The 72,089-nt window shown below is 34.8% G+C and overlaps 1 protein-coding gene and 1 non-coding gene across 2 annotated transcripts; one reads left to right on the top strand and one right to left on the bottom strand.

Annotated features, from left to right (window-relative positions):
• Positions 1–10,860: 10,860 nt before the first annotated feature.
• On the top strand, positions 10,861–10,967 carry LOC141681347 (small nucleolar RNA R71). The gene has a single exon (XR_012558787.1). It is a non-coding gene; the product is annotated as a small nucleolar RNA R71 (small nucleolar RNA).
• Positions 10,968–41,612: 30,645 nt separating this feature from the next.
• Positions 41,613–52,674, bottom strand: LOC141677165 (la-related protein 6A). The gene is made up of 11 exons (XM_074482931.1): positions 52,370–52,674; positions 50,939–51,020; positions 50,204–50,298; positions 45,334–45,405; positions 45,178–45,257; positions 45,013–45,097; positions 43,657–43,704; positions 43,504–43,569; positions 43,290–43,436; positions 42,097–42,190; positions 41,613–42,014 (listed from the first exon to the last, which is right to left on the bottom strand). Exons 1-11 carry the CDS (start codon positions 52,538–52,540, stop codon positions 41,887–41,889), a joined length of 1,068 nt encoding a protein of 355 aa, XP_074339032.1. The 5' UTR covers positions 52,541–52,674; the 3' UTR covers positions 41,613–41,886.
• Positions 52,675–72,089: the final 19,415 nt, after the last annotated feature.

Raw genomic sequence — 72,089 nt, 5'->3', positions numbered from 1 at the left:
CCGCTGCCTAGAATTGATACTTTGATTGATGCCACGGCTGGACATGAGATGCTGAGTTTCATGGATGAATTTGGCGGATATAATCAGATCAAAATGCATAAGGATGACATTCCAAAGGTATCATTTATCACTGACTTTGGTGTTTATTATTATCTTGTTATGGCGTTTGGTCTCAAGAATGCAGGAGCCACCTATCAAAGGTTGGTGAATAGAATTTTTAAGGATCTTATTGGAAAGACTATGGAAGTCTATGTTGATGACATGCTAGTCAAGAGTCTTGTAAAGACTGATCATATAGCCCATTTAAGGGAAGCTTTTGAGGTCCTGAGGTATCACAAGATGATGTTGAATCCTACGAAGTGTGCTTTCGGAGTAGGATCTGGAAAATTCTTGGGACTGATGGTCTCAAAGAGGGGAATTGAGGCTAACCCGGATAAAATAAAGGCGATCCTGGACATGGAACCACAAAAAACTGTTAAGGATGTTCAGAAGCTTACAGGAAGGGTTGCTGTGCTAGGACGATTCATCTCCAAGTCGGGGGACAAGTGTTTGTCATTCTTCAAATCGCTAAAGAGCATCAAAGACTTTGTATGAAGTGAGGAAAACCAGAAGGCATTTGAAGAGTTAAAGAAGTATATGGGCCAGGCCCCGTTGTTGGCCAAGCCAGTTCTGAATGAAGTTTTATTCTTGTACTTGGCTGTTTCAGAGAGCGCCTTGAGCGCGGTGTTGGTTAAGGAGGAACTGAAAGTCCAGAAACCCGTATACTATGTCAGCAAAATTTTGCACGGTGCTGAATTGAATTATTCAACTATTGAGAAGTTTGCTCTAGCCTTGGTAATGGCTTCGAGAAAGCTGCGTCCTTATTTTCAGGCTCACCAGATTGAGGTGCTAACGAATCAGCCCCTGAGAAATATCATTCACAGTCCCAAGGCAAGTGGGAGATTGATTAAGTGGGCAATAGAGCTGGGAGAGTTCGATCTCAAGTATAAGCCACGTACGGCGATAAAAGCCCAGGCACTAGCTGACTTCGTGGTGGAATGTACCATACCCAACCAAGAAGTCGGGGGGCAGGAAAATGCCATACCTCAAGATAAGGGAGTCGATAATGAAAGCAAAGAGAAGGATGATAAAGAGTATTGGGTTCTCTATTTTGATGGAGCATCAAAAACAAACTCCAGTGGAGCAGGATTGGTTTTGTAAAGCCCTGATGGGTTCTTAATTGAGTATGCTATGAAGCTAGACTTCCCAACCACAAATAATGAGGCAGAATATGAAGCCCTGATAGCTGGCCTTGGTCTAGCTGGGACACTTAGAGTTAAAAATTTAAAGGTCCGTGGAGACTCGAAGCTGATCATATCCCAGGTAAAGGGAGAATTTGAGGCAAGGGATGATACGATGGCTAAGTATGTCCGCCTAGTAAGAGCTGTGATGACCCAATTTAATGAATGTCATGTTGAACACATTCCAAGGGAAGAAAATGTTAAGGCAGATGCGTTATCAAAGTTTGCTTCGTCTGAGATTGAAGAAAGTTCAGGAAGTGTGTACTTCCGTGTTTTGAAGACACGAAGCATAGATGTTAAGCTAGTGGCTCCCATAGGCTTGGGGACGTCATGGATTGATCCCATCAAGGCTCACATTCAGACCGGTTGGTTGCCAAGCGATGCAACTGAGGCACGGAAGCTAACTATTTGAGCACTAAGGTACTCCTTGATAGATGGAATTCTGTATAAGAGATCTTTCATGGTTCCTTACTTGAGGTGTCTCAGGCCCGACGAGGCACGCTTGGCTCTTGAGGAAGTGCATGAAGGTATTTGTGGACAACACTTGGGGGGCAGGGCCTTGGCTCATAAGATAACCCGTTTAGGCTTCTATTGGCCAGAAATGATGGCTGATGCCAAAGAATATGTGAAGAAGTGTGATCGCTGTCAGAAGCATGCACCAGTTGTTAGACAACCCCCCGAGATGCTGACCTCTATCAACTCACCTATTCCTTTTGCTATGTGGGGGATGGATATTCTAGGGCCTTTTCCTATGGCCACGGCACAAAGGAAGTTTCTGATTGTAGCCATTGATTATTTCACCAAGTGGATCGAAGCCAAACCCTTGGCCAAAATCACAACTAAGCAGGTTGTACAATTCCTGTGGGAAAACATTATGTGCCGATATGGAATTCCCCGTATCCTCGTCATTGACAATGGAACACAATTCAACAATGAGGAATTTAAGAAGTATTGTGAAGAAAATGAAATTGAGTTACGATTCACCTCTATGGCTCACCCGCAAGCCAATGGGCAAGCAGAGGTAGCAAATCGGAAAATCCTGGATGGACTAAAGAAAATGATCGAGAAGTCAAGAAATAATTGGGTGGATGAAATACTTCCAATATTATGGGCCTACAGGACTACCTGTAGAGTCACGACAGGAGCAACTCCCTTCATGTTGGCATATGGGGCAGAAGCAGTAGTTCCAGTAGAGATATCACATTCCTCTCCAAGGATTCAAGCTTTCAATGCAGAAGAAAATGAGGAAGGGCAGAGGTTAGCCCTGGATTTAATCGATGAAGTGCGAGATAAAACACATGCAAAGATAGTAGAATATCAGAAAAAGGCTTCATTCTACTACAACCTAAGGGTTAAAGAGAGGTTTTTCAAATAAGGTGACCTAGTCTTGAGAAAAATAGAGGCTTCTGGTGTCGGACAGAAAGGAAAGCTTGCCCCAAATTGGGAAGGGCCGTATAGAGTCAAGAGCGTTCAGGGTAGAGGAACCTACAAGCTGGAGACTATGGATGGTTTTGAAGTCCCGAGAACCTGGCACGCACAAAACCTGAAGGTTTACTATGTGTAAGATGGTCAAAGTACGATTCTCACTTGTCATTATGACAAGTAGGTTTAAAAGCACCTTGAAGCTTTGTTTGCATAGGATTTTTACTTTTTAGCTATTATAGATCAGGGTCGAACCCATATTATTTAAGGTTTTGGAAAACCAGACTTGAAATTGAAGAGTTCGAAATTATTTCAACCTATGGATGTTTGAGTTGTGATAATACTTGTGTGGCCCATTAAGCCAAGTTTGAATATTAAAGTATCGGAAAAATGAAGGAAAGAATGCAAATAAGGAAAGTAGCATATAAAATAGCCCCGGAGGGTAATAAGTTTTAATACAAACAAAAGTCCAGGCATAAGTTAAGGATAAAATTACAGAATAGAAAAACTACTCTTCCATGCGGGAGCCTTCATTCTCTTGCTCCTTATCAGCGCCTTCAGCATCCTTCGCAGGAGAAGCGGGAGGAGAAGCAGTGTTAGGATCCAAGATGCGATCATCTGGCTGAGGGGAGTTGAAGAGGGCGTCTATGCTGTCCTCCGACTCAGCCTGCTCTGGACTTATAAAGTCCTTAGGGTCGACTAAGCCCGGGTGCTTCTCAGAAACCACCTTTACGGCCGCATCCCATCCCTGAGTAAACTGTAGGGAATAAAGACCCTCATCATGAATCTCCATGAGATTCTTAAACTTGTCAGAATCCATGTAGTCATCAATGAGCTTATCCTTATCGCTCCTAAGTTTCACCAGCTCGGAATGAGCCTTAGCCAGCTCCTCTTTCTTCGTGTCCAGCTTCTTCTCCAGGACCTTGGCTCTCTCTTCCCATTTCTTCATCTCCTTCTCAAACCCATCTGAGTTACCCTTCCAGGACCTAGCCTGGTGGAGGGCCGCCTGGAAGTAGGTATTACTCTGCAAAGAAATATGTATGAGTTAGCACAAGTTCGTTGAAATACGAGAAAGTTGGGATTCAAAGAAAAAGAGAAAAAAGAAAGTTACCGCAGCTTGGGCTTGAGAACCCAGAAGCTCAATAGTCTCGATATCACTCCCCGTAACAATGTCAGTAAAATCGTGAGGAGTGATGGAATGGTATGACCAATCCTTAGCATGTTTGGTGGATCCAACCACCGTATCGCTCCTCCTGAAGCCCCAGTTAGGCCTGAAGGAATGTGCCTTAAGTGGAGGATCCACATCGTCCCCCAGCTCGACCACCGGGACGTGGGGCTTAAGAAAAGAAGGACCGTCAGGTTTGCTCCTGGGGTCCCTGTTTAGCTTGGCCCTCTTCTGGCGGCCTGACTCCCCTTCCTTGGGCCTGTTGACATTATTGATGGCCTCGCAAGCTGAAAAAGAAAGATAGAAAGAATATTAAATTGCAGAAGATAAAATGTTACAATTAAAGGGAAGGAAAAATGGTTATCCAGTTATAAATTTACCCTTATCACTGGCCTGAGAGAGACCAACTTTCTTCAAGGAAAACTCCTCTAAAAGGGTCCAGGTGTCTGTTTTCCCATCATCCGAAATTAAGGCTTGGTAGGCCACCTCCTCCTCATCAGATAATCTGATGCTACCTGGACTCCCATCTGACACTTTGCAAAAGGGCCTACGGAAGAGTGTGGCCCAATCACCCCCAGCCCAAGTCAGCCTCACAAACTCGTCCCTCCATTTAGGGTTGTTCTCAACTATGGAATTACTATCAAAGATATGAGGGATTTTGGGCCGTTGACGAATTAAGACCCAACCTGGTTGACTCATGGCGCTATTATAGAATTGGAAAACTTTCCTAAAGACAGCTACGGAAAGAGGAAAATTGTTTCTAAGACAAAGGACCATAAAACAGATAATGTTCCTCCAAGCGTTAGGAGGGAGTTGACAAGGGTTAATTTGTACATCTGCAAGTAAGCGAGGAATAAATTCATGGAATGGGAACCTGAGACCCGCGGTCAGGGCTCCTCGATAGATAAACAAAGTATCCCCCTCCCAATTACAAGTCCTATCCCCAGGGGCGGCTGGAGTAATCCTAAGGTGGGGTGGAAGTCTGTACAGGGTATTCATAGACTCTATCCTACCATCTAACTCATGAAAGGTGTTACCATGATTATACGAATCTAACTCAGATAGAGAGGGATATTCATCACCTCTCGAGTTAATCATATCAAGTAGGGAAGTATATGGAGATTGAATTTGAATGTTTGTACCTCTCTTAGAGACATTCATCTTCTGCAAACAAGCCAAGTCACGATCCGCCATTGATATGCTTCGGTTGAAGGCTTGAAACCCAGAAAAACCTGAGAAAGGTGGAGCTGCGGTGGCTGAGGTCGCCGGAAATCGCCTTCTCAAAGGGAGAACTCTAGAGAGATTTGTGAGAGAAAATGAGAAATGAGAAGTGAAGTGAGGATTCTCACTTCACACTACACTTATATAGGCGAAAAGCTCGGAATACGAGGCGTTTCTAGGCCCATTTAGCCAGGCCCAACCTAAAAGCCGATCTACTAGAAATATCAGGAATAATCTAGAAGCTCCTATGGAAAATGAAGGGTCGAAAATCGACTAGAATTTTAAATTGGTTCGATCAGAGTCCTGATCGACGCAGAAGAGAGTCCTGATCGATATCTCATTCGAACAGGAGGGAAGAAATCCACTAAGTTCGATCAGAGTCCTGATCGACGCAAAAAAGGATCCTCATCGATATCTCATTCGAACAGGAGGGAAGAAATCCCCTAAGATCGATCAGAGTCCTGATCGAAACAGAAGAGAGTCCTGATCGATACGCAAAAAAGGATCCTGATCGATATCTCATTCGAACAGGAGGGAAGAAATCCCCTAAGATCGATCAGAGTCCTGATCGACACAGAAGAGAGTCCTGATCGATATTCTATTCGATCAGAATGGTAGAAGCCACTTAATTCGATCAGAATCTTGATCGAAATTGATCAGGAAACCTGGTCGATTAAGCCCATGTATCAGTCGACTAGGGTGTCACTTTGAAGGCCAATTCGATCAGAATCCTGATCGAAATCGATCAGGAATCCTGTCGACCAGAATGTAAGTTCCTGAGCTAATTCGATCAGGATCCTGATCGAAATCGGTCAGGAATCCTGATCGATTTTGTATACATCCTGATCGATTTTAAGCCAGAAAAATAAGGATAAATCCCATAAATTAAGGGGAAATCCAGAAAAATAAGGATAAATCCCAGAAAATTAGGGAAAAATCCAGAAAAATAGGGATAAATCCCAGAAATTAGGGAAAAATCCAGAAAATTAAGGATAAATCCCGGAAAATTAGGGAAAAATCCAGAAATTAAAGGAAAAAACCTAGAAAATTAGAGAAAAATCCAGAAATTAAGGAAAAATCCCAGAAAATTAGGGAAAAATCCAGAAAATTAGGGAAAAATCCTGGAAATTAGGGAAAAAGGGAAAAATTCCTGGAAATTAAGATAATTCCTGAATAAAAGGAAAATTTATTGTAAATGTGTAGGTCGCTCCACACTTTACGCGAAAACGAAACCCTGTAAGGGAATAAACAGACTTAACTTCTGCGAAACCTAATCAATGTTTCCCAAAAGTTGGGGGGCAAATGATAGGGATAAATAAATTATGATAGTATAATTTATTACTGCAAGGTGTGGGCTGCTAGGCCCAATAAAAAGATATATGATACTCAGACCAGAAAGGTTAAACCTGATGGACCAGATCAGGCCTGATGGAATAAAGAAGGCCCAAAAGCCCTGATTATTAATTAATTTCATAATTAATTAATAAGGGAAAAATCAGCTATTGAGAAGAGTCCCGATAAGGATATAAATCCTTATAGATTAGCCTCAAGGCCACCTAAAAGGATAAGGAATCAGTTTCCTACTATCTAGGACTCCAAAGTCCATTCTAATTATGAGACTTGCCCACCAAGTCTCCTATACCAAGTCCAATTCAAGGACTCCCAACATCTATATAAGGGGCCTCACCCCATAAATCAGAACTACATTTTTTGGCTTGATTCTCTAATTCACAGAGATACGTAGGCATCTCGTAAAGGCAGAGTTGAGCTACGAAACACGAGTGCAGCCATTAAAGGCCTTGAGCTCCCGAATCTTAGTAATAAATATAGCAAATAATAACCTTAGTTTTTTATCCATAACAGATTTTGTGGCTTATATCTAACAGACTGACTCTTAACTCTTGACTTTGAAGGTAAGGAGTTTATGTTCTTATTCTTCCTGCAAAAAGAGGCCAGATGGTTAGAACTTCCACAGTTATGACATGTTTTCCTAGGAGCTTTAGGAACAGATTTATAATCATTGCTTTTATTTACAACTTCCTTTCCATTCCTATTTTTCCTAGGTGATTTTACCTTGTTTACGTTCTTAACATTTTTCATCTTATGCTTAAGTTGCTTCTTAGTCATTAAGCCTATGTTTACTTCAGCTGTCTTTTCCTGTTTTAGTTTGTCAGAAGTTAATCCCTTTTTAACTTCTGATTTCTCATTATCAGACTTTACAGTTACAAACTTAACAGGTTTTAACTTTGGCTTTTGCTTAACAACAACAGACTTAATTTATACAGTTCCTTTATCATTCTTATCCTCTCCATAACCTAAGCCCTCTTTCCAGTTTTCACTACTTAGCAAATTTTGAGTTGTTCTGCAAGAGTTAGTCCAAGTCCTGATAACCTCTCTTTCCTTTTCTAACTCAGTTTTTAGAGATTCATTCATTTTTAGCACTTCATACCTAACATAAAAAGCATCATCTCTATCTTTCTGAGTTTGATGGAACATAACTAACTCTTTTTCTAAGAAATCATTTCTTTTCTTAAAAGCAAGATTTTCAGAAGTTAATCTTTCACATGTTAAAGTTTGATCTCTATAACTAACAAACATGGTTTTAAGATATCTTCTCAACTCATTAATATCATCATTATGAAAAGCATAAGTAGTCTGAGGTACCTTTGATTCAGCAGCTTCAGAACTGCTTTCAGCATTTGTTTTATCAGCATTTGCCATCAAAGCATAATTCTCCTCACTTTCAGAGTCTGAGGTGTTTTTCCAGCTTTTCTTCTTTGTGACAAGAGCCTTTCATTTGTCACTCTTCACTTTCTTGCAATCAGGAGATATGTGGCCTTTCTCACCAAAGTTATAGCATTTGACATTGGTATAATCTCCTCTGTCAGACTTTCCTCCTCTGCCCTCAGATCTTCTGAAATTCTTCTTATCAGAACTTATGCCTTTCCTGGAAAACTTCTTTCCCTTTCTGAACTTCTTGTATGCAATCTTTGTGATCTCTTTCACCATAAGAGCACACAGCTTCATCATCTCCTCATCAGCATCAGTCTCAGGCAAGCTTTCAGATTCTGAGTCATCATCACTTTCAGAACTTGATGACTCAGTATCAGACTTTGTGAAAAGAGCTTTACCATTGTCTTTCCTTGAGGTAGCTGCCTTGGGGGATTCTTCTTCAGCCTTAAGAGCAACTGTCCTTGACTTTCCTCCTTTCCTCTTGCTTCTTTGTTCCATCTCAAGTTCATGAGTCTTGAGCATTCCATAAATTTCATCAAGAGTTGTTTCATCAAGATTGTAGTTGTCTCTTATTGTTGTTGCCTTCAAATCCCAGCATTCAGGAAGAGCTAACAGGAATTTAAGGTTTGAATCTTCAAGATCATACTCCTTATTAACCAGTGACAAATCATTCAAGAGTTTGACAAATCTATCATATAAATCAGTCAATGACTCATTAGCCTTTGAGTCAAAGTGTTTATACTCTTGAGTGAGTATTGTCTTCCTGTTCTTCTTAATTGTATCAGTTCCCTGACACCTTTTTTCCAGAGCATCCCATATCTCCTTTGCAGTCTTACAGTTAATTACCCTGTTTGACATTACATTATCAATGGCACTATGCAGTAAGTGTCGTACCTTGGCATCCTTAGCAATTGATGCGATATCTTCAGCAATGTAATCACTCTTCTCCTTTGGTACAGTCTTTGCTGCTTCACCTGCAACTGCAACAACGAGCTTGGTTGGTTTGTGAGGTCCTTCCTTGATTCTATCAAGATATTCTGGATCTGTAGCTTCCAGAAACATGGTCATCCTCACCTTCCATATGGCATATTCAGATGGTCTCAATATGTGAACTCTGATGGTTTCATACCGACTTTGAATTTGTGTCTTTGGAGGTTCTTCAGTTTTGGTGGGCTTAGTTGGAGTTTCTGTGTTAGACATGATTGTGTTTTGATCTTAAACTATTTGTGCGTTAACAGATAGGCTCTGATACCACTTTTTAGGTCACACACACACTGTAAAGGGGGTGAATACAGTGTAAAGTACAATCAAATCGAACTTTAATAACTCAAGTAGCAGAAAACAAACTTTATTGAAATAATAAACTCTGTTACAGTATGGAACTATTACCTCTCAGTGATGAACAAATATCACGAGAGCTGCTAGGGTTACAATGAATAATCTTCTCGAATATGATAACACTTATAGTGTAAATCCTATGTCTGTGTTTATATACTACACAGTTACAAGATAATCGCTAATTTATATGGAATATAATTCTGCTTCCTAAAATATATCAATCAGATATCTTTTCTTCCAAGTATTCTATTCTTCATAGAATTCCTTCTTCATGCATATCTCTTCTTATGTTTGTCTCGATCTTCTTTCCTTTAATCAGTTGATGTCCTTATCTGAACGTCCTTCAGTACTTAAGTTCTGATATCCATCTTCTGATAATTATCTCCTAATAATATAAGTACTGATATCATTAAGTCCTGACTTCCAGTAAGTACTGATTTATCCTGTTTAAGTAAGATCTGAAAACTAAACATAAATCATATTGGCCATGACATTATCAAATATATCTAACATTCCTACATTGAGAAAACTCAGGAGAAGCAACAAACTCGGATTGATGAAATTCTAAAGAATCAAGCTTCTCATCAAAGTCAACTCAATGAGATCCAATCCTCAGTGGAATTGCTTGCCTCTCTTCTTTTACCTGCTGATGCCAAAAAGGGGGAGAAAGTGATTAAGTCCAAATGCAAATGTATTTAGACACTGAAGGGAAAGGATGATGGAAATGATGACCAGGGAAACCCTGATAAGGGTAGAGGTCAAGGTCAAGGCAAAGGATTTTCATCAATTAAAGCTAGAATTACAAGTTAAGGAACAAGTTTTGATACTGGGAGAAGAATAAGTTCTGATACTGGTAAAAGGATAAGTTCTGGTGAACATCTGGAACTTGATGAAGAAATTTCAAAGCAGTTATTTCTTAAAGAAAATCTAGGAATGGACTTTGAGAGTCTAAAGGAAGTAGAAGCTAGACTCAAAGCAGAAGGTGTTAAGACAAAATCTAAAGCTTCTGTTGTTGAAAAAAAAATTCCAAAGCCTAAGGGTATTGTGATAAAGGAAAGAACAAATTCTGAGGTGACCAAAGCCAAATCACAAGGGGAAATTGATCCAAGGTCCAAGGGCAAAGAAAAGGTTGATGAACCTGTAAAGGTTTATATGCCAGTCATGGATGAAGAAATAATTGATGAAGAAGATACTAGTCTTACTCTGATTTCAAAGAAGATTTTTCAAACAACCTCTGACATAGCTCATGTTGTTCAGAGTCAAGATGTAGTAAGTTCTGATATGATAGTGAAGCAAGCAACCTCTGACATAGCTCAAGTTGGCTTGATATCAGAAAATAAGGAAAAGGAATCCTATGACATTGCTCATGTTAAACCTTCAAAGATACTCCTACCACAAAGCTCACAGACACTAGTGATCTGATTAACTCCATAATTAGCCAAAGAATCCACCTTCATCGTCAAAGCCTTAAGCTGATCAGCTATAGCAGTAGCTACATCCACTTCCAGAATTCCTGCTACCTTTCCCTGAGGTAGTCTCTGAGTAGGATTCTGGTATTCATTAGCAGCCATCAGTTCAATCAATTTATAAGCTTCATTATAGCTTTTAACCCACAAGGCTCCTCCTGATGCTGCATCAAGCAGGGGTCTAGAAGTAGCACCCAATCCATTATAGAAGCAGTTAATGATCATCCAGTCAGGCATCCCATGGTGAAGACATTTTCTAAGCATCTCTTTATAACGATCCCAAGCCTCACATAAAGATTTTCCATATTGCCGAGTAAATTGAGTAAGTGCGTTTCTGATTGCAGCAATCTTCGCCATAGGAAAGAATTTAGTTAGGAACTTTTGAAAAAGATCCTCCCATTTGGTGATAGATCCTTGTGGTAGAGAATGTAACCAGCACTTAGCTTTATCCCGCAGAGAGAATGGGAAAAGCCTCAACTTAATAGCATCTTCAGAAACTCTATTGAACTTGAAAGTGTCACAGATTCCGATGAAATCTCTGATGTGCATGTTGGGGTCTTCGGTCGGAGAACACCCAAACTGAACTGAGTTCTGTATCATCTAAATCGTGCTCGACTTGATCTCAAAGGTGTTAGCCGAGATGGTTGGTCGGGCAATGCTAGACAGAATATCATTAATCTTCGGTTGAGAGTAATCCATCAAAGCCTTCAGTATGCTTCTGGTCCTCCCATTATAATAAGAGCCTCTTCTTCAACTTTCTTCTCGACAAGAACTTCCTCGAAAACTTCCTTAGCTACTACAACTTTTTCCTCAGCTTGATCCAGTGTTCTCTTACGAGACCGAGAGCGCGTATGCATACATGCTCGCTAGAGTACCTGAAACACGACAAGGAAACAAGTAAGTAACAATGTCCGAGTTAATGAACTTTAATGATCACTGATGACAAACACATAAACTAAAAATTATCATTGATTCCCCGGCAGCGGCGCCAAACACTTGTTAGGATGAAAACACGCGCTAATATTCACGCAAGTATACGCGATCACAAGTAATATATAATTATTTCTAGTTCGTTCCCACAGAGACTGGTTTAGGTTAATTTTAATCAATGAACTTAGGCAACAATGATATGGTTATTATTCAATGCTAAGACGATTAACAAATTGAGATTGTTTAAAACTACGATTAACTAAGAGATTATACTAAAGAATATTAACTAAGAGATTTATAAGGAATAATTTTACTATATGACAGAAACATGGGATTCTAACTTCATTACTACTTCATTCAATAGCCTTTTTGATCTTAACCTTAGCATGCAATGGTGATGACACTAATCAGATAACATGAAACTAGTAAATGCCAACTTTCATTGTACTAATACCCTAATACCATACATCCACAAAATAGATAGAAGCTGAATAGACACTAATTATATTGAGACCCTATATGTCTATAGAATTTGACAACATAACGGCTTAATGCACAAGTTATCTATCATGATTACATAGGGCAAGTAAGATGGTTAAAATTACCTACGAATCATGCATATCAAATACATGAACCTATGTTAGCATGGCAAGTTCTAAACCCCTAAATTCACTTTCGCTTCAATAGAGATTAACACGCTATCTAATAAGTTCGCGACGCTCATAAGACGAATAAGCACAACCAATACTAGGATATCAAACAATCACCACACACTAAGGCATCGAAACAATTTAACTAAAGAAATCCCTAAGTAAATCCGCTCGAACCGCACGACAACGATTAGCCCATAGTCGGACTCATCCTCAACGTGGGTTCCAATGAAAGCATGGTATAATAAACGTAGTCTTTCTACTGAATAAATAATAAAACCAAGTACGTTAAACAAGTGTATAGGTTGAACAAATAAGAAAACTAGCATCCAAGATTACAACTTAAAATAAAGAATCACAAGAATAAACTAGATCCTCTTCGTCTTGGTTGAATTGTGATATACGGTCTTCTTACGCCTTCTCCTTAAGCTCTGGTACATCTTGTTATGAAAAACGATCATAAGTTATTAATATATATGCTGTAGAATCAACCAGGGCTTCAAACTCTCAGAATCCAAGTAGAAACAAAATTCTGCCATCCTGACCTGGCGCGGCTGCGCGCTTGACCAGCGCGGGCGTGCTACAATTCTGCATCTCGGCGCGGCCGCACGCTACTACAGCGCGGGCACGCTGACTCTCTGGAAAACAATCCTAAATTATGTTTTCTTGACTGGTTTAAGTCGGAAATTCTCGAGCAATCTTCCTAAGCACCATCCTAACACCAAATTAGCACCAAAACAATGCTAAATCTCCTGATTCTTTTATTTATGCCTGAAATGCAAAAATACTACAAAAACACATTAAATACACGAATAACTTGAGTACAAAGCACCAATTCAAGCCTTTATAGAGAATTCTAAATGGACATAAATACCACTTAACATCAGGTACAATAAAACTCCAGCTTCCTAATAACGTTTAAATACAAGCATTCAGTCACTTACAAATGCTCCATCCTCATCTCTCTCGACATTTACAGAAACAAAGCCGGCTAACAGTTTTCGTCCTCTACCTACATGAAACATTGATTAATCAATTTTACCTAAACTTTACATTCAGTTTTCCAGAAGCAATGAAAAAAATTTGTTTGACATATTACCCATATCCCTGTCAACATTCCATGAGTCGTGCTTTCTCTTAACTTCCTGAACATTCAAATTTAAAACTCAGTCCAAAATAGGATATACAGAAATCTGGTTCAATTGTGATCAATCTACTAACTCTAACAACTACTGTATTAAGGGAAATTAAATCATTATCTATATGACTCGCAACTTACACATGCAATCAACATCAATACATGGAATACTCTTATGCATACAAATTTTTCATTATATACACTGAAATATTAGATTTGGATCATAATTAAAGTCTTAATCAAACTATTCAATAAAAATCTTTATAAACAAGTGATGACAAGTACATACATAAAAGAATTTGGTTATTAACCTCCATAAACTTTTCGTAATCTTCTGATCCAGATAGTTTCTCTGCGTGAGTTGTCGTAGTTGTTGCCGTAGTCGTCATCGATCCTCTTGATTTGCTACACTGTGTTCTCCGTGTTCTGTTGGCCGTTATCACTATGTTTATTAGGCCCAAACCGATAAAGATATGTTGGTTATGAATTACCTACTCTTAAAATATAAATGTAAATTCTTTTTAAAAATAAATTACAATAGTAAAGTTGTACATACTATTGAAATTTGATAAAAACTATTAAAAGAAATTTTATAACATATCATCAAAATAATAACAAAATCAAATTCATTTACATTTAATTTCTTATATAGTTAGAAATGAATAATTATCACAATTTATAAAATAATTTCCATTACAAAAAATAACTAACAAATATCAAAGATACACATAGTAAGATTATTTAAATCTTTCATTAATTAAATAATTTATTAATTTGATAATTACCTTCATAAAACTGTAGACATTGCAAAAGTAATGTATGTCATATAAAAAAATGTGATACGTGCGTTGCTTTTTTTACGAAAAAAATATAAAATTAGTAATTATGTTTAAATAAAATTTAATATCACCACATTACATTAAATTTAAATTTATTTTTCAAAAATTAAAAATTAGTGAGCGCGCGTAGTTCGGGCAAAAATCCCTAGTATATATAATAGACTGGCTATGTAACCCGTGTAATGCACGGGTATACTATATATTGTGTTAATTGAAATTGTTGTCGCTGTAATTGCATACGTTTTATTTATGTTGTTACCTAATAGATGAATAACTTATTTGTTTATGCATATGATCCCATGTAATTGAGGTATATTTGCAATGGTGCATTCTTAAGAAGTAATAAATTATGTTAGTATACATTATTTGTCACTTCATAATTAAGTGGTATTTGTAATATGTTAATGTTTCGAAAGTAAAATAAATACAAGTGATTACGTGTGCCTGATGTATATCAATCACTCTGAATTTAAATAATTATCAATTTGTTTTTTAATTATTTTATACGTTTATGTGTTAGAAATGTGATTGTCGAGTCATACTATATATGCAATTGACGTCAATACTGTAAGTTTACTCACTGAATGACATATGATACTCTTTGTCCCGATAACTTTCTATTTTGGAATGACATATTTTTATAAGATTTATTTCACATCATTATTCATTTATTAAGTATTATTAATTATTTTATAATTAATATGTGCATACATCTATTAATACATACATAAACACATACATACATACAATAAATACATACATATATATAAATTAATACATTCACACATACATATATATATATATATGCACACATACATATACACACACTGTTGTGCAAGACATGTATGTATATAACAAGATCAAGTCATATTGACAGCCCTAAAATTAAGTTGTATGATAATCAATATTTGTATTTCCTCGAGTCTGTAAAAATGTTTAGTAGATTAGACTTGGGGATTTTTTGTGAACAGTATCCAAGCTAAGGAATAAAATTTGGATGAAGATCAAGTCCTGATCATGCCTCAGAGAAAAGTGTATAAGTTTGGAGTTGAATAATGTTGTTCTATAAAAAATTTCTAAGTGGAGACATCGATAAGTCACGGATTAAGGGATATCGAGAAGTCTGTCGAGAAATCCAAAACAACTTGTAGAGAAGTCCCAAGAGATATTGACAAGTCAATTTTTCATGTAAAGATCTCAGAGATATTGACAAGCCAAAATATGTATATATAGATCTCAGAGATATCGAGAAGTCAATTTTCCATGTAGAAATCTCAGAGATATCACCAAGTAAAATTCTTTATGTAGAGAACTCAAGATTTCGACAAGTCAAAAGCCCATGTAGAGAAATGGAGATGTCGACAAGTCATTTTACATGTAGAGAAATGGAGACCTCGACAAATCATTTAAATATATCGAGAACTAAAGATGTCGATATGTCACTCCACTTATTGATGTGTCACTTCTCGATAGAATAAAAAGAGATCTCGACATACTATCTCAAATTCAGAATACAGACAAGTTCAAGATTCAAGATTTTCAGTCAACAAACAATTCATTCACTGAATTGGAAAGACTACAAAAGTAGCTTGAGGAATACAAGATCAAGGGATAAGATTCACTGGACAAAGGATGTGTTAGGGATATGTTGTGAACTTGATGATAAGTTAAACAAAACACCTTAGTAGATTTAACTTAGTGAATTTGTAGCTCTCGACGGATGTTTTAATATAGTCCTGACGGATGAACTTTACAGTCCCGACGGATGACAACTGAACATCCATCGAGAATGTAGCTCATGTAGCAATAAGTATTGTAGCACATTTGTGCAAATAACATGTTTTAGTTGAGTAGATGCTGTAGGATTTTGTAAGTCATGATGACTGGTAGATTGATGTACAGAATAGGTTGGCTAATTGTAAATATAAGATGTCTTGTAATCTTGTAGAAGTGAAATAGAGTCAAGTGGTAGAAAGACTCCCAACGAATAATCTAAAAAGGCTCCCGACAGATAATCACCAAGGCTCCCGACGGATAACCAACTTAGTCCCGACGGATGATCATATTCAAAATAGATGTTGATAGTGACAACACAGTCACATGCGTCGGGTGTTTGCAAAAGGAATATGGCATCCTGTTAAGCAGGATTTTGAGAACAAAGAAGCATTACCATTTCCATGTAAATGTGAAGATATTCAAAAATGCTGGATGGAGTAATGTAGCAGCATGATATTAGACTAGATTCATTTTGTTTTTTTGTCTTGTATTATTATCATGTAACTTGGTGATATATAAACTAAGAATATCAAGTAGAACAAAGTAACTAAGAAAGCTTATTTTTCCAGAGTAATAAATAAGGTTGTATCTGCTAAGAATTTCTCTATAAGTTTATTTGTTCACTTGTAAGCAGTTGTGTGCTATTCAAAGCATCACAGAGTTCTCAATCTGATATATATATATGGTATGAATTCAAATCCACCAGAAAGCTTTAAAGCTTTGTGTTTTATTATTTAGTGTTTTGATTTCTATTATTCTTCCATTCCGAATTATTGCAAATCAAATAATGTTATATATATTAAGTTATAATATTTTTAAAATCTCAAAAAGAAGCCAAAATTACATTCAACCCATCCCCCTTCTGTAATTCTTGTTGTATTGTTTGGAAATAACAATTGGTATCAAAGCCAGGTTCTTGAAGCACAAAGAGTGTGAAGATCACAACAATCGACAAGATGAACAAGAAGGATGTTGGAGTAAAGATTTCATTTCTGGACAAAGACAAATATCACCACTGGAAGGTGAAGATGCACCTACATCTTCTCTCTCAAGATGAAGCTTATGTGGAATGCATTGAAAGAGGTCCTCATGTCCCTATGAGAGCTGCTACAGGGAATGAACCATCAGTTCTAAAGCCTAGGCATAAATGGTCTGATCTAGACATTGAGCAAGTCAGGAAAGATAAAAAGGCCATGAATATACTGTTTAATGGTGTTGGTGGTGATATGTTTGACAACATCATTAACTATAAAACAGCCAAAGAGGTTTGGGACACAATATAGATTATTTGTGATGGTACTGAGCAAGTATGGGAGAACAAGATGCAACTCTTGATTCAGCAATATGAGCACTTCCGCTGTGAACAAAGTGAGTCACTCACTGATATTTTCAGTAGGTTTCAAAAACTGCTGAATGCTCTAAAACTGCATGGAAGGGTCTATCAAACAAAAGACTCTAACCTTAAGTTCCTTAGATCTCTCCCAAATGAGTGGAAGCCAATGACAGTCTCATTGAGAAATTCACAAGATTACAAGGAGTTCACCTTGGAAAGACTGTATGGCATCCTGAAAACCTATGAGCTTGAAATAGAGCAAGATGAAAAGATGGAGAAGGGAAGAAAGAAGGGAGGATCTATTGCACTAGTTGCTGATTTAGAGAAGGAGAAAAAGATGAAGGTGGAAGTTATTGAATCTACATCAAAGGTCTGTGAAAGTAAGGGTAAAGGGTTGGTAGCTGGAAATAGAGAACAATTGAGCCAAGATAAAATGGATGATATAGATGAGCATCTAGCATTCTCATCCAGGAGGTTTGCCAAGCTCAAATTCAAGAAGAATTTTGGAGCAACCAAGCCAAATAAAAACATGGTTGATAAGTCAAAATTCAAGTGTTTCAAATGTGGCTTAGCAGGGCATTTTGCCAGTGAGTGCAGAAAGCCTGATTATGCTAAAAAGAAGTTTGAGCTTGTTGATTATAAACAGAAATACTTTGAGTTGCTCAAGAAAAAGGAAAGGGCTTTCATAACTCAGGAGAATGACTGGGTTGCAGATGGATTGGATGAAGATGAAGAAATCAACTATGTCAATCTAGCCCTAATGGCCAAGTCAGATGAAACAGAGACAAGTTCATCAAGCAATCAAGTAATCACAACTAGCCTAGCTCATTTGTCTAAAGATGAGTGTAATGATACAATAAATGACATGTCTACTGAATTATATCACCTGCGTGTTAAACTCAAGTCTCTCACTAAAGAAAATAATAAAATTAAAGAAAATAATATGTTTTTAAGTGAAAGAAACAATGTGCTAGAGACTCAATTTATTGAGTTTGAAAAATTGAAATTAGAATGCAAGGTTGCTAAGGATGAACTTATAGAATCCTTAAAGACAGAGGAAATTTTAAGAAAGCAACTTGAACGGGAACAGGAAGTGATTAAGGCATGGAAATCATCCAGAGATGTCCATGCTCAAATCACTAAAGTTCAAGGTATAGAATCTTTTTGTGATGCAGCCTGGAAAAAGAATAAAGAGAAGCTTAATTCCAACTTGGTTGAAGGACTTTCAACAGATGTGGACTCGACAGATGATGAAAATTATCCGTCGAATAATCAAAAAAATTATCCGTCGAAAGAGAATGAGCCACATCCGTCGAATGTCAGTAAGCCAGTTAGCAAAGCTAAGCTAGCTAAGTTGAATGATAAATATGGATCAGTTTCTAAAAACTTTGTTTCAGGAGAATCAAGTCAAGTGAGAAAAGAAAAGAGAGTTAATGTTGGGCATCTGTCTATCAAGCAATTGAATGACAAATTAGAAAAGATTGAGGTTAAAACAGAATCAAAAAGGAAAAACAATAGAAATGGGAAAGTAGGGATTAACAAACATAACAACTACACATCTGATTAATATGCTCCAAGAAAAATATGTGTTAAGTGTGGTACTGTTAATCATTTGTCTGTTAATTGCAAACTTGTTATGCCTACTCCCATGTCTGCACCTTCTTATTTTTCCAACATGACTGTCATGTCTGCAATGCCTATGAATATTTTTCCTGCACAGAATATGAATGCACAATTTGCTAATATGTCATTTGCACCTAATCCTTATTATGCTGCATTTAGTATGCCTCCAATGCCATTTAGCATGCCTTAATGGAATAACATATTTGAAAATAGCATGTATTTTCCTGTTAATCAAAATGTGCATGATAATTCTGCTTTAATGAATGGTTTCAAAGGTCCAACTTAAGTGACTAAGGATGAATCTGAAATACCTAAGTCAAATGAGGTCAAACCTAAGAAACCAAAGAAAAAGGCTAACATGGCAGGACCCAAGGAAACTTGGGTACCAAAATCAACTTGATTTGATTTTGATGTGTGTAGGGAAATATAAAGAATCTTTAGTATTTGGATAGTGAGTGCTCAAGGCACATGACTGGAGATTGCACCCTGCTCACTGGGTGCAAGGAAAGAGCTGGCCCAAGTATCACTTTTGGAGATGACAGCAAGGGTTATACTATGAGATATGGTTTAATTTCAAAGGATAATGTCTTTATTGAAGAGGTTGCCCTAGTGGATGGACTCAAGCATAATTTATTGAGTATCAGCTAGCTTTGTGATAAGGGCAACTCATTCACTTTCAATTCTGAAGCCTGTGTTGTGACTAACAAGAAGAGCAAAAAAATGGTTCTCACTGGAGTGAGAAAAGGAAATATGTACCTAGCTGATTTCAACTCATTAAATGCAGAATCAGTAACTTGTCTTCTCAGTAAAGCAAGTCAAGATGATAGTTAGCTATGTCACAAGAAGCTATCCCATCTAAACTTCAAGACCATGAATAAGTTAGTCAAAAAAGAATTGGTCAGAGGTATTCCTCAACTGGAGTTTACTAAGGATGGATTGTGTGATGCCTGCAAGAAAGGAAAGCAGATTAAAGCATCATTCCAAAAGAAGCTTGATTCAATAATGGAAGTACGTTTGTAACTGTTGCACATGGATTTGTTTGGATCAGTCAATGTGTTGTCCATCTCTAGGAAAAGATATTGCCTAGTTATTTTAGATGATTTCTCAAAGTTCTCTTGGACATATTTTCTAAAATCCAAAGATGAAGCTAGTGAAATCATCATCAATCACATAAGGCAAGTCAACAATCATCCTGACTTCAAAGTAAGAAGAATCAGGAGTGACAATGGAACTGAGTTCAAAAATTCTGTGATGAAATTATTTTGTGAAGAGAATGGGATCATGCATGAGTTTTCTGCAGCAAGAATTCCATAACAGAATGGAGTAGTGGAAAGGAAAAATAGATCTCTCATTGAAGCTGCAAGGACAATGCTAGAAGAATCAAATTTACCAACATACTTCTGGGCTGAAGTTGTGAATACTGCATGCTACACTCAGAATATTTCTTTGATCAATCAAGCAAAGTGCATGACACCCTACCAATTGTTCAAGAATAGGAAGCCAACTCTAAATTTCTTACATGTCTTTGGTTGCAAATTTTATATCTTAAGGAATCAAACTGATCAACATAGAAAGTTTGATGTCAAAGCAGATGAAGGAATTTTGGTTGGATATGCTATGGGAAAAGCATATAGAGTCTACAATCTAAGAACCAACATTGTTATGGAATCTGTACATGTTGTGTTTTGTGATAAAAAGATTGAAGGACTACAAGATAGAGATTTCCATGAAAGCCTCAAATTTGATAATGTTGAGATGGTTAGTGATGATAGTGATTATGAAAGTGATCAAGAAATAGTGGCTAAGGATAATGCAGAAAAATCTACAAATAATGAAGCACATAAATTAACATCCATCGAGTTACATAATGCTTCATTCGTTGGTAGACAATCTGCTTCATCCGTCGGTAGACAATCAGCTTCATCCGTCGATATACAAAGTGCATCATCCGTCGGAATAATGAGAGAAGCTGGGAGTCAAAACAGATCACTTACAGAAAGAACCCCATCTTTAAGTCAAAAAACCATAGACTCAGGGGAGTTTCTCTTAATCAAAACTCAGTCACACATTAAGACAATAATGAGGTCTCTTCATCTAGAGCTAATCTACCACGACAGAGAAAATGGACTATAGATCACCCTTTTGAGCTCATTATTGGTGATGCATCTTCTAGAGTTTAAACAAGGAAAGCAACTCAAGAAGAATGTTTGTATAGCACCTTTCTTTCTAAGAAAGAACCAAAGAAGGTAGAGGAAGCTATATTGGATCCTGATTGGGTTTTAGCTATGCAGGAAGAGATAAACCAATTTGAAAGGAACAAGGTATGGAAGCTGGTACCCAAGCCTAAAGGAAAGAATCCAATTGACACCAAGTGGGTATTCAAAAACAAGATGGATGAAAATGGCATAGTTGTCATGAACAAATCTAGATTGGTTGCTAAAGGCTTGTCAACAAGAAGGAATAGATTTTGATGAAACTTTTGCTCCTGTTGCAAGACTTGAAGCCATCCGAATTTTCTTAGCCTATGCAGCTCATGCCAATTTCAAAGTCTATTAAATGGATTTTAAAAGTGCCTTTCTGAATGGAGATTTGGAGGAGGAAGTCTATGTCAGTCAGCCTCCTGGTTTTGAAGACCCAAATTTTCCAGAATATGTCTACTATCTTTTGAAAGCACTTTATGGATTGAAGCAAGCACCTAGAGCCTGGTATGATACTTTGTCAAAATTTCTCTTAGAAAACCACTTCACAAGAGGTACTGTTGACAAAACTCTATTCTTTAGAAATTTTAATGGCTCTAGTATACTTGTTTAGAATTATGTAGATGATATTATATTTGGCTCTACAGATGAGAAAGCTTTCCAAATTGATGCAAAGTAAGTATGAAATGAGCATGATGGGAGAACTAACTTACTTTCTTGGTTTACAAGTTAAGCAAGTTAGTGATGGAATATTCATTAGTCAAACCAAATATATTTATGATCTTTTAAAGAAGTTTGATCTAATGGATTACACATCTGCAAAAACTCTCATGGCCACTACAACTAAACTTGAATTAAACATTACTGAAAAGTCTGTGGATATTTCAAGCTATAGAGGCATGGTTGGCTCACTTCTGTACTTAATAGCTAGTAGGACAGATATAATGTTTGCTACTTGTCTTTGTGCTAGATTTCAGGCTGATCCTAGAAGATCTCACTTAGTAGCTATTAAGAGAATTTTCAGATATCTCAAGGGAACACCAAAACTTGGCATTTGGTACCCTAAAGATTCTAGTTTTGATCTAACTGGTTATTCAGATGCAGATTATGCAGGTTGTAAAATAGGTAGAAAAAGTACAACAGGAACTTGTCAATTTCTAGGAAATAATCTTGTATCCTGGTTCAGTAAAAAGAAAAATTCAGTTTCTACCTCTACAGCTGAAGCTAAATATATTACTGCTGGTAGTTGTTGTGCACAGATTTTATGGATGAAAAACCAATTGTTGGACTATGGTCTACAAGTGGACAGAATTCCTATTTTCCATGATAACACATGTGTAATTGCCATCACTAAAAATCTAGTACAGCATTCAAGAACAAAGCACATAGACATCAAGTACCACTTCATTAGGGAACATGTGATGAATGTTACTGTGGAAATTCATTTTGTTCCAAGTAAAAAGCAACTTGCAAGTATCTTTACCAAGCCACTTGATGAATCCACCTTTACTAGGTTGGTAAGTGAGTTAGGTATGCTTAATTATTCTTAAAATTATTTCTGATATTTTTGCAAGTTGTAATGCAACTAGAAAATTAATTGATTTTCCTGTTTTAAGATGAAATTTTGGCTAAGTCAAAATTTTCATCTCGACGGATGTTTATTATCCATCGAGTTTGATCATCCGTCGAAATAGAATAACGTGGTAAAATCAATCATTTTTCTGGATTATATTATACCCGACGGATAATTTCTTTATTCTTATCTGTCGAATTATCTATATCTTAGCTGTTAAAAGTACTGAACATTATCTATCGGATATACTTACAGTCTGTAAGTATATCACGACGGATAATTGACATAATTTTGATAGTTTATTTTACTTTTAAACAGCTATTTTGGGAAATTTTGATTGGGTCTTTAATTTTTACTTTAATTTATATTCCATTTTTAATATGAGATTACATAAAAGCCTTACTTCAAGTTTATTTTTAACTTTTATCATTCTCTATTGCAACTAACTTTTATCTTCTTCCTCAAAGCAAAATCCTCTCTCTCACTGCAAATTTCCTCACTTTAACAATGGCACCAGTAGTCAAAATCATGTCTCATTCAGGATTCATCTATGAGAAGAACAACTTTGTTGCTCTTGTGAACAAAGAAATTCTTGCATCTGAAGATTTTCACAAAATGATGGACTTTGTGAAGGAAGATGGAAGCTAGAATTCAACAATCCAAAGAAGTTGGTCTATAGTCAAAGGAAGCTGGAAATCTACATCCCACTCTCATCAAAGCTCTACAAAGTAAAAATTTCTCAAGATGTTGGAAAAGAAAAACTCCAGAAAGCTGCAGAAGGACCCTGTCAAGACAAGGAGTTCAATGAACTATTAATGGTGCTAAGAGTCTCTCCTCACAACAACTACATCACTTACAAGAGATCTTTCTCCAACAACATCAATTTTCTGAGAGTGGTGATAGTAGAGGTTGGAAACTTTTTGGATAAAAGGATAATTGAAAATGTCAATGATTGTGGTTTGGACAGGTGTCTTCAGTTGTCTCTCTCAAATCTTCAATTCATGAGAGCATCTGAGTTGGATGTAATAATTGATAGAGTTAATCCAGTCATTCCAGAGGACACCCAATTGATTAATGAACTCAAAAAAGCTCAAATAGTTGTTTTCCTTAAACTTATCTTCATCCAAGCAAAGGGGTGGCCTACATCTATCCACAAACCAGGAAGTGAAAATATTTCACAATCCCCAAGAATCGTGTTAGGGGTAATCTAAGGCTAATCATGACATTGGAGATTGAGCTCAAGATAAAGAAGAACAAGACAGAAGAAGATGAGGAGATTATCAGGATGTTGGGGAGATATCTACAGAATGCTGAAACCATGTTGCCAACTACCCAATTCAACACAAAAAATGAAAAGGATGATGATGAGTAGAAGAATGATGAGAAAAAACCTTCTGGCTCTAATCTAAGTCAATCTTATGAAGCAACTAGCAGTAAGGTATATGAGAAGAAGAAGGATAAAAGGAAGATATGAGATGATAGCAAAAGGAGGAGAAGGGGAGAAGAAGAAGGAACCAAGAAACATGTCCAACAAATACAAATCACACAAACTCAAACCACCAAGCCTAGACAAACACTATCTCAACCAAACCTACCTCTAAAGTCAAAATACTTGTACAAACAAACTGCAAACACCCTACTCACAATACCAATTAGATCCAGCCAGGTCACATTAAAGAAACTCTCAAACCTACCTTCATTCAAGCCTCCAACCATAACTCACTTCAAGATTGTTGGAAGAAAACCAAGGAAAATGCAAGCTGGTGATGGGGTCATCTGGAACTATTTCAATCAAACTGACTTTCTTCCCCTAAACATGTGCATCACAGATGATGACTTTTTCCAACAACTATCTGAAGAAATTGTCAAAGTTTGTGTTGTATCTTTAGCAGAAGTCAGAATCTACTACATTGATGGCTCCTTAATTTTTCTTCAAAGGACAATATTGGAAACCTTTTCAACCACATAATTGAAGAGGATGATAATCTTGATGAAGGATAAGGACACAAGTACAAGAATGTGGAAGGCTGTGATGTCTGAAAGGTTAAGGGAAAGGAATAAAAGACATGCAAGATTGAAGGCTGAAAAGGAGAAAAGGGAAAGAAAATATGCAAGGGGTATAAAGATGTTTGAGCAGAGATCAAATGAGCTCAAGGCAAGGGGGTTGAGTAGAATATCAAAGGATGGAAACTTTCTGAACATACAAGTTGGAAGATTCTCAAGATTTAGAGTTGGTTACTTATTGGATGATTGGCTCAAGCTTGTAGAAGCTCTAAGAGGGACTGAAATAAAAGAGGAACTCCAAGTGCTTGTAAATCTAAAGGACCTCATTAGAAAATAACCATGCTATGAGAAATTCATGCGATGGTTGTAACTATTGAATTTATGTAATCATCGAATATATAAAAGTTATTTTTGTTAATTTGTCAGTTTTTATGTAATTATTTTAAACTTAGGGTTAGTCTTGTTATCAGGCATGAATTTGTGATAAGCAATCTTCTCACAAATTGGGGGAGATTGTTGTGTATGACATGCATGTACAATAACAAGACTAAGTCACATTTACAACCCTGAGATTTAGTTATTTAATAATCAATTTTGTATTTTGTATTGTATTACTTGATTCTGTAAAAAGCTTAAAAGATTAGACTGGAGTATTTTTCCAGTAAACAGATTCAAGCTAAGGAATAAACTCTGGAAGAAGTTTAAGCCATGATCATGCCTTAGAGAAAAGTGAAGAAGCTTGGAGTTAAATAAAACTATTTTAAGAAAAATGTTCTAAGTCGAGATATCGACAAGTCACAGATCAAGCAATATCGAGAAGTCATTCCAGAAGTCCAGAATGACTTATCGAGAAGTCTAAAATGACATATAAAGAAATCTCAGAGATATCAACAAGTCAAATGAAGATGTGAAGATTGGAGATGTCAACAAGTCATTTCTGCATGTAGAGAACTCGAAGATATCAACAAGTCAAAATGAAATGTGAAGATTGGACATATCGATAAGTCAATTTCTCATTAGTGATCTCAGAGTTATTGACAAGTAAAAATGTATGCAGAGGTCTCTGAGATATCGAAAAGTCAATCTTACATGTAGAGATCTCAGAAATATCGACAAGTCATCCAACATGCAAAGATCAAGAGAGCTCGACAAGTCAAATATATCTATAAAGAACTCAGAGATCTCAATAACTCATTATACTTATCGATATGTCACTTCTCTATAGATCAAACTGGAGATATCGATATGCCTCTCAAATACAAAATGCAAAAAAATTCAATATTCGAGATTATCAGTCAACAAATGAGTTATTAACTAGATTGAAAAGTCTATAAAGTAGATGGAGAGAATACAAGATCAAGGGTCAAGATTAAATAGACAAAGGATGGTCACAAACCTGCAAGATTCTGCACAGATTTTCTAAGCTATAAATTGAAATAGAAAAAGGTTGCTTTAGAAAAGAGTTTAGTTCATTTTAGTGCAAGTTTTGTAAACTTGTGCAACTAGTGTATAAAGCATGCACTGGTCCTTAGTTTAGCGAAAAAAGAAACAGATTCATATTTTCTTGTATTCTCTTAAGGAAGAAGCTGAGTTCTTATATTTTTTAAGAACACAGAATTTGTAGCAAGACAAACTTAATTAATACAAATTAAGTGAGTTTTGAAATATTGTGTTTGTTGTTCTATTTCAGTTAAACATAATATCTCTATAAATTATAAATTGCTTTTTCACAATTATTCAAACAAATTTTAAAAAGGCTAAAAATACAGAAAACACATTCACCCCCCCCCCCATATGTGTTATACTCAATAGCTAAAAGGTAGCTCTAAATATCACTGACTTCATGTTGGAGAGATTTAGATCTACCTTTACCTTATGCCTGACATGAGATCTAGTGCAATTTCTTGTACAGCTATGGCTCATGCACCTGTAGAAGTACACAAACAGGATAGCACACAGGGGCCTTCCACATCTGAGACCATTCTTTCACTACCAATAAAAGCTAGGAAACCAACTACTTCATCCTCTCAACAGGGTGAAGTCAGTAAAAAGAAGAGAAAGTAAATACTTATAGTTGTAGTTGCTGAGAGTGGTGAGGACCAAACAAATATTGAGTCAAACCTGGTTAGAAAGCCAAAGAAGCAAAGGAAGGTTGAGTTGACCACTCAAATAGCCACCTCCGCATCTTCTCAAAAAGATGCAGTAATAACAAAGGGGTATGAATAGACTCTAAGGACACCTTCTCAACAAGGTGTCACTATTGAACAGAACATTCTCCCCAATGCCTCATGTACAGAGTCTGCACCATCTTTTGAGCACTCTCAAGAGGTTTAAAGAAGTAATTTGGTTGGCACACACAATGAGAGCACATCTGTTGAAACTTCCTCATCCATTCAGGGGAGTTGCCAAAAATTAATTATGAAATCTCTAATCTTATTTCCCAAATTTCTTCTTCTTATAATGAAGGGCTTGAATCCACTTCTCAAGCCTTGCCAAAATCAAGTGACACGGTTCAAGAAACTGTGATCACCACTATGACACAACATTTATATGGTGAGAGGTTACATGTTGAGGTAGACCTTATGACACTATCACAAAGACATGGGTTTCATCAGCTTTTACTGAAGATCATGTGCAGGTTCTTATAGCACCTTCATGTGTACCACAGTCTACATAGATTTCTAGGTTTGAGGGTAGTCCTCTTGAGGGAGAGCTACTCAAATCCTCTCCAATTCAATTTGAGGTTTCTCAAGAAGGAACAACTCCCCTCACAAACCTGGCTGAAATTGCTTTGTCTATTGAAGCTAGGAGTACGATTGCCAATAATCCCATCATTGAGGAGGCAAGTATAGCACATTCAAGTGCCAGTTCCTTGCAAGAGGTACAAGGGTTTGAGGTCATGGTACATGATATTAACCTGGTCAAATCCCCTCCAATTTAAATGGAGGTTCCCACTAGTGGTGAACAACACACTATCACAACCACAGCTCATGTTGTGAGTTAAACTATGACCTCTGTCAAAGGCACAATTACCACCTCCATCTCATCCACTTCAAACACTACAGACCAACCATCAACCTCAACCATACCAAACCATCCTGAACACCTAATTTCCCACTGGATGCAAGATGTTCAAGCCCAACCTACAATAATAAATTATCTTTTGGTTGATCAGCTTGCAGCCCTAGCCAACATAACCCAACAACTCCTTACCACTGATATGTCCAACCAAGACTATTAATCCATTCTACTCTCTTACAAGGAGGATGTTGAGGAGCAATATGAGAAGATTGTATGTGAAGCAGATAGTAATGTGGATGCATGGCTTTCAAAAGACTTCAAAATAACCATAGAGGAGGCCTTGGAAAAATTTAGAGAGGAGTATGTCACCATTATGGGAAGCAATTCCAAGGTTCTCACTCCTCAAGAGGTTGATGATACTGTCGTAGAAGTGTACAAAGCTCAATTGAAGGCCTTTCATCATATTGAAAGAGCTATGGAGAACACACTGGACAAATATCAAGCTGCGGTCAAGAAATTAATAAATGATAGGTCTGATGAACTGAAGCCCACATTCACAGATATCAAATAAAAGTTCAACAAGTTTTCAGATAAGCTTCAAGCTCTCTCTCACACACCAGTTGAAGAAAACGTATCCAAGTTAAGAGAATCTTTATTATCCTTGCATGAAGTGATTCAGAAGCAGATAATTCAAAATAATGACTCCAAGGTCAAGCTGGATCAATTGTACAAGGCTAGGTTTGAACCATCAGCTTTGGTCATGGAGGAGATCATGATTGTGGTTCAGAATTCTTTTGGCACTTTATCTGCATCCAGTTTACACCTGTACCTTCCACCTCAACCAACCGTCAAATCCAAAATCTACAAACTCAAGTCTCCAATCTACAAACTTCAAATGACTCTTTATTTTCTCAAGTATCTCAGTTAGCTTTCTTGGTCACCAGCCATCAACAAGATATCAAGACCCTAATAGACTCCAAAAAATATCTCCAAATGCAGACCTCAATGTCTTTGGGAGCTATTATGGGAGCTTTGAAGATACCCCCTCAAGAAACACCTCAAACTATAAGGACCCAAATTTCTCTACCTACACCTTCTATGCCTGCTATCAAGACTAAGGGGGAGATGGAGTCTTAGCTAAAATCAAGCCAAGCCACAGTTCAAACTCAAAAGAAAGATGATATTGGAATGGACGGATTTATGAAGGCAACGGAGGGACCTTATCTTGACAAGGAATTTAATAAACTTCTCTAAGCTCTCAGAATCTCTCTAAATAGCAATCATTTCACTTACAAGAAGGCTTTGGAAATAAATATAAATTTCCTGAGGGTTGTGATAGTGACCAATGGGAATTTCAAAGAGAAGAGGATTGTTTTCAATATCAATGACTCAGGTGTGGACAGGTGCATGTAGGTGTCTCTGTCTTATCTCTAATCAAGAAGAGCATCTGAGCTGGACATCCTTATCAATAAGGTCAACAGGGTGATTCCAGAGGACACTCTCTTGCTAAATGAACTCAAAAAAAGTCAAATGGCTGCATTTCCAGAAGTCTGCCTTCAATCAAGCAAGGGGGTGGCCTACATTTGTCCCAACACCAGAAAGTGCAAAAAAATTCAGATTCCAAAGCACTGTGTCATGGGGAACAAGAAATTGTTGATGATAATAGAGACAAATTGAATTCAAAAAAGAACAAGACTGTTGAAGATGTTGAAGTCTTGAAGATAATTGTTAAATATTTAAAGGATGCTGAAGCTACGTTGCCAAGAGCCCAAATTAACACAAAAGATGACTTGGATGATGATGAGCAGAAGAAAGATGAACATAAATCCTCTGGATCAAATCCAAGTCAATCTAGCAAAGCAACTGATGGCAAGGTGGGTGAGAAGAAGAAAGGGAAGGAGGAAAAGAAAGGAAGGGATGATGGAAAGAGAAGAAGGAAGGATGGAGAAAAAGAAAAGAAACAGATCATCCAAGAAGCTAAAATATCAAAAACTCTACCAACTCAAACCCCTAAACCTAGCCAAACAGACACTCAATCAATCCAAACTCAAAAGCCCAAGTACCTATACAAGTCGATTGCAAACTCCATACTTAAAATACCTATCACATCCAACCAAGTCTCCTTGAAGAAAATATCAAAACCACCCACTTCACTTCAAGACTTTAGGAAGAAAACCAAGAAAAATTCAAGCTGATGTTGATGCTATCTGGAACTATTTTAATCATGATGACTTTCTACCAGTTTCAAGGAGCATAACAAATGATGATTATCACCAATAACTAGCTGATGAGATAGTCAAAGTTTGGGTTATTTCTCTGGGAGAAATCAGAATCTACTACAAGGATGGCTCCTTCATTTTGCTGAATAAAGAAGTAATAGACATTTTCAACTGCAGAATTAAAGAGGGTGATCAGTTTGATGAAGGCTAAGGATTCAAGTACAATATTGAGAAGGGTTATGTTAGATGAAAGGTTGAGAGTTTTTAAGATTCAAAATTCATCTTCTTCAACAATTATTCGTTTGAAGAATGGCTCAAACTAGTGAAAGTTTTAAGAGGGACTGAAATTATTGAAGAACTTGAAGTGCAAGTCAAAACCAAGGACCTCATTGGAAAAGAACCCGGTTATGAGAAATTCACCTAATGTTTATAACTGTGAACTGATGTAAATGATCAATATATAAATAGTATATTTTGTCAATCTGTAAATTTTATTGTATTTGATTTTAGCTTGGGGGTTAGTCTTGTTATCAGGCATGAGTTTGTGATAAGCAATCTTCTCACAAATTGGGGCAAGACATGCATGTATATATCAAGACTAAGTCTAAGATTAAGTTGTATGATAATCAATATATGTATTCTGTAATTGTATTCCTTGAGTCCGTAAAAATATTTAGTAGATTAGACAGGGGAATTTTTCTGTGAACCGTTTTCAAGCTATGGAATAAAATCTGGTAGAAGATTAAGTCCTGATCATGTCTTAGAGAAAAGTGTAGAAGCTTCGAGTTGGATAATGCCTAACTAGGAAAAATGTTCTAAGTCAAGATATCGACAAGTCATAAATCAAGGTATATCGAGAAGTCTGTCGAGAAGTCCAAAATGACTTATAAAGAAGTCCCAAAAGATATCGACAAGTAAATTTCTCCATGTAGAGATCTTAGAGATATCGACAAGTCAAAATATGTATATAGAGATCTCAGAGATATCGATAAGTCAATTCTCCATGTAGAAATCTCATAGATATCGACAAGTCAAATTCTTTATGTAGAGAACTCAAGATGTCGACAAGTCAAAAGCCCATGGAGAGAACTGGAGATATCGACAAGTCATTTTATATGTAGAGAACTGGAGACCTCGATAAGTCATTTACATATGTCAAGAACTAGAGATATCGATATGTCACTCCACTTATCGATATGTCACTTCTTGTGGCGCCCTCCAAACCCGGGTCAGAAGTTTGGGGTCCACCACACATTCATAATATATAAACCTGTACATGAAATATTAATTGCAATGACCCTGTTTCACCTAACCACGGATCGCAACAGGTTAAAGTATGAAAACAAGCCACAACCTTAACTTTTATTACAACGTACCAAATCCCAACTAATTTAACTTGCAATTGATAATAAAATCCTTCTTACAATCCGACTATCTTTCTACCGCATGAAGCTTCTGCTAGCTCGATTCAACTCAACTGGAACCTTAGCCCGCACTTTGGACTGAGGAACTTCACTATCGTCCATATTCTTTTCAACTGTAAAATATATAAAAGAATCGCAAGGGTGAGCTAACTAGCTCAGCAAGTCATAATAGTGATAACTGGGGTTAAACAATGATCAAATGAGATGATTCAAAGGAATCAAGTTTCTTTTTAACTCATCATTAGAATTGGATATTCATTTTAAGTTTTAAAAACCAAGGTTAGGTTGCTTATCAGTCACACACTAACCCCGAGCAAGCACACAGCACTGCTCTAATTACTGGATACAAGGCACACATTGGCCTAACTTGACCATTGGTATGGTCTGACCACGAATCTGGTCCACATATATAAAAACTAACCAATCCTAAAGCAGTTCAATATGATAAACGATATAATTCAATAAAATAAGTTCATAATCAACGATAGTTAAACACTTGAGTAAAAGCATAAGGAGGCTTATGGATATCTCAAGGGGATTTCAGGGTATGTATAAGAAATGGTTTTCAATTTGTACCAGCATTCGGTATTAGGTCAGAAATGATTTTTCAAAGTATAGTTCTTTGATGTTATAAAGAATGGTTGCAGTTTTCAAACAGTTTTGTTTCAGTGTTTGGTGTTTTGTAGTTATACCTTTGGGGAGTAGTATCATATTGATTTGATTTGATATCTGAGGATCAACAAAGGATAGTTTCCAAAGAATAAGGCTTATGGCTCAAGATCAAGAAAGAATCAGAGTTCAAGGTTTAATAGTTTAAAGCACTTGCAGTATAAAACAGGAATTATTTGGATATTTAGTGACATGTTACGAAACAGTTCGAAAACATTGGTAATATATCTTGAAGAAAAGTTCAGGAATACTTGCCTTACAAGGCTTTACAACTATTACTGATCAATTCTGGGCCAATTCTGCCGCTTAGGCTTTTACGTCCAATCACTCGATCCCATTGGATTCGACTTAGACACTCAGGTTTTTCCGTTGAAACTTTACTGAGCTCGTTGACTGACTACTAGGTCATCTCTAGCCCATCGTCCACTTCTAGGTTCCCAATTATAACCTACAGGGTCGAAATACCCTACGTTAGACGTCTAGGTATGCTTGACATATCCTCAATACTAATTTTTATTCAACGATATTCAAACTCGACTCGTAATTATATGGATTATTATAATATAACAACACACCCAACAGTCAGGGTTCATATTCTCAAGAAATCGGTTTGGTGTTCGCTTTCCGAAATTACGTATACTTGTAATTTTAAAAAATCGGGGTTATGTATTTTAGCAAATTATTTCATCACATCGTGCAATCGAGTTCCATATAGAACACATATATATCTATATAACCATTCGACGTCCCGATAATCGTCAGATACGCTTCCGTATTTTCGTAGGTGAATTTCCCAGAAATCGGGTAACGTCTCTTTTATTTATCGGACTACCCGTCGAAACGATTCGACATCAAACCAATCAACAATACAACAATCACAACTCCCGTCAACTCAAATTCATAACCCAATCACAATTAAATACGCAATCCAAGTCTCAATACAAACTCTAAATATCGGATAAATATTTCTCGAACTAAATTAATATTTTGAAATTTTAGGACTCAGATAACGATCATCACAGTCCACCGTCGGCTCGCCGAGGCTCATCGCCGACGGCGATAAAATTCGCGGTTTCCCGATTAAATTCGGGTTTCCAACGCGAATTCCGCCGATTAGCAAAAAAATTATATTTTCTTCGCACGGAAAATAATTTATATCACAGACATTAATCATTTATTTTCCTGCAAAATTAATAAATTTCAGATTAGGATTATTTCGAACCACAGCAACACAGCAACAATTCAATCTCACGAATTCACACGCGCATCCACGCGCCACTACCCACGCATGCATAAACACAATACAAACACACACACACAAATTCACATACATCACACACAATATTACACACAACGGATACATATACATACGGGGAAAATAAGAAGTGAACAACAGGAAGCCAGACTCGGTGATAACAACCGGAAACAAATCGGAAAAATAAGGAACCAAGGCGGCGATTTTTCTTGTACCGGAACAAACAGGCATAACAGGGGCGAGACGCATAATAGAAGGCGGCAATAAAAGAAAGGAACAGGAAGCAGAGATATAGAGATATGGCAGGAAATAAACGAGAGAGGAGAGGAGAGATCGAGTGCTGCGAGAGAAGATAAAAGAATTTGAGAGTGAATCGGGAGTGAAGGAGAGACTAAGTCGAGATGCAGGGCTGTATTTGTGTTATTTTGTTTTGTTAACGGGGTAGCTGACACGTATCCTGCAATTAACGAAAGAGAGACACGTGTACAATTAACACCCGACAACTTAATTTTGTACCGAATTCCGCAATTTATCGAACTAAAGTGTGCATAAAACAATTTCATAAAGTTATGAAAACAGTCTTAAAATTTTCTAAAAATCCTGAAACTAATAAAATAAAATTTTCATAATTTTTAAAACATTTTTGAAATGCAACTCGTATCCCTGTTTCGAATTTAACGAATCGAGCTGTATTTTAAATAAATTCAGAAATTTACAAAAACAGTCTTAAAATGTTGCAAATATCCCGAAGTTTAAGAAAACATAAATTTTGAAATTTTTAAACAATTTCTAAAACGCAATTTGTACCCGCTTTTATCAATTAAACGAAACAACGTGCGGGTGAAATTAATCCCAAAAATTTTCAAAATAATTTTAAAATTCTCATAATATTCCAAACTTAAATAAATATAAGTTTCATAATTTTTGAAGAATTTTAGAATTAAATATGGATTTTGCAAATAAAAGCATTCAGAAAATCATTTAAAGATAAATAATTAATAAAATATTGATTTCTCAATTTTATAAAATCCTAAAAATAATTATTGTAATTATAAAATCATAAAAATAATTTTAGAAACATTCCCAATATCTATGCAAATATATTTGCACTAAATCCATTTTTGAAAGTGAAAACAATTCAACACGATCCCATAATTAATCGCGCGGACAACCCGGTACACTGTAAATCACATATGGATAATAATCAAACAACACATAGCGGTCAAAACCAACACAAATATCTTATTTATTTAATAGTTTCCATAATTGCACAATTAAATAATTCAAAAAGATTACACGAGTCGTTATACTTCTCGATAGAACAAAAAGAGATCTCGATATACTATCTCAAATTCAGAATAAAAATAAGTTCAAGATTCAAGATTATCAGTCAACAAAAAATTCATTCACTGAATTAAAAAGACTACAAAAGTAGCTTGAAGAATACAAGATCAAGGGTCAAGATTCACTGGACAAAGGATGGCCACAGACCTGCATGATTCTGCACAGATTTTCTAACACCAGAAAAGGAAATAGACAAGGTTGCTTTATAAATTGGTTTAGTACATTTTAGAGCAAGTTTTGTAAACCCGTGTTGCTAGTCTATAAAATATACACGGGTCCTTAGTTTAGAAGTAACAAACAGATCTAGAAAAATCTGGTATTCTCTCTCAAGATTGTAGCTGAGTTCTTATTTCTAAGAACACAGATTTATAGCAAGACAAACTTAATTAATACAACTAAATGAGTTTTTGATATATTGTGTTTTGTGTGTTTGTTGTTTACATTGTATCTCTACAATTCTTAATAGCTTTGTTCATCCACAATCCAAAACAGTTTTAAAAGTCAACAAAAATCCAAGAAACACATTCACCCCCGTCTGGGTAACATTTCTTTGCATTCAATATTTAACACATGCACACACACATACACACATACATATATAGATACATACTGATATATTTTTATTTGCCATCAATTTAACATCGCCTCCAACACAATAAAATGGCCAAATATTATATTAAATTATATGAAATAAATAATAAAATAAACTATTTATATACATATGTAATATTTATACTTCACTATTCATAATTATGTGACATACATCATATACTCACACCATTCCATAGGTTGTTAACATCGTCAGGGGAGTTTGTTGAGCAAATTAATTAATATGATAATTATACCCCTACATTAATATCTATATAATATTTAATTCCCCTCGTCATTCATTTATTAAAAATTATTACTTGTTGTATTGTTAATATGTGCATACATACATACGATATACATATATATAAATTAAGACATAGACACACACACATAAACTCGTTTATTCTTATTTGTCATCAATCTAAACTTGTCCTCTAACATAATGAAAAAGCTAAATATTATATTAAATTCAATAAAAAAAACTATTTATACATATATACACGATTTATACTTCACTATTAATCATTTTATGACATATATCTTGTATTCCCACCATCCCATAGGTTGTTAACATCGTTGTTAGACACGGAGATTAAAAAAAATAAATTATGTTGAAGAAAAATAAAGAAATCGAGGGTGTATTTTGGAGCCATTATAAAGATAATATGGTATTTTTGAAAATGTTAACAATCTGTTGGAACATCCCTAAATAGAAAGCTATTGGGACAGAGAGTATCATATGTCATTCGGTTAGTAAACTTACAGTACTGACGGCAATTGCCTATCTAATATGACTCATCAATTACATTTATAACATATAAACAAATTGAATAATAATAATAATAATAATAATAATAATAATAATAATAATAATAATAATAATAATAATAATAATAATAATATTTTATATTTAGAGTGATCGATACACATCAGGAACACATAATCACTTGTATTTATTTTACTTTTTAAGCATTAACATATTACAAATACCATCTAATTATGAAGTAAAAAAAATGTATTCTAACATAATTTATTAGTTCATGTGAATGCACCATTGCAAACATATCTCAATCACTCGTGCTCATATGTATAAACAAATAAATTATTCATCCATTAGGTAACGAAATAAATATATCTTATCATCAACAATGAAAGTGTTTGTCCTAAATCCAATCATGTATGATGAGTTAGGAAGAATTTTCTTGTATTCCTATTTGATTTCATTGAAATTAATAAAAGACTTGTTATGTTTTTATTATGGGCTTTATCTATTTAAAGTGTTTTAAATAAGATGCTCCATAGTTTAGAGTAAAGCTTCTAGAATTATAATGAGATTATAATAGTGAGATCTAGAAGATGATAACTCTAGACTTAAATAGTTCCTGATCATAGGATAACTAATCGGATGTTAGTGGATCCACAAAGATTGGTACATACTATGCTTGCTCCCTTCAGGAGGATGTCTATTCTCATAGGCATTTGTGTGGTGACACTATAGCTAGTATGTAGGTGCTTATTAGGGAATAAGCACTGAACATGACTCGATAAGTTGAACAACTATTGGAGATTACTCACGTGTCAATAGTTATTCACTGAGTGATAGTTGTACAAGTGTCCTTAGACTTGAGATCGTTAAAGTTATCTTATATATAGTGAACTGTGCTTTGGTTTAGTCCTTAGTCTCAAGGACATCCATTAGGTCTATTCTGGGCATAGGGATTTGTGTATAGAGATAGTTAACGTCAATAGAGGATCTACCCCTTCCAGTATAGGAAGAGAATATCATATGTTATTCTTACTATGCGAGTTCTGGAATCTCTGGCCAGAGTGTATGAAATTAGAAAGGAGTTTATAATTTGCATTAATATGAACTTTGCATTATGAATAAGAAATCATATGATTAAATTTGAGGCCTGACACGAGATCCATGCCTTGTATTTAATCGGGATATTGTAAGGGTAGAAGGAATTCATTGTACGGTAACTAGTCACTGACAGGTTCTTGGTATTCTAAGCAGTGAATTCATATTATCCGGATAGTCGCGATATGTTGAGAAGCATCACTCACGATGTAGACTAAATATAATTAATCAGTTAATTATATTTAGTGAAATTTATTATTCATGTAAATAATTAATAAAAGTTTATTATTATTTATTTCTATTACCGGCATAATATTGAATCTACAGGGTCACACCATAAAAGAATATTTTCTTTGATGAAATAATGAGAGAGAGAATTATTTTCTAAATAGTTTTGAAAAAAAAATAATGATTAAAATAGTTTTAATTATTATTAAAGCATTTTATAAAGATAAAATGTGGGGCTAATATATATATATATATATATATATATTGATATATTATTATAAAACCCTAGGAGAGCCCTATAAATAGAATGAGATGGCTCATTCTAAACATATACTTGGTTTTGTGAAGACCCTAGCCTCCATCTTCTTCCTCTCTCTCTCTCTCGCCTAAAAACTCCATTTTATAAAAGCTTGGTTTTATAAAAAGCTTCATCGAAGAAGATCATTCTTGGTGGATACCGGTAGAGTGCTTCACACACTGAGGGGCAACTGCTAGCAACCATAATCATAAAGCTTCGATTTTCAAGGTATGGTTACGATTCCTCCGTTTTTCTGATTTATACGTTTTTCTATATGTGCGATACATGATTTTTACGGAATAATTGTTATATCACGCTTCCGCTCATCCGTAAATTCCTTCAAATAATTACAGCGAAAATAGTTTCAATTAGATTTAGATATTAATGTAGGGGTATAATCGTAATATTAATTAAATTGTTCATCAAATCCCTACGTTGTGATATCATATTTATAATAGATTTCGTAAAAAAATCTTGTTGTAACACCCTTGAAATTTTTGGGTACACTGCCCCCGCTCTCAGATAATGAAAATACAGATTATCTAACCCATATTATCATGGTAACCCCTTATAGAGTATAGATGAGGCCTGTCTCTATAATGAACCCTACCTTGGTTCAATTCTCTATATAGGGGATACAAAATCGAGGGTGGTACTTATCAATTTCCTTCCCTCTCCATGCATAGATGGGTATTGTTTTGTGTCCAGATAGTCGGCCTCATGGTCAACGTGCTCATGTTAACGGTCGGTAGATTAAGGTTAAACTAGCTCTATAGCTCGTGCGAGGCACAAGTATGCTCTATTTTGAAATATTTTAAAATTTGTATACATGCTTGTTAAATAGATATATAGCATGTTGTGACTTGTGAGAAGTTAGTTTTGTGTGTGCAGTAACCTCTATTATAAACATGAGCTTCTCCGGTTTTTATATTTTATAACCCGTGCGGAACACAAACTTTTTTAAACTCGCGTATGGACCGTATTCATATTACATAAATGAAGTATATGTTATAATTTGAGTATCTTTTTTCTAATTTTGGATCGAATAACAAGTATATAATATTCATAAAATATGTACTTTAAAGTGTTTTGAATTTTGGAATTTTACGATTGGTGTCTTCGAATATGGACATTCAACATTATTTAACAAGATCATATTAATCGATTAAGAAAAAATTTAGTTCATTTGCTTTAGTTGTCTTAATCTCTTATCTTGGGTTTGCAGTATTCACTGTAGCGATTGTCAGTCTTTTTCACTACACATGTTGAAAATGCGAATGAATTAATTTTTTTAAAAAAATAACTAATGCATTTTGTTAAAAGTGCGATATTTTGTTAAAAGTGCGATATTTTGTTAAAAGTGCGATATTTTGTTAAAAGTGCGATAAGTGAGTTACATGATTGTTGATCTTGATAGAAGTATATGTTGTGAGACCGATGATCTCATGAACGGGAAGTATGTGTTGTAACATTAATGATTCTCGAGTTTGTTTAAAAAAAATTCTTATAGAAATGAAAGATTTATATTTGTTATATCTAAATATGTTAGAAATTTTTTAGCAGTACATCACATTTAGCCTTAAAAATTTCAGTATGATCTTCGTTTATATTCAATTTTCTCCGTTTTATGATAACGATGCTTTATTATAATAGTTCTTTGGATTATCATAATAAGATAAATATATACATATATATATACTTATAAATTGTTAATTTTAGATAATGAAGTAGTAATAAATATACGTAATAATGAGTCATACTAATTAATACTGCAAGCATATTAAGTTAGATGCACTTAATACATATATATTAAATGAAATAATTATTAATATACAATTATGAGGGATAATTTAGTAATTTTAATACGAATAAAATATATCATTCAATCCCTAGTTGCTATATTATATATATAATAGAAGATAATAGATATATACATTCCTTTGACAAAATTTTAGGTGGGTGCACCACATACTTAAGTGAGTATTTTATTAGTCGGTGGTTCAGATTCAGAAACAAATTATCGTCATTTCACTAGAATTGTTGATTTTTTATATTTAAATGCTAAAAATCAGTAAATACGAGAGTGTGTGTGGTAGTATGCATCACCTTTTATATCTTTGTTAGGTCCCCATTTTTGGGTTAAAAAGTGGATAGGGGCACTTATCTTTAGGACATTAATTTACCTTGGTGCATTAATTTATTTTTCGTGTCACGATAAATTGTGAGAATATCGGGATGGCAAATAGTCGAACTGATTTCTTCCTTCAACGTGAGCTTTAATACCATGTTAAGGACTCTCCATCTCAAAGCTCAAAGAATAAGACCCTTCCACAATCTTATATTATTCTAACAAAAGCTTCGTGTTTTATCTGAACTGCAATTCGACAACATAGAACCTAATATTGAGCTTAAATCAATCAAACTTGAACATTTATCAAACATTTCAATTTTCAATATATATGTAAACAAGTCCAATTTTTTGATGTTAAACTCAAATTCAAGAATTACTAAATATATTAACAATTTTTAATAACTTTATCACACATAACTTTCGATATAAATTTACATATCAAATTAAACTAGTCGAATTCGAACAAAATCGAGTTGAATAGTTAGTTCGGAAAGAAACTACACAAAAATCTTAGCATGTGACTCTGCTAAAGTAATTCTAATTTTTTTTCCTAACAAAAGTACTTCTAATAATAATTTTTTTTAAAAATTTGTGGAAAATAAATATCGGCTACCATGTTTGGCTTCTCACTGAATTTGTTGTAAACCAATTTGACAGAAGAGGTTTAGCTCGAGGTCGTGGGTTTTGCAGCACATATCACATCTTTAGATAATCTCCAAAGCCCAGGATGATCCAAATTCCAAACCAAGCAATTGTTATAATAAAACATTTGGTAAAAAAAATTCGCGATACATATATAGACTACAGCAGAATTTCAAATGTTCGTATACGGAAGACCCATCTTTATACATATCGCGAAAATTGGTAAAATGTTCGTGATATAAAAAGCCGTAAGGTATTACTCCTTTTACGACTCTGTTCTAACAAAGAGCACGTACCGCTACTGGGAAACTCGCATGTAAAGACTAGAGCTAGAGATGCATAAAAGGTGTATCGTGCCGAATTTTGACCGCGTCTTAAAAAATTCGGATTTAGACCGGTCCGGGTCAGGCCGGACTTTCCGAAAATGTCATGGCCTGTTTGGGTCCGCCTTACCGGACTTTTTTTCGGACCAGATCGGATCGGACCGGGGCTTTTTTCTAATTTAATTAATTTATTTTATAGAATAATTTGTTATATGAATGTTATTCAAATATATATAGTGTACTTATTAAATCTTTTTTCATTATTCGTACAATAAAGTATATAAATAATATTATTAATTACGAATATCTTAATATATATGTGTTTAAAGTGTTATTTATATTTATAATAAATATAAATTCATAAATATATAGAAAAATATATTAAAATATTCAAATCTTAACCAGACATTTTCGGGTTTTTAATGAGGCGGGTCAAAGGCTAGCCAGGCTAAATCCCGGGTTTTTAATCGAATTGGGTCAGGCCGGATTTTTCTAAAAATATAAGGCCCGTCAAAGCTTTAAACCCCGGCCGAGACCGGACCTTGACTGGATCAGACCAAATTTTCAGGCCTAGACTTTTTGTGCCGCTATTTCTAGTCCCAACTCCTGAGCTCTCATCCCATACAACCTATGGACCATCTGCCACACTCGTATAAGATAAATCTTTATCATCGACTAACTTTTTGCAACATCAAGCACCAAATCAGCAACACCGAGCTTCGTAACATTACATACCAAATCGTCAACGCTAAGCTTCACGAGGTTGTATCCGACCTAAGATGCTTTTATTTTTCTTTCTATTTTGTCAATTTGCTAGAATTTGTTAGAATATAACATAAAAACGATAAAGATAGTCAGCTGCTGTTTGCTAGTAAACAATGACAAGTATAAGATTACTTTCTCATGCCAGACATAGATACAAGAAACCAGTAAATTTTTATACAAAGCATCCAGAGTGAAATCTGGTACAAAACTGCCCAGTGCAATCTAGGATAACAGTTTTGCACCAAAAATACCAAGGATTTTTACAATAGTACTGGAAAACATATGCCTCAGTACAACACCAAGACAGTAGACAACCCAACCCATTCTTGTAGCATTAATCCCTTGTAACAAAAAGTAAATCAAGTACATCAAATGCAAATGTTTCTGCATAGGCCAGGAGTTGATGCCAAGACACCAGTAGAACTTCTAGTTCTGATTGACAGATAAAGGACGGCCACGACCCATCGCAAATCCTCTAGTCCCATCAGGCATTCTAGGGCCGGGAGGCGGTTTTGAAGTTTCACCAACATGATTCAGGTGGACAGAACCATGGCCTAAAAAGAAATTAAGCATAAATGAATCAATGAAGCACAGCAATAAAGTGAAAGCTAGGTGGATGTGTATCTGGACACATACCTAGTCCATTGGTGCTACGATATTTCTGATTCCTTCCCCGTACTCTGTTCCGTGCCCTATTCCCATTTTTTTCTTTAGTCTGATGCTCTCCATCCTGCCATTCAGAAAGCAAGTAAGATCTAAGAATAAACAGAAAAGAGTATTCATGTTTTGTATATGCATATTTTCATTCCATTAATGTTTTGGTACCGAGAACATGTATCTTCCTCATTAGGCATTAGCAACATTGCACTAAACAGTAAAAAAATTGTTTGCAAATAAATACTCAAATACTATATAGAATCCCTTAAATTATGGCATTTGTGATACTAACATTTCTTCATTAATAAATCAATTCCCATACAAAAAGATAGACAAGCAAGTGATTACTTTATATTAAGATTAAATTCAAAAATTTATAGTCGTTCATATTTTCAGCAAGTTTTGCCTTCATTTGGCTTTACTGACATTCAGGTAGACTATAACTGTAAATAAAAAATTTCATATGAAACAAAAATTTTGCCAAATTACCGATACCCAACATTAATTTCATAAATTTAATAGTTAACTTCTGGTCAGTTCAAAGAAGAGCAAGTGGATATTAAAATATGTTTAAATATAAATATATATATATATAATATTTGCATATTTCAATTTAATTAGACGGTAAGCGTGCAACCACTAAAATTGTGGAGAGGCACATTATACTCTTCACGAGAATCTCAATAACTATATAATACCTGGATTTCTAAAATGGGACTATATTCCTTCTAGATCTCAAAAAATCTTTCATAAAAATACTACCTGCTACGTCAGCCTCTGATTGTTAGCACACTTGAAGCCTAAAGAGGTGCTTACACATAATAATTTCACTATTCGTTTGTTCAATAATAACTTCACTACATACTTTTACACAAATTAATTAAACAAGTTTATGAATAAATATATCATATATCTATTAAAAACCTTAAAGTTCGAGGATAAATTGGGTCAGGTGCTACTATTTCCAACAATGTGAAAATAATGTACTTTCCAACAGAACATGCCCATATTAGTACTGTATATCTGCTGAAGTCGCAAGAACAAACAGCGAGATGAGTAGACAACATGTGTGATAGTTAATATTTTCATCGGTCCTTTTTCTAGAAGTTCATTCCAATTACATAGGAGCTATTAACATATTTCCGCGTATGCACAAAAGATGTGGAAATTACCTCTTCATCGTCGGGTGTATCATGGTGTTGCTCACTTGAGACGTGGTTCTCCTTCTCTCCTGCTGAATCAGTTGCCTGGGCAGTGGCACTACTATGCTTCTCCGACCCCGCTTCCCTCCAAGCCGGTTTTCTCTGTCCTTGTTTGACCTGAGCAGAGAAAGGAAGTAGCATAAGCACCTGTATAGACAAGTAAGAAGGTGATCAACTTAGTTACCTGTTTTTTCAAAAGCTTCACTCTCATGCCATATCTCCAGTCCCGTTCATCATTTAAAGTAATCACCTGAAACCCAAGTACTGTCATGGGAATGTCCAAACCCGTGCTTACAATTTTAAGATATGTAATAAAGACAAGGACAAATACACTTACAGCTTTCTCCGCCGACTCTACACTCTCATACTCCACAAGAGCATGCAGCTAGTAGAAGAGTAAAAAAAAGGCATTAGATACTTTAATAAAAATATGGAAACCAGACCAGTATCTGCAGATAATAACTGAAAAGGTGGATAACCAGAAAAAAGAGAAGAAAGATGAACAAGCAGATCCACTGAAAACTGCACCAACATAGATATGGCTATATATGAAATTCTAGAATTTTCCAAATTGGATATATATACAATAGAGAATGAGATATTCAATTTATTTTACAAAATAAATTCAATAACATGTGTTTTTCTAAAGTTAGCTGATTAGGAATTTAGCCTGATGTCATTTCAATTACTATTGAAACTAGCTCAAATCCCGTGCGATGCACGGGTTCCCGTTAATATTTAAATTTTTTATTTATCCCGTCATATTATAATTTTAAAATATTTATATTAATATATAATAATTATAAATTTATAAAAAGAATGATAGGATTACATGTGATCGTAATTTAGTAGGATAAATAGACTATTCTAGTAGTTTAAGAATTTAGTAGGTTAGCGGTTATATAACACTATTTATTTATTTTTTAATAATAGGATAAGTTGAGGTCGTAGTTTAGTAGGATAAGTAGACTATATCTAGCGGTTTAACAATTTAGTAGTTTAGCGGATATATAACATTATTTATTTATTTAATAATCAAAATTAGGGAATAACCGTTGAACCAAATTATACCCCATTCCGGTTATCATAGTATAGCATAGATTCAATTAGATATATTTTTTAAAAAAGATAAAACATATCTGGCCTATGTTACCTAGAAAAGAGGGAGTATATGTTTTACTCAAAAGGATATCTAAATCAGAGATCATGCTTTCACATAAAAGCTTGATCACATTTCTATGAATATATTATCTTGTATGGGAATCCAAAAAAGGGTGTAAAAAAGTCGAAAGTGCTACATTCAGTCTTTCACAGGTCATTGTGTTAATAGAGTCAGAGAGGTGCTTCCCGTTGTCTGTGCTTTCTTCATATAAAAAATAAAAGATCATTCTATATTGGCAAATTATTTGTAAATTAAATCTTAAACCAAGATTAGCGACAAAGAATCATGTTAAACAAAGACAACATGTACCGACACCAAAACATTCAAGACACTAATTAGATTTTCCCCCGCAAATTCAATAGGGAGTTGAGTTACCACCTTAGCAGGCAGTCCAGCCCCCTAAAAAATAATCATAATTTAAGCTCCAATACTTCATGGTAATTAAGTCTACGCAGTCAACAAAGCATCAAAATGCATTTAATTTTTTTTACTTTTGTTTTTCAGAATTAGAGGACAAGATACCACTAGTACCTTGCCACACAGTAGCTTTTCGGCAACAGAGCAGCTTTTGGTCTCTCTTGAAACATTTGGGTCTCGGATGGAAATATTCTTGATACTGAAATACAAAAAATCTATTAATCCTATAAATAAATACAGTTGTATATCATAAATGTGCAAAGGAGACAAGTAACATACTTTCCAGCCTCGCAAAATATCTTACGAATGTTTTCTGGTGAATGATCCTCTGGCAGATTCTCCACTAAAACAGTACATAACTGAACTCCAGATGTTAGACTCCATATAACAACATATTATGCAAGTACAAAAACCTTAAATAGATAAATAAAATACCTGTGGATCCTTGACTTCATTAAAAGGGAGAGGATTAAGTCGCCTAACATTCTTTTTTGATGAACTCAGCACCTGCAGGTTTCATGTCAATAGCAACTTTTGATATGGAGAAAAATATGAGAAAAACTACAGGGCTGTTGCAGTTAATCTCAAACTTTTAAACGTTACAGTATAATTTAGGAGAGTGTTTTATTTGTTTGAAGTTTTCATTTAGTCTAGCATGTTTTTAGGAGTCTGTTTAGGAAACCACTTCCAGTAGTGTGCTAGTTTGTTGCATTTCAGTTTCTTTGTTTTGCTCTTTCTTTTATATATTGATGTAACGTTCATTTAATAAAATAGCTGAGGACATATTGTCAAGCAAAATCATTTTGTTTACTATATACAGTTTATGCAACAACTGAGGTAGAGGCAAGAAGTGGTATCAGAGCTTGAAGGTCTTGGCAGACGGTTTTATCACCAAGGATGGAGGTGAACAAAGGAAAAGGAGGCCCGTACGGCCTGAGTTACCCAATGCTGGATAGAAGCAACTATACGGCTTATGCCCTTAAAATGAAGGTATATATGCAAGCGCAAGGGGTCTGGAACGCAGTAGAGCCAAGTGATCCCAAGAAGCCTGTCGAGGAGAAGACAGACAAATTGGCGCTGGCAATGGTGTATCAAGCAATTCCTGAAGATGTGTTGCTCTCGATTGCGGGTAAGGAAACATCGAAGGATGCTTGGCAAATGATAAATACATTGTGCCAAGGTGCAGACAGAGCAAAGAAGGCACGTATTCAGACTCTAAAATCTGAGTTCGAAATGCTGAGTATGAGCGACGGTGAAAAAATTGAAGATTTTCACATACAAATGAACAGTCTTGTTACAAATATACGAGCCATGGGGGAAACAATGGAGGAATCTTATGTCGTAAAGAAATTATTACGTGCTGTTCCTGCTAGGTTCTTACAAATAACTTCGACACTGGAGCAATTTGGAGATATAGAAAATATGACGGTCGAAGAAACAGTGGGTTCTCTCAAGGCACACGAAGAACGAGTAAAAGAGAAGACAGAAATGAGAGAAACTCAGCTTATGCTAACAGAAGAGGAATGGGCCAAATGTGAAGGAGAAGAGAAGAAATTATAGTTGACACGGGAAGAGTGGCTGAGGCGAAACAACGGTGGCAGGTCAAAACATAAAAGTCGTGGAAAATTTGATAAAAGCAATATCAAATGCTACAACTGTAACATTTATGGTCATTTCGCCTCCGAATGTAAGAAACCCAGGAAGAACAGAGGAATGCACGAAGTGGAAGCAAATATGGTTGTGTTGGATGATGATGAACCAGCTCTGCTTTTAGCCAAGCATGACAAAGAAGCTCCAGAATTATTGTTAAGTGAGGACATGCTACTCCACACACAATTGCCAAAGAGTGGAGTTTATGCAGGCGAATCAAATGTCGAATCAAATGTTTGGTATCTCGACAATGGCGCGAGCAATCATATGACGGGGTTCAGAAACAAGTTCTCAGAATTGGATGAAAGCATTTCTAGTCAAGTTCGATTTGGAGATGGATCCAAAGTCGAGATAAAAGGAAAAGGCACTGTTATGATGTTGTGCAAGAATGGAGAGGAGAAGAAACTACATGAGGTATATTATATTCCCAGTTTGCGAAATAATATTATATCACTAGGACAGATTTCGGAAGAAGGTAACAAAGTGGAGCTAAAGGGAGAGTTCTTGAGGATATATGACAACCAAGAAAGATTGTTAATGAAGGTAAAACGATCTGCTAATCGACTCTATAAAATTGTTATATAAACTAACAAGCAGGAGTGCATGATAACAAAGACGGATGAAATTTCAAGGCTGTGGCATGCTCGACTTGGGCATGTAAATTATCAAGCACCGGCACTTATGTCCAAACACCAGATGGTAGAAGGAATGCCCAGAATCATAAAGCCAAATGTTGTGTGTGACGGGTGTTTAATGGGGAAGCAAACCAGGAAAACATTTCCAAACAAAGCAAAGTACAGTGCAAAGAAAGAACTGGAGCTCATACATGGCGACTTATGCGGGCCAATATCTCCAGCATGAGGGTAAAAGTATTTTTTTTTGTTTATCGATGACTTTAGTAGATTCATGTGGGTGTATTTTCTAAAAGGCAAGGATGAGGCTCTCCAAGCATTCAAAAAATTTCGCGCCTTGGTTGAAAATGGGTCAGAAAGGAGGATCAAGGGGTTCAGAACTGATAGAGGCGGTGAATTCAATTCCAACGAATTCAAGGAGTTCTGTGAAGGTGCAGGAATTGAGCGACACTTCACGACGCCCTACACTCCACAACAAAATGGAGTAGTGGAGCGTCGAAATAGAACTGTTGCAGAAATGACCAGGAGCAGTCTAAAGGAGATGCAAATGCCAGCTAAGATGTGGGCAGAGGCTGTTAGAAATTCAGTATACATTCTCAATAGACTCCCTAAGAGAGCTTTGACAGGCCAGACACCGTATGAAGCTTGGACAAAAAGGAGACAGGAGATAGGTCTTGTACGTGTTTTTGGGCGCTTGGCGCACATGAAAACTCCAAGTGTGCACAATACGAAGCTTGACGATCGCAGCAAAAGGGTGGTTAATTTGGGTAGAGAGCCTGGAACTAAAGGATACCGGTTGTATGATCCCAATGAAAATCGCATTTATATAAGCCGCGATGTGGTTTTTGAGGAAACAAAGCAATGGCCCTGGAGTGTGTCTGCACAAAAAGAGAATATGCATGAGAACTTTGTTGTGCCCAGTATGTCTGAAGTCGATGAAGAAAGCACAGACAGTACAGAAAATGCAGAATATGAAGACACTGGAAGTGACAGCAACAACGGTGATGACACTCAAGTATCAACTCCACCAAGTCAGTTCTCTGTTTCCAGAATGGATCGAGACAGCTATGATGATAGTATTGAGCCAAAGAAATTCAGACCATTAAGTGAAATTTACAACGATACGGAGGAAGTGGAACTTGATGAGGAATTGTGGCTCATAGGGATAGACGAACCTGTCAATTATGCACAGGCAGTAAAGGATGTCAACTGGCAGAAAGCAATGAAACAAGAGATGAACTCCATTGAGGCCAACAATACGTGGACGTTAACAAGCCTACCACCTGGACAAAAGATCATAGGTCTAAAATGGATCTATAAATTGAAAAGGGATACAAACGGGAAAGTGGTAAAGTACAAAGCACGTCTTGTGGCTAAAGGTTACGTGCAAGAACATGGCATTGATTTTGATGAAGTATATGCTCCACTCACACGTTTAGAGACGGTAAGGTTGTTACTTGCTTTGGCAGCCAAAAATCAATGGGAAGTACACCATCTCGACGTGAAGACAGCATTCTTGAATGGTCTTCGCCAAGCACCACGTGCTTGGTATGCTAAATTGAATTCATGTCTTGTAAGTATGGGATTTACACGCTGCCCATACGAGCACGCTGTATACACGAGGAAGATTGGAGAAGATAGTTTGGTTATAGCAGTTTATGTTGATGATCTTTTGGTGACTGGCACGAGTATCTCAATGATCAAAGAGTTTAAAAGACAGATGAAGCTTAAATTCGAGATGAGCGACATGGATAAACTTAGCTATTACCTGGGTATAGAGGTTAAGCAAGGTGAATGCTATATTGAATTAAAACAAGCAGGTTATGCTCGAAAAATCCTTGAGAAAGCGGGTATGGCAGACTGTAATCCTACGAAGTATCCGATGGATCCAAAGGAACAACTCAATCGAGATGAAACAGGAAAGTTGGTGAATACTACAGAATACAAGAGTATGGTGGGAGGTCTACGATATTTGGTTCATACGCGACCAGATATTGCGTACTCTGTGGGCATAATTAGTAGGTATATGGATAAACCTACCAAAAAACACTTGGATGCGGTGAAAAGAATTCTCAGGTACGTGAAAGGGACTGTTCAACACGGGCTTGTGTATTCTAGGGACAGTGGTAATAATGTCTTGACTGGTTTTTCTGATAGCGACTTGGGAGGCCAACTGGATGACAGAAAGAGTACAGGAGGCATAGTCTACTATTTAAACGAGAGTATTATAACCTGGGTTTCACAAAAGCAAAAATGTGTTGCTCCTTCAACGTGCGAGGCTGAGTTTATGGCAGCTACAACTGCAGCTTGTCAAGGTATCTGGCTCAGAAACGTCCTCAGTCAAATAAAATCTGAAACTATTGGTCCAGTAGTTTTATGTATAGACAATCGATCGGCAATTGACTTGGCCAAGAATCCCATGTTTCATGGCAGAAGTAAGCATATTGATTTGAGGTTTCACTTCATTAGAGAATGTGTAGAGCGAGGAGAAGTCGTTCTGAAACATGTATGCAGCAACGATCAGAGAGCTGATATTTTGACAAAAGGGCCCTACACTCAAGTTTGAAAATATGAGGAAGTTACTGGGAGTGAAGAATCTGAGTAGACAAGTTTGAGATTAAGGGGGAAAGTGTTGCAGTTAATCTCAAACTTTTGAATGTTACAGTAGAATTTAGGAGAGTGTTTTATTTGTTTGAAGTTGTCATTTAGTCTAGCATGTTTTTAGGAGTCTGAATTAGTCAAGTGGTGGTGGAGTCTGTTTAGGAAACCACTTCCAGTAGTGTGCTAGTTTGTTGCATTTTAGTTTCTTTGTTTTGCTCTTTCTTTTATATATTGATGTAATGTTCATTTAATAAAATAGCTGAGGACATATTGTCAAGCAAAATCATTTTGTTTGCTATATACAGTTTATGCAATAACTGAGGTAGAGGTGAGGTAGAGGCAAGAAGGGCACAGGTAGAAATGATCAAATAATTACATGTAAAGAACACGATAACCTTTTAGTAGAATTAGGGACCACTTACAAGTTGGGAAGAGTCCTTAAGTGCAGCCACGATTAAGGATCTATCTGGTGCAAGCTTCTTTAGTTTTCTAAAACAGGCGATTACAGAAATAGGAACTGCAGGAAACATACAACACAACTTCATTAAATGAAGATATTAAGTAGTAATATATATGATAAAGGTTTGAGAATCAGAGAAAAACCACTTCACCACACGAGTACTCTATCACAGATTCAAAAATCACAACTACAATAAAGCATCTATGTCGTTTTAGTTATCTTTACGAACTACATAAACCGCAAACTAGCTTTTTCTAACAAGAGGGCTGGTGCACTGTGCACCCCGGTCAATTGAACTGCAACCAGGTTTAATTAAGATCTCAAATAACTTAAAATTTCAGAAATAGTAACCTCCGGACTCTTTAACTTGTCAAGTTATAATATTTCTGTGAGCTTGCTTTCCATATAATCTTTTCTGTATAAAAAATGATTAACGACCAACAATCACACTTAACAGTTTCTTCAAAACTATGCTAGACCAGTTTTCATCCTAAATAGTAGATACAAATACTTAATAACCTCAGCATTATTATCATGCATCTTCAAATGACGCAAAACTTCCTTTTCAAGCGATTTTGTGAGACAATTAATAGTTTAGCAACAGAAAAACCAAGAGGAAAGGTTACACGAAGCCTAGTAACGGATAAACATTTATAACTAAAAATGACATTAAGAATAACTAATTTAAAGCACTTACCATATCCATCCTTGTCCTTGGTCACATAATTCATCAAATAAGTGTCTGTCTTGAGATTTTCATCGCTAAAATAATACTCCACCTGCATTAGTACAGGAACAATTTGCTTAAGTGAAATTTGGGTAGTGAAATTAACTAAATCATTGAATAACATCAAACTGAAAAACGTGTTTCAGACTCATCATTAGAAATTTAGATCAGAAGGATAATTTTCAGCACAAGAGGATTATGCAACTATACTGTGTAAATATAAGGGGAAAACAACATCATGAGAGCAGTTCGCTGCTAGACAAGCCCGTTGCTGTCAAGCCTTGATTTTGAAACAGCTTTTGCATCGAGTATTTCAAATTTGCATATAGACAAGTTCTAGGTGTCATTTTATCTTATTATAAACACGAGATACTACATATTCGTGAAGTTGCTATTACCAGAAATTCAGCATTTCAGATTAGCTCAGGTAAATATATATAACAAAATCTAACTGTAACGTTTTCAATAAAAATGTAAATAATACTATAGAGTAAAATTTTATGTATTATCTGGCCTCTTATATTTAGACTGCTGGATTTTAGATTTATATTAACACAGCCGACAAAGAAAGTGAAGCGCATTACTATAACTTTGGATTAGCATGTAAAAGTAAAATGCTGATCCGACAATTAAGAATCTGTCAACGGAATTCAGGCTTGTTATGTACATGGCATAAAGATGTACGTGGCATAAAGATGTACGTGGCATAAAGATGTACGTGGCATAAAGATTAAGAATACATATATAGTATCTAACAATATATACATATACTGAAATCAAAATAGGAATATATACAACTGCAAGAGTACCCATCAATTTGTCGTTTTTATGTCAGCTCTTGAGTAGAAAAGAACACTATGCAGGTTATTATATCAGCTGGCATTCTCTTTAATCTATCCCAAATATACACACACATTTACCTAATTATCTACACAAATTATCAAAAATTGTAGTGATTCTAGGAAATTTATAAAGTTAGGACAAGAAGTCCCGAAGACAATGTGTGGCAAACCAAACACCAAACACACCAGATCAATTAAAAGCCCTCTAATTTAACCAAAACTAACAAAGAACCACCCCAAAGTTCTCGCATTTACCATCTAAACATAAAATAAAACATAAATCATTCTAATAAGCCAGTACAACCTAAATTACTCAATCGAAAACCACGTAAATCAACTCAATCTACAAAACATAAATACGACAAATTTACATACACAAATTTAAAAACCTTATAAAACTATAAGCATTCCCACTTCAATATTAAAAAAGTCAAAATTAGGTCAAATTAAACAGTAAACAGTCCCAGCAAACACATAAAAAATTATAATATTAAAACTCGAAAACACGTGAGAACAATTGTTATGCACTTCGTCGAAAACACAAAAACTAAAAACCTACCTGCTTAATGATCTTGTGACGGAGATCATCGGTAAGCGCGACACTTTTAGAAGACGACTGCTTCTTCTTCTCCACAACAGGCTTGGTGACATCATCTAAGTTCGAGTCGGCCGGAGATCCGACCGGCGGCGACTCAGGATCGGCGGAGACGACAGCGACAACTTCTTCCATTGAAGGAGGGGGAGTTGAAAGACCGGAGAGTTGATTTCCGGTCTTTTTTTCTGATCTCTCGCCGGTCTTTCTTCTCCGCCGAGCTGTGTGTATTTATATGTGAGTAGTGATGGCTCTCGTGCTCGAAAAGGGTCAATTGGAGTATTTTACTGTTTTGCCCTAGGGGGACTTATCCCGTTTTGTGTACTTTGGGCAGTTGGGCCTACCTTTTGTGGAATGCGTCATTTGTTTGAAATTTGTGGGCTCCTAAATTAGGAAGATTTTTTTAGCCTATATACCACAACATCGATTAAATAATAATCAATAGAATAAAATTTTGTTAAAATAATATTTTTTTCTAGTTCTAAGATAATGTAGATACCGTGTTTTTTTGCTAATTGATAACACTCGCACACATTAAAAATCGAACTACTTACCTCCCGCAAGGGATACGGAAACTCAATCACTGCATCAACACTTTATTGACAAATACCGTATTTTTACTCTCAATATAATAATAAAATTATTAAAATAATACTCCATCTGTCTCACTTATTTTATCCTATTTTGACTTTTCAAAATCAAACAAATCGAATTTTAACTAATATCTAATTAATATTGTTAAGTATACAAATTATAAAAAAAATATAAGATAGTATTAAAATTAATAATTCAATTTATAAACGGTTAATTTTCGATTCATGGCCAAACTATAATTAATTTGACTTTTAAAAATAGAATTGAGACAAAATGAATGGACGGAGGTAGTATATTTTTTCAGGCTCGAGACTAAAACTCATATGTGTGGAAAATAAATCCTAAACACATAATAAATATCGCATTAATTACATTTAAATTTCATATCCAATGCCAAAAATAAACAATGTTGATCGAGGCCCATCCGTACAAGAATAATTGTTGGAGGCCCATCCGGACAAAAGCAACCAAGGCTTTGACGACCATGGACAAAGTATTTCGTGGTCGAGGCCCACGACGACCCCCGGCGAAGAAGTCCTTGGCTAAGGCCCACGACGTCCACGAACGAGATTGTTCGTGATCAAGGCCCTATATGGTAGAAATCCAAGACACACCATCCAACATGGAAACTAAGTCTTATAAGGAAGGATCTAGAATCCACCGCCTTACAAGAGTCCATATTACCTTCTAAGTTGGAGACTTGTCCACCAAATCTCCCAATCTAAACCTAAACCCTAGACTTAACATCTTTATATAAAGGGCTCTACCACTTAACTTAGATATAGGTTGGCTTGATTCTTTATAACATTGAGATACGTAGGCACCTTATGGTGACCGATTAGTCTCTAACACAAGCGTAGCCATTAAATCTCGAAACTCACAAATCCTAGTTTTAATTGCAAACAAAACCCTAATTTTTATTTCAAAACAATTACTTTAAAAGGGTTTAACTATATTTATATCTATATACAATAAAATAACTATATATACTATTATATAATAGACGAAGTATTGAAATGTTTTGTTTAACGGTATTCGGTCATTAATAATATTATTGTTATTAGTAACCACTCAATTATATTTTTCAACCAAAACATGTTAACTTTTCTATTTTTCACGGCTAAAACATTTTCTATAATATATGACATTATATTTCTTTTATTTTTTTCATCCAAAAAACCTTTTATTTTCAATGACAAATCTATTTTGAAAGTAAAATAAAATTATTAAATTTATTAATAACCAAATAATTATCATTTTTAATTAAAAAGCATTATCAACTCAAAAATAATTAATGATATAATATTTAAAAATTCAAGTAAAATTAATTAGCAAAAAAATTCAAGTAAAATTAAATTTTAAAAAATCATAAAATATTAAAGATAATCTGTGTATCGCATGGGTTATAAGCTAGTATATATATTATATGCAGAACACCCTTTATTTGTTGATTGTTGCTCGGTTGGTCAATACATTAGTTTGGCTCGTTCTTCAATAAACACGCTTTCAGAGCCCGATACAGTAAATAACAGTCATTAGATCGAATAAATTCATTATATTTATACGAAAACTACTTTCAAAGACTTAGGGTTTGAATCGTATCAACAATATACTATAGTTAACCTTTTACATTCCTTATTTGTATATTATGTATTTTTTAAACAATTTTTACAAATTCAATGTTCAATTCCTGTCAACAACATATTATCTTTAAATTTTATATTATATATTTTCAGGGTTCAGGTCAGAGTTCCGTTAACAACATATTTTTCTTATACTTTATATTATCTATTTTCAGTAAGGACTCAAAATACCATAGAACATATATTAATATAACATATTATCTTCTTTAAATTATTTTCCAACTATTGAAGATATATAAATAATATTAAGTTAAAATATATTTTTAAAAATCTTCCGTGCTAAACACGTGTTATAAGATAGTAACTTAATTTTTGAATCATGCATTTCCCAAATGGTTATTACACACTCTCCTTTTATAAAAAAACAATATATTTTACAACTTGACCCATATCAGACATGATATCCACTTTTTAAAAATTTACCCATTTCCTAAACGGGGTTTACCCACTCTCTTTTTACAAACAAACCAATATATTTTTATACGCGACTCGGTTTCAACCGGGTCAAACCCATTTCCAATTTTTTTCATACAGGGATAACTATCCATAACAGAAGCGCACAAATTATCCTCCTTCACAGAAGCTTCCTCTCTCAGATGACCTAAGCAATCCAAAATTCAAATTCAACCTATATTGAATCCAACCTGTTTCGTCGTGACTATTTTCTGGAAGGCGTCTATTAAAGAAAAGGAGTTGCAACAAACCATACATCTGATTCCTAGCCGACGAATCATTCATATAGGCTAGTAGGCTAGAAGAATGATGTAGACATATATTCTTTCAAGACATATATATATCATTAATACTAATTTTTCTTCAGCAATACTACCACAATTGTTCTAATTTGATTCCTCACTTTTTTGCAGGTTATAGGTCTCTTATATATGTATTCAATACTTTATTATTTGCTCATAATTTAAATTAGTTAATTATTAATATTATTGTTTTTCTTCTTTTACAAATCAGTACACTTTTCTTGACTGTCTAATAATTTATGATTTACTTATATTTGATTTGGTTTGGAAATAAGATGATGATGTGTGGATGAATCTTCAAGCAATGTTTACTTATATGTATTTCAAGGATTCTCATTTTAAATGAAGCACAATGGATTCAACAGGTTCGTATCTTTGATTTCCAATCATAGTCACATTGGTCGTAAGTGAGTTTCTCTAGGCCCATTATCCTATTAAATAGTTTTATCCACATATCCATTGTTGAATAAAATGTTTGAACAAATTTTCATAAACATAAGATGAATAATCCTCATAATCATGACAAAATTTGTGTTTATTTCATTCGCTTGATCACGTTTTTTAGTTGAGTTTTATTTCTATAGTTTTATGGTACTTTGAATGAGTTATTTTATCAGAGTATATGATATTTGATGTGTTTAGTAGACCATATGTTTTTTTATTTGAAATAATATGATTTTTTTTAACTGTATTAAATAGTTTTATCTGCATATCTGTTGTTTAATAAAATGCTTGAATGTATTCTCATAAACATAACATGAATAATCCTCAGAATCATGACAAAATCTATGTTTATTTCATTCGCTTGATCATTTTTGTTTGTTTAGTTGAGTTTGATTTTTATAGTTTTATGGTACTTTGAATGAGTTATTTTATCAGAGTATATGATATTTGATGTGTTTAGACCATATGTTTTTTTTTATTTGAAATAATATGATTATTTTTAGTTATATATTCTTCTTTTATATGGATGGTTTTACTTAATCTCTAGTGTCAGGAATTAAGATTATGTAGATAAAGCCTCGAAAAATTCAGGAATCGGGATAGGTTGCTCACAGGGAAAGGTTAGATTAGGTTTTACAACGATCATTAATTTCTCAGATAATATTTTACTTTATTGAATTAAAAGGTTTATACAGTTGGGTGGATGGTTTGAGGCAAGTTTTACGTTGCTTTCGTTAACCTATTTATGATTATGATGAATTGGTATTTTTTGACATGATAGTTTAGAAAAGAAAATTGGTATTATTGTGCAATCATTAATTCGAGTTCATTTGAGGCAAGTTCCATGAAGACTGTAATCCAGGTTCTTGGCAGGTTCATAAAGGTGGAAATAAATGATTACGTATATAATGCAACTCAAATTATTGTCCATAAACAAACTCCTTGTATGCTAAGCTAACACCCAGATAATAAATTTTAGAACACCCTGAGAGCTTATCTTGCATCTAACACTTTCAGCTGAAACAAGCTCACGGTATTACATATCACTTATACAAACTTTATAAATATAGCATATCTCGGGCAACTCGGCTGTGGATACCAAAACAACATATTCCTGATGCGTTTTATTAAGATATGTGAAATTTTCTCCTTTTATTCCTACTATGCCATGATTCTTAATTTTATACTTCTTGATACAAATATAAGTGTTACTATCAAAATTTACAACTACCTAATTTTTTTCCAACATGCTTAATTGATTAACTCTATATCTTATCCTATGGAGAATAAACAATAATGGGCTATTGACTTTTTTCGCTGAGCGGGAACACTTACTTCCCTTGATATATCAGGGGGTTCATATACTATATATCCGATTTTAAGATCATTGTTATACAACTTTCTTGGAATTTTATTGAAACAAACTTAACCTTTGTTTTTTGACAAAAGTACAAAGATCATCGACTACTATTTAGGAGCTCAATGCCCCGCTTCAAATTCAGTTTATGTACATGGCCAAAAATTCCTTTCGAGGCTAACATTTATATTGTCCTTAGCAGTATTTAGTTTATTTTATCTTTTACCATGTCATGTAATGTTATTATGTACCTTTTTTGAAATGATTTTATTATGTGCCTAACTTTCATTCTTTTGATTACTTTTTCAGTCGTTGGTAGAGTCATCATGGATGTGGGGGATATAGAAAACCAGAATAATGGCATCTAAAGCCTAAATTTAACTCTGTTTGATATGGGCAAAAATAACTATTTTTTCTCTAACCACTTTATCTCATTAATGCCATTCAAATTATCACTAGAGCTAAACGTTAATTACAAAGTTATGTCAATTTAACAAATTTTGCAATAAAGTTGAACGTTTATTATGAAGTTATGTCAATTTAACAAATTTTCACTTAAGTTGAATGATTAGACTCGGGTTCGATTCTCATTAACAAATTTTTCCAAAGTAAAACGCGCAAATAAAAAAAAGTTGTGTCAATTGAAACACATTCAAAACTATTTCAATTGGAACACATGAAAAATTATATCAATTGGAATACATGTAACCTTACAAACGTACAAGTATTTTTGTGGGGAACAAATGCAATATTAATTAAAACTGATTTCGAGGATCACCGCGGCAAAAATGTCACCCTCATAATTATGAGCTTATTGGTTAAAAACAAGAAATGCAAGACTCGTGAAATAATTTTTTATTCAATTTCAATATAAACATCTACTCAAATATTGTATATGCTCCGTACTAATATTGTAGCCAGTTTTGAAGGAAAAAATTATATAACATCCACACAAGGCATAAATCTATTTTTCAATCCAGAGTGTGAGAAGGTGTACAACTTTGGAAGTCATATCATATCAAAATATGGTGAATTTATATGCCAGTTAACTTACGAGGCCGAATACCAATATTTTCCCAAACCAAGTAACTACACCCTATACTTAACTTTGCGCGAACTCTTGCGGGTTCAACTTTTGATTTACCAAAAAGTATTTTTTAGAATTAATTTTGCTTCAACACTTTTAACATGGTTGAATGCAAAATCTAAAATATAAGTTTCGTTGCAATGTCAAAATCCTTGATATTATCTTCTTTGGCTTCCGCATTAACGACAAATGATTTGATTGCAAAGAGAGCATACTCCAAGATTAAATATTGTTTTCCATATTTGGGAGGAATTTCATAACACATATAAGTCGGTAATATTATTGGCCAAATATTTTCAGAAGTAACAAGAGTTTCTAAGTGTGACCACTTAAATATACCATGCTATAATTTACTAACTAGCCCCGACATTATTTTGCTCGCATACCAGAGAGACTAAATTCACACTCTAGCTCCTTGAAATTAAACAACTAACAATATACTCTAAATAAAGGCTTTTAATGAATAACAAAATAAAATCATGCTTTCCATAATGTCATTGAGCTTCCTAAACTTTTCGCACTCAAAACCCGTCATTAGTCGATGCACAAAACAAAAAAAAATGTTCACGCACTCCTAACACTTATTGTATCTCTTCATGCCAGGTTCACTGGACCTATACCCCCGGGTGCTCAACGGATTATAAAAGGTGCAAACTATACTTTTGCCATTGTACTCACCCCCTCCTCTTATTCAAATACAAAAAAAAAATTATAGCAAAGCAGGTCGTCAAATACACATATATATATATATATTAAATCATCAAGTTGTTTTGCCATTACCAAATCGTTATCATGCGTAATAAATGTTAGAAAACCTTTTATCATTCAACTGGTGGTCATGGACAGCTGATTGAAGCTTCGTTAACTTTTTAAAAATGATAAATAACTTATTTCCACAATTATAGTTTGGTCAATGACTTAAGTCATAACCAAATTTTCTTCTTTGTTCAATTTTGTTTATTAAGTAATGTTTTTATGCTTACAAGGACCGTAGCTTAAGTTTATTTTGAGTAAGAAATACTAAATGAATGTTTGAACGATAATTCAAATTATTTTTCCTTCATTATGTTTTATTTGTTGTATTTATTTAATTGGGTTGTGTTAGATATAATTGATTATGTTAGTTTTTAGAACTATCAGAGCATGTCATCAGAGTTTTCCATCAGAGTTTGCTGACTGGAAGATATCAGAGTTTATGAAGCCTTCGGTATTTGACATATCAGAGTTTATCATCAGCATTTGTCTATCAGCATATGTCAAGACTGATTTCCAGGAAGTAATTGATTCTCTCTAGAAGACTTTGATTTGTAGAGATATGTATGTGTAGGACTTTAATTATTTGTAGCAATCAATAGTTGAATATATATTAATATTCCTTATTCATGTATATCATATCAACTAATTAATTTCGTAACAGTGCAGTATATAAGCACATATTAGGTTAACACTATTTGTGTCGATCATTGTTTTATAATACACATAACATAGCAGCTCTCAAGGATATCTGTTCATCCTTTGAGAGAGTATTGTAATCAGTTTTTATTTATTAATATAAAAATTGTTCTTCATTATTGAGTACTTGATTCGATTTGATTGTTAAAACTATATTCACCCCTTCTACCATTAACTTAAAGGTCTAACAATTGGTATCAGAGCTTGATGTTGATACACAAACAGTTTAAGATCCAGAAAACAATCAATAATGTCAGACAAAGAAACTCAACAGAATCCCCCCACCACCACAAGCCACAAACCAAATCAAACACAATATGAGAAGATATGAAGCCTTCAAGGTTCCAATCTTGAAAATCAATGAATATCCAATATGCAAAGTTAATATGGAGATGTGTGTGGAATCAACAGATCTTGAATATCTGAACATGATTTATGATGGACCTCACATGCCCATGAAACTGGCTGATATAGTTCCTAGTCAGGAGTAGAAGATGGTTGATAAGGACAAAAAGGATTATACTCCTGAGGATCTTTCATCTATTACGAAAGATGCAAAGTTCAGACATTTTTCGCATAACAGTCTAGACATTGTTATGTGTAACATCCCAAATCCGGGGTTAAGATTGGGTGTCACTAAACAATCATTACATAATCTAAAATAATATACAAATAACCCCTCAATTCTGGATCGTTTACAGGTTATGGTATAAACAAGAATCTAACCTTCTAAATTTATAATAACTAAAATATAAACTCATTACCTTTGTACTAACTCCTTTGTCTTATTCATTCTAACATCTCCATTCTCTTGCAGCTGAGATCTTTCTAACTTCAACTATCTATTAAGAGCTATTCACTTTTATCCTCATTTTTTCTGAAAGAAATAAGAATTCACAAAGTAAGAGTGAGCCAAAAATGCCCAGCAAGTACATAACTGATTTCCAAGTATCAGTATCAAAGGAAATTTCCGGAAAAAATCTTTAATTAATTTTTAAACATTTCTATTTATTTGAAGTAGTTGAGCGAATAAAAATCGGCCGTTATTAGCCTTCCCGTCAGGGTCTTTGTTAAGGAAGCTGCTCCCGAACGATCTACCCTGGGCTCTGCCCCGTATCCGACTTAGAAACATATGGCTGTGTTTCTATTCCAGCTAAACACGAAACAAGTGGCAACTACTATTATGGGAAAACAACAACTACTATAAAACAAGTGTCCGGCAACAAACGATTCAGCTAAGGCACATGACTATCAATCCTCTCATCGAGAAGAAGAGTGCCCAACCGAGCTATCTTAAAGTAAAGCTCGTCATATGCCTTAAGTTGGAAGTAAGTAGCTACCTATGATTTCAGAATTGAGTATCTCCTATGGGTCCCATTAGACTAATCCTTAGTCTTTCTCCCCTGCCCGGTGAAGCGGTTCTCGGATAGGAATGAATCCCCGGATGGACACATTGCCTTGCTCTTCCTTTTGATTCTCTAATCATAAATCAAAAGTGACGAGCAATTCCCGGATTCATCTCCTGAATCAGGGTTTTGTCCGGTTTTGTAATCATAGAACTTTTCAAGAAGGAATGTCATTAATGGCGATCAACAATAAATTAGACTGGATACTAGATCAACATTCACACTCATACCCTGCTGATCAGTCAGGATGGATTGTAGATCTATACCTATCTGTATAGATCCATTCGGGTACCCAGGCATTATGTCCCAAGGGTCCGGTCCATCCCCGACCCATAGGGTCCAGTTCATCACTGGCCCTCATAGTAAACATCCAGCACGTGGAGTATTTTGATGTCAAATCATTTTGATTTCAAAACATCCCGATTCAGGGTTCGCAAATAACCCAGAATAATAGGTATTTGCTCAAGAGATCAATCGATAATAAAAGAACAATAATGAAAAGTATGTGCATAAATAAGAGTAATTGCAGCGAAATATAAAACAGTTAACTATGCTGAACTTAGAATAGGAATGAAGTATTTGTAGTATATCATGAGAAAGTTCAGGAATACTTGCCTTGATAAGGTTTAGTCACTATTACTGGTTGACTTTGGACCGACTTGAATGCTCGACTTTATCGTCTAACCACTAACTTATTCTGGATACGATTCCGACACTCAGGTCCTTCGATTGGAACCTTGATGAGCTTGACGACTGACCACTAAGCTATTTTTAATTCGACGTCAACTCTCGGGTCTTCCGACTAGAACCTATAGAGTCGAAATACCGTAATTCAGACAATCGTTTATGCTTAACATAATATCACTATCACTTTTACCCATACGATTTCATAACCTGACTCGTATTTATATGTATTATTTGAAATACATATAACAATCAAGGTTCACGTCTTCGAAATTCGTTTCGGTACTTATTTTTGGAAAATACGTAAACCCGTCATTTTGAAAAATAGGGTGATCGATTATTTATAAAATACGTTATCACGACATGTAATTCAGTCTTGTTTAATATACTTATATATTTTTGTTCGACGTTTCCGATAATTGTAGGTTATGTTCCCGTATTTTCGGAATTAATTTCCCGAGAATTGGGCAGCGTCTCCTCTGTTTATCGGCCTACCCGTTGAAACATAATCGACATCAATATCCCAATCAATTCAATCACCATCCAACTAACGATACAACTTTTAGAATTAATTAATCATTTTCATTTCGAAATTAACTTCACGAATTAATTTATTTAATTCATAAATGTAGGACTCAGATAAAAATCATCACTGTCCACCGTCAGCCCATCGGAAGTCATCGCCTACGGCGGCAAAATTTGTCGGTGCCCGAATAATTTTGGGTTTCCAAACAAATTCCACCGATAAGTTTTCGATACAATCAAAATTTAGAAATGCGAAATTCAAAGAGGTTTCTTCGAATTTCTATTACAAAATCACAGAACAATTCGAACCAAAAAAATAAGGCTCGAATTAATCATAACATGCACAACCGAAATAAACAACTGTAACCTAAAAAAGAAACCGGAAAATACAAACGGAAAACATAGGCGGCAACAACAATTAAAGCCACAGCCACAAAGTCTTTCCCACAACCACACACTTATATACTTATGTATATATATATATATATATGTATACACAGAGAACAGAGCCAATCAGAGTATTACCGAGAAGCAACCGGAAAACGAAACCGAGCACAGGCGACACTGGAACAGGGGAGAAGCACTAGCAGGAAGAAGAAAGAAGAAAGGGAGAGAAAGAGAGAAGGAAAAAGAGAGAAAAAAGAGATGAGAGAGAGAGAGAGTTAAGAGAGAGACAGTCGAGAGAGAGAGATAGAGAGGATCGAGAGAGGAGAGATTAGGGGAGCGTGAGAGGAACTGGGGGGGTTACAGGGTGAATGTGTGTTTTTTTATTATATATTTTGTTTTTCTTCTGTTGTTCAGCCTGATTTTTAACCCGAACTAGATTATTAAACGATACCATTGCAAATCAAAACATGTCGAAATAATTCCAAAATACTCTTAAAATTTCCGGAATAATTAGAAATTGATAAAATAGAATTTTCATAATTTTTAAATCATTTTTTGAAACACAATTTACATCTGCATAACAAACAAAGGTGCAGGTAATTTTAATCCGAATAATTTCTGAAATAATTTTAAAATTACCAAAATTTTAAAACTTAATTAAATATTAGTTCCGTAATTTTTGAAGCATTCTGGAATTTAATATCGAATTTACACTTTAATACAATCAAAAAAATCATTTAGATATAAATAATTATTGAAATATTGTTTTCTGAATTTTATAAATCCCTATTAATAAATATTGAAATTATAAAGTCATAAGAATAATTTTAGATATAATTTCAATATTTATGAAAATAAATTTTCAATAAAATAACTTTTAAAAGTGAAGACAAAACAATACAACTCAGCATTTGATAATACAATCAATCCTCGAATCCACAGAGTCACACCCAGCTAATAATAAATACAACACTCTACTAACAGAATCATAACATATTTTATTTATTCAATAATTCCATAATTATACTTATATATCAGATCAAAAAATAGATTACCGAGCCGCTAAGTAACTATAAAAATGATACAATTTGATACCAGGTTTGGATAATTATCAAAACAAAACTTCTTATAAAACACCCTATGAGAAAATAATGTAAAATATCCCGTCTCTCGTGAATACGGGTTTTATTGATCAACCGAAATGACTATTGTATCGAAAATTCTGCGCCGGAACTCGTACGGGTTAAACCGTACCGCAGATCAAAAATGTAAAAACACGAAAAGTGTTCAGAATAACCAGATTAGGTTAGGAAGGAGTTTTCTGAAGAGTTTCGGGCTGTAAAAACGCAAAAAACCGTTGAAGTGGGACGATTCTCGGTCTTATAAAGAAATTTTATAATTACTTAGAAATATCAAATATTAATTCTATAAATTCTTATAAAATCATATAATAATCCAAAAATTACCAGAAAAATACCAAAATTATCTACACTTTATTTTGGACATATTAAAAATTAGAATACTCTAATTTTATTATATATAAACATCCACACATCAATATCAATCATCAGATAATCCACCAAAATTCACGTAATAATCACATAATAATTATTTATTGATAAAAATAATTACACGATATATCCCAGATATTACATTATGTCCAATAGGGTGATTGGATGCAACACAACCAAGGAAATTTGGGACACTTTGGAGGTAAAGTGTCAAGGAACAACTGCTATCAAGAAGAATAGAAGGACAATACTCACCCAGGAGTATCAGCACTTTGACTCAAAAGGTGATGAGTCTTTGGCTGAGATCTATGACAGATTTCAGAAATTTTTGAATGATTTATCACTTGTTGACAAAGAGTATGATACAGAAGATTCAAACTTGAAATTTCTTCTTGCACTCCCTGAAAAGTGGGACTTGAAGGTCACATCAATAGGGGATAATTATGATATTGGTGATACATCTTTGGATGAAATTTATGGGATGTTGAAAACTCGTGAACTGGAGATGGAGCAAAGGAGTAAGAGGAAAGGGCCTAGAGAAAGACAAGTTGCACTCAAGACTGAGAAAAAACCAAGAGAGAAGTATGGAAGAAAAAGTCATTCAAAAGGAAAGGCTATGATTACAAAGTCTGATACCGAGTCATCAAATACTGATAATGACTCAAACTCTGATGATTACTTAGACTCTGAAAGTTATCATGATGATGTTGAGAATATTCTACAGATGGATTCTCTTCTAGTTAAAAGCTTCAAGAAGATGGCCTACAAAGACTTCAAGAAAGTAAAAAGGTTTTCCAGAAATGGCTCAAGTTCTTCAAACTCTAATAGAAGGAATTTCAGCAAGAATGATGAGAAAGAGTCAAGGTCTAGGAAAAATTGACAAGTCAAATATTAAGTGCTAAACTGTGATGGAGTTGGACACTTTGTAGCTGATTGCAAGAAGCCAAAAGCTGAAAAAAGGCCTTGATTAAAAAGAAGAAGGATTGGGATGATACATCAGAATATGATGAGGGTATATAAACTATGCTCTCATGGCAAATGCTGATAATGAACTTGAGACTACTGAGATGAAGGTACCTCATACTACTCTTACTTTTGATACTGATGATATATGTGAATTAAGGCTATTTCTTAAATCTCTGCATGTTAGTTATAGCGATCAAATTCTTGAAAATGCTAGGATCAGAATTGAAAAATTTGACCTTAAATAAGAGAAATGATCATCTAGAAGCTGAGTAAGTTTTCATGCTAGAAACTCAAAAAGAAAGAGATGATGTTGTGTATGTTAGAGATAAATTATTAGAAAAGCATGCTTATCTGGAAAAGAAATTAGCTAAAGAGATAGAAGTTATTAAACTTTGGACTAATTCAGGAAAATCAACTCATGGTTTAATAGAAAGTGGTTGTTGGGGATCATGATTAGGTTACGCAAGGAAATCTAATACTGATGAATTAAATAAAAAAGAGACTGAGGAGGTTAAACAATCAAATATTGATAAGAAGGTGAAACTGAACAAGTCTCAGTTAAAACTTGTTAAATTTAATTTAAGTGCTGATGGTATTAAGTTAATTAATGAGAAAGGTTTAACATCAACACATAAGTCAAACTTAAATACTGATAATCATGAACAGGTATAGACTAAGTCAGAAAATATTGGTTTAATGAAAAATAAGGACAAACTGCCTAGAAAACTGAAATGGAAAATTAGGTGTCAATAAGGAAAACAAATACAAACTTATTTCTAACGCACCTAGAAAGGCTTGTTTAAATTGTGGTAGTACTAATCATCTTGTGTTTTGCAAGACATGCCTGTACATAACAAGACTTAGTCATCTTGACAACCCTATTGATAAGTTGTATGATAATTCTATTGTATTCTGTAAATGTATTTCATGAGTCTGTAAAAATGCAAAGTAGATTAGACTAGAGGATTTTTTCATGAACAACCATCAATCCAAGGAATAAACTCTTGAAAAAGATCAATCCTGATCATGCCTCAGAGAGAAGTGTAGAAGTTTGGAGTTGAATAATGTTGTTCTAGGAAAATGTTCTAAATCAAATATCGACAAGTCACAGATCAAGAAATATAGAGAAGTATGTCAAGAAGTCTAAATTGGCTTATAGAGAAGTCCCATGAGATTTTGACAAGTCAATCTACATGTAGAGAACTGGAGATATCGATAAGTCAAAAAGTCCATGTAGAAAGTTGGAGACCTCGACAAGTCAAAAGCCCATGTAAATAATTGAAGATATCGATAAGTCATTATACTTATCGATATGTGAATCTCTACACAACAAAAGAGATCTCGATAAACAACCTCAAAATTTATAATGCAGAGAACTTGAAGATCCAATATTATCAGTCAATAAACAATTCTATCATTGAATTGTAAAGCCTACAAATGCAGCTTGAAGAATACAAGATCAAGGGCCAAGATGAACTGGACAAAGGACGGTCACAGACCTAGTATATTCTGCACAGATATGCTACACTAGAAATGGAAATAGACAAATAAGCTTTAAAAAATGTGTTATTCTATTTTGAGTGCAAGTTCTGTAAACCGTGCATGTTGATCTATAAAACATGTCACGGGTCCTTTGTTTAGTTATAACAAACAGATCTAGAAAATCTTGTAATTCTCGCAAGAGAAGTAGCTGAGTTCTTATTTTCATGAACACAGAAACATATTTACCCCCATATGTGTTGCATTTCATACCTAACAAGTGGTATTAGAGAAAAATCTGAAAGTAAACATATTAAATCTTGGAAGTATGAGTGCACAAAAACTAAGCAGTTTTAAGATCCCTGTCTTTGACAAAGTGAATTATACCTTATAAAAGAAGAAGATGATGTTGTTCATCGAGATGGTATCCACTGTATATTAAAATTCTTAATCATGAACCCTTCATTCCTATGGTAAGGGTGCCTGAAGCAATAGATGGTGATATGGTCATTCCTGGACACTTTGCTTCTAAAGATCCATATACATACATTGAACCAGAAAAGGAAAAAGTTTCACTTGGCAGCAGCTTGTAACTCATTCTCAATAAATCTTTTGATAATGTGATGTACAACAATATTATCAACAGTGAGTCATCTAAACATACTTAAACCTTATTGTGTGCAGGGGAAGAAGAATAAAGTCATGTGGATCATTGACAATGGATGCTCCAGACACATGACAGGTGATAAAGTCCTGATATCATATGTTTGAGGAGATGGCTGGCCCTTTGGTGACATTTGGATACAATAACAATGGATTCACAATGGGATATGGCAGTTTGATTCATGTAAATATTGTTATTAAAGATGTAGCACTGGTTGCAGGTCTTGAAATGAATCTTCTAAGTGTTAGTCAATTTAAAGACAAAGGTTTCAAGGTTATTTTTGATAAAGAAGATTGCTCAATTACAAGCAAAAAGACTGGTGAAGTTACTCTGAAAGAAGTAAGGAAGGGAAGCTTATTTGTTGCAGACATGAACTCAACAAACAAGGACATGATATGTTACTTCTACACCAAGGCATCTAGTGAACAAAGCAAATTATAGAATAAGAAGCTCTCTCACTTAAACTATAAAGCAATTAATACTTTGGTGAAAAGAGAATTTGTGAGAGATATGCCAGCTTTTGAATTTTCTCAAAATGAAGTTTGTGAAACTTGTCAAAAAGGCAAACTGAAGAGTTTTTGTCACAAAAACAAAACTGTGAATTCCATTAGTGCTCCACTACAACTTATCTATATGGATTTGTTTGGCCATGTAAATGTCATATCCATATCTAGAAAGAAGTATGCATTGGTGATGGTGGATGACTACTCAATGTGGCGCCCTCCAAACCCGGGTCAGATGTTTGGGGTCCACACACACACACTTTATTTATAACCTGCTTATAACAATAATAACGATAGCAATAATATGCAGTGAGCCTATTTACCAACTACCACGGATCGTAACAGGTTAAAGTATGCACACAAGCCACACATCTACTTATATTACATACCGTTCAAATCCCAACTATTCCAAACTCAAAACTGAGTATTAAACATTATGACAAACTTTTACAGACTTAAATTATCCCAAAAGAAGCCTAATAGCTCAGCTCAATTAACCTGAACCCCTAGCTCTCGCGCTGGACTGGGGATCCGCGGTACCAACTGGTTCTTTCTTAACTGGAAAAGAACAGAAACAATATCGCATAAATGAGCTAACTAGCTCAGCAAGTCACAATGACAAAACTGAGAATAATGATCATCAAGTGAACATGATTATGATATCAAGTGAACAATGGATTATGATTTAGAATCAGATATTATATTTTCATGTTAAAAACCAAGGTTAGGCTGCTGAACAGTCACGCACTAACCCCGAGCAAAGCACACAGCACTGCTCTAACTACTGGATCCAAGGCACACATTGACCTAACTTGACCATTATATGGTCTGACCACGAATCTGGTCCACAATTTTATAAAAACAATCCAATTCTAACATAATAACAGAATAAGCAATAATAATCAATAACCAGAATCATTAACAACAATGAGTGTTTAACAATGAAAGAGTTTCAATCCTTGTAAGGATCAATAAGGTAATTTCAAAGCTTGGATGCTGGGTAATGAAAGAATTGGATAACAAAGGAATCAATGTTTCAGGGTTTCAAGGATTTGGTCTTTCAAAGCATAAAATACAAAGATTTGATTGTGTAAGCAATCTGGTTCAGTGTTTAATATTTAGTTTATATGTATTTGTGGAGTAGGATCGTATACTTGAGGTTCGTGTTTGGGTATACAACAATCAATGGTCTAGAAAGAATCAGGTTACGGCTCAAGATCAATAACTGGAATCAAGGTTTAGGGTACAGTGCTTCAAAGCACTTGCAATATCAATAAGACTATCAAGTACTACAATATCTCGAGAAAGTTCAGAACACTTGCCTGGTATTAGCTTACTACACTGCACTCGCTTCCAATCACAATCGTCTTATTCCTCAACTACATGTTTCCCTTTCCTACGCCTTGCCTCTTCTGCTCACATATCATAAGCATCTATCAATAATCGACTCATAGAGTTCTATTTAACACATACTTCTATCTACCCTTCGTTTTACCCAAATCCGATTAACGGATTGAAAGTTATGCAATAATCAAGTAAACACTGAATATATAGACCGATAGTCAACCAACAAGTCACATATAGCACATAATACATCACGTGATCAATGATATATTATTTATAAAGAAGTCTCGGGTCATAAATAGGCTTTCTGATATTTAAAATGATTTTTAAAACATTTTTCGGAATTAAAACGGGTCATTGGATCAATTTCGGGTTAATAAACAGGGTTCGGTAGGCCAATTCTGGCTCCGAAACAATTTTATACTAATTATCGAGCTTTGGAAATAATTTAGGATAATATTTTAAAGCTCGAAACTATTTTTCGGAATTTTTAAATCATTTTTAAATAAGTAAATCTAATTAAATAATTGATTAAAATCAATTAATAATTAATTAAATCAATTAATCAATTAATTTTCGAATTAATTGACCAACTAATTAATTAAAAATTAACTAAAATTAATTAACTAATTAATTTAGATTTATTTTTGAATTAAAAATAATTTTCGGAATTAAAATAATAATTTTCAAAATTTTCAGAAATTAAAAATGAATTTTTATAATAAAAATAAATAGGAAATATGATTTTTTAAACATTTTATAAACAGGAATCCTATTTTTGAAAACTTTGCAAACTACAGGGACTAAACTTCACCATCTTCAAAAATACAGGGACTAAACTGCAATTTTGCAGTTTCAGTCGCCGGAAAATCGGGGGTGGCCGGAGAACTCACCTCCGGCATCCTCCCACCACCATCACCTCCAGAATTAAACTACACAACACCAGGAACCTATATCTGCAATCAAAATTCATCAATAACCCCAGACTTGGCCGGAATTTGATCAAGAAACTCGCTGGTTTCCGGCGGGTTCGACGTAAACTTCAAAACACAACTCCCTTCTCTACAGACCTCGTTGATTCATGAAACTTGTACGACTAGATTGCAAATTTCACAGAGAATACAATACACTATACCACAACATCAATCTATTTCAGAATAAGAAACCCCTAAATTTCAATTAAGAACATTCATACGGGTTATAAACCCTAATTTTAAAATTCGAAAATCAAACTCAAATTTGAACATGTTATTGAACTCCAAATCAGACGTATAATATATCAAAATCATCAGGTAAACAAGCTCTACAACATGCAATCATCAAATCATACAAACAATCATCCGAACAAAAATTCATATTTTTAATAAATTTAATTCGAAAATAAATAAATTTCCAGAAAATAAACCTTTGATTCTGCAGTGAAACAAAGCTCAGAATCTGATAGAACACTTCAAATCCTTCGTTTTGGTTACTCAAGCTTTGAAAACAGAGATCGGTAACGCCTTCGTTTTGCTGTTTGATTCTTAGAACAGTTTATGTAATTAGGGTTTTTCTATGAAAATTATAGAATTAACTATCTGCAAATGATTTTGATACGAAATAAAATACGGAAAAAGGCTATTTATATTTACGGAATATTAGTATCCCGTTAGATCATTCCGAATATAAAACGGTAAGTTTATTTGTAAAAACTGATCCAAACGATATCGGTTTTCGGGATAATTATCCAAATCAGTACAATTTGTACTGCGGTCTTGGTCTCAGCGCCTGGTTACACGTATTACGAAGTGATAATTAAGATAGTTTAATAAAAAGCTCCCGTTTATCGAAAATACGGGTTTTATTGATTTATCGGAACGAGTATTGTATCGAAAATGTTGCGCCGGGACCCGCGCAGAACAAACCGTACGCCGGATCGAAAAAGTCGAAACATGGAATATGCTCGGAATATTACAATTGGGTTAGGAAGGAGTTCTCGGAAGAGTTTCGGGTTCCAAAAACGTAACAACGGGTGACGTTGGTTGGTTCCCGTTTTTATAAAATAGATTTTAAATACTCGAAAAAAGATTTTAGAAATTTCATATGATTCTTATAAATCCATAAATCATCATAAAATTAATTAGGAAGATATGACAATTATCTATGTTTTATTTTGGACATATAAAAATTAAAATACTCAATTAATATTATTTTTGAATATCCAAGTACAGATAACATTGTACAATTAACTCACAGAATAGATACTGAACACACATAATAATTATTTAATAGCAAAAATAATCACACGATATATCCCGGATATTACATCCTTCCCCCCTTAAAAGGATTCTGTCCTTATAATCTCCTAAGAAAACAAATGAGGGTACTTTTCTCTCATATCATTTTCTAACTCCCAGGTTGACTCTTCAACCTTTGGGTTTCTCCACAATACTCTTACTAACTTTACCACTTTATTTCTCAATACTTTCTCTCTCTCCTCTAGAATCTCTATCGGACTCTCAACATATGATAAATCTGCCTGAAGCTCTATTGGCTCATATTCTATTACATGCCTGGAGTCTGGATTATATTTCTTGAGCATTGATATATGAAAAACATTTTGAATGTGCTCCATGTGCGGTGGTAACGCTAACTCGTAAGCTACTTTTCTAACGCACTTTAGGATCTCAAAAGGTCCGACAATCTTGGGCTTAGCTTCCCTTTATTTCCAAACCTCGTTAGTCCTTTCCATGGTGATACTTTCAGTAATACCAAACTTCCTTCTTCAAATTCCATGTCTTTCCTTGACTGATCTGCATATTTCCTCTGACGATCTTGTGCGGCTATCAATCTCTTCTGGATAATTTCAACAATTTCCTTTGTCTGCTGCACCAATTCAGGTCCAAG

This window comes from Apium graveolens, chromosome 8, assembly GCF_009905375.1.
Source record: "Apium graveolens cultivar Ventura chromosome 8, ASM990537v1, whole genome shotgun sequence".
Lineage (NCBI taxonomy): Eukaryota > Viridiplantae > Streptophyta > Magnoliopsida > Apiales > Apiaceae > Apium > Apium graveolens.
Note: the sequence above shows the minus strand (reverse complement) of the source record. Positions and strands in the feature narration are given on the sequence as shown.

What these genes read in the sequence shown, in the direction of transcription:
- LOC141677165 (XM_074482931.1), bottom strand. Translation starts at nt 52,540, where the DNA reads ATGGAAGAAGTTGTCGCTGTCGTCTCCGCCGATCCTGAGTCGCCGCCG. An exon ending in GTCACAAGATCATTAAGCAG is followed by an intron (nt 51,021 to 52,369) that starts GTAGGTTTTTAG and finishes GTACTAATGCAG; the next exon opens with GTGGAGTATTATTTTAGCGA. An exon ending in AAAAGCTACTGTGTGGCAAG is followed by an intron (nt 43,705 to 45,012) that starts GTACTAGTGGTA and finishes CTCTTCTACTAG; the next exon opens with CTGCATGCTCTTGTGGAGTA.